The sequence below is a fragment of the Diospyros lotus genome, chromosome 2 (genome assembly GCF_014633365.1).
Source record: "Diospyros lotus cultivar Yz01 chromosome 2, ASM1463336v1, whole genome shotgun sequence".
NCBI classification, from domain to species: Eukaryota; Viridiplantae; Streptophyta; class Magnoliopsida; order Ericales; family Ebenaceae; genus Diospyros; species Diospyros lotus.
The window spans coordinates 40,581,486-40,653,574 of record NC_068339.1 but is presented as its reverse complement, the minus strand read 5'-3'; the positions used below and the strand labels follow the sequence as shown (position 1 = coordinate 40,653,574).

The 72,089-nt window shown below is 33.8% G+C and overlaps 4 protein-coding genes across 7 annotated transcripts in view; all 4 read left to right on the top strand.

Annotated features, from left to right (window-relative positions):
• LOC127793771 (root phototropism protein 3-like) overlaps nucleotides 1-7,336 on the top strand; it is an 11,033-nt gene extending 3,697 nt beyond the window's left edge. For all 4 annotated transcript variants that reach the window (XM_052324481.1, XM_052324483.1, XM_052324482.1 and 1 more), the window contains one exon: nucleotides 6,609-7,336. In XM_052324481.1, coding sequence (XP_052180441.1) covers nucleotides 6,609-7,142 — 534 coding nt within the window. In that variant the 3' untranslated portion in view covers nucleotides 7,143-7,336. The remainder of the gene's footprint in view (nucleotides 1-6,608) is intronic.
• A 14,909-nt stretch (nucleotides 7,337-22,245) lies between these two features.
• LOC127795626 (uncharacterized) lies at nucleotides 22,246-26,055 on the top strand. The gene is made up of 2 exons (XM_052327421.1): nucleotides 22,246-22,413; nucleotides 23,061-26,055. Exon 2 carries the CDS (start codon nucleotides 23,061-23,063, stop codon nucleotides 25,827-25,829), a length of 2,769 nt encoding a protein of 922 aa, XP_052183381.1. The 5' UTR covers nucleotides 22,246-22,413; the 3' UTR covers nucleotides 25,830-26,055.
• A 10,748-nt stretch (nucleotides 26,056-36,803) lies between these two features.
• LOC127794184 (probable 2-oxoglutarate-dependent dioxygenase AOP1) lies at nucleotides 36,804-38,825 on the top strand. Its single transcript, XM_052325116.1, has 3 exons — nucleotides 36,804-37,233; nucleotides 37,911-38,232; nucleotides 38,403-38,825. The coding sequence occupies exons 1-3, from the start codon at nucleotides 36,860-36,862 to the stop codon at nucleotides 38,643-38,645; spliced, it is 939 nt and encodes a 312-aa protein (XP_052181076.1). The 5' UTR covers nucleotides 36,804-36,859; the 3' UTR covers nucleotides 38,646-38,825.
• A 5,714-nt stretch (nucleotides 38,826-44,539) lies between these two features.
• LOC127794080 (probable 2-oxoglutarate-dependent dioxygenase AOP1) lies at nucleotides 44,540-46,880 on the top strand. The gene is made up of 3 exons (XM_052324973.1): nucleotides 44,540-44,999; nucleotides 45,343-45,667; nucleotides 46,405-46,880. Exons 1-3 carry the CDS (start codon nucleotides 44,626-44,628, stop codon nucleotides 46,651-46,653), a joined length of 948 nt encoding a protein of 315 aa, XP_052180933.1. The 5' UTR covers nucleotides 44,540-44,625; the 3' UTR covers nucleotides 46,654-46,880.
• Nucleotides 46,881-72,089: the final 25,209 nt, after the last annotated feature.

The window sequence follows — 72,089 nt, the reverse complement described above, 5'->3', positions numbered from 1 at the left end:
GAGTAGTATCCACACCTCTTCTTCCCCAAGTTGGAGGCTGGGAATCGAACAACCCCAACTTGGGAGCAAAAGAATGATGCTGTAGAGAGCCCAGGGGCTTAGTTAAAACATTAGCAAGCTGGGAACTAGATGAAACATGAACTAGTTGAATAAAACCCTTTTGCATATATTCACGAACAATGTGGCAATCGAGATCCACATGCTTGGTGCTTTCATGGAAGACATGATTAGCTGCAATGCCTATGATTGCTTGATTGTCGCAATGTAGTGACACAAGAAGGGAAAGATTGAGCTCAAAATTGTTAGATTTGAATAGCAATGACACTAATACTCAAGAGGGGGTGAGCTCAAAATTGTTAGATTTGAATAGTAAAGACACTAATACTCAAGAGGAGATGAATTGGGTTGTTTTAAAAAATTGATTGAACTTGAAAATCATTTTAATGAAAAATAAGATTTTAGTGCAAATGAGGATTATTGAAATGCTTGGAACAATAAACGAAAGGAAAAACACAAGCAAAGAAGAGACACAACAATATATAGTGGTTCGGTCTAAATCAAGCCTAATCCATTACTTTAACTCCTCACTAAGGATTTTTTAACTAATCCACTAAAAACCTTTTATCTCTTCGAATAGACCCTCTAGCAACAAGTTAGAAATTTACAATCTCTTGCTTAGACAAGCAAACTCTCTAACACCAAACTAGGAATTTCAACCCTTTGCTTCAATAAGCATGTCCTGTAGCACAACAAACTAGGAAAATCAAGAACAATACAAAAGGAAAGGATCTAAGAGTAGACACTCTTAGTTACAAGATCTCTCAATATAAATATAAGGTTTGAATGAGATAATACAAATGATAATCAAAACTTTTAGAGAGAAAAATGAAGCACAAATGAAATAATGAAGCTCTTAAAGAATAAACACTTGTAAGCTTGTAATGATCTCTCTTGGTTGATTTGAATCACCCATTTGTCTTGTATTTATAGTGCCATGAGAGCTCATTTACGAATCTTATCGTTGGTAGTGGAAAAACCACTTTAGGTGAGTGGAAAAACTAGCTGTTGGGGGTTTTTACGATACAAATGGTCGACAGATACAAGACAACGGTCGACAGATACAAGGCAACGGTCGACAGATTAGTAAAAATTCAAAATCTGGTCGACAGATCATTTGAGATTGTCAACAGTTCCTTGTGCAATAAGAAAATACCCCCAAGAGGGGGTGAGCTCATTTTATTTTATTTATATTTTACCTTCCATTTACTTTAATACATAAATGTAAATAAGAAAGTACTCCCAATTTGGATTCAATAAAAATATCTAGAAAATCAAAATTCATAACAATAAGAAAGTAGAATTTAGATTTTAGTACAAACTTAAGATTTTGCAATTTTACTACCTCTAAAATATACACTTTATATTTTTTTTGAAAGAATCATTAAAAATCATTTTAACACCAATGGATATTAGCTATTGAAATACCGGGAGATAGTTTTCTAAAAAGAAAATATTTTCTTATATGTCTCCTTATAAGGAATTAACCTTTCAGACTTAGAAAAATATTGAAACCTTATCAAAAGGAGTTTCGAAACATGATGCATGAATTGAAGGATTTTTCAAACATTTGAATTTCGGGCCAAAACCTTTCATGCATGTTTCAAAATATGAAAAGTTTATTTCGAAATATGAGATTAACATAAATGATTTTTCATATTTTTCATTAAACACATTTATGTTCTAGTTGGTCTTTTGCCTTAGAACAATTTTAACTCTATGTTGACCAACAACTTCAAAACTAATTTGAAAATCATTTTAGGAGATTCTTTTAAGACTAAATACTTGACTTTGCAAATCTCCAACTAATATAGAAAATCATAAATTATTTTGGTTTTCATTTTAACCAAGCACTTGAAATTGATTTTTGTTCAAAAAAATAAACTTGACTTATGACTTGGGGATCAAAACCATTTGTTTGTTTTTCATCATCAAAACTAAATACAAGAGTAAAACATCAAAAATCACGAAGTAGATAAGAGATCCAGAGTAACTCACAAACAGTTGCACCATGATACTCTACTTCTACAGAGGAACAAGAAACAATGGATTGTTTCTTAGTTTTCCATGAAATGAGAGCACCCCTAAGAAAAATACAAAAACTAGTTAAAGACCTACGTGTGTGAGGGTAAGAGGCCCAATTTGCACCACAAAAGGCCTAAAGGGTAAGATCATTGATAACTGGGTAAAAGAGCTCGGTAGTGGTAGTACCCTTAAGGTATTTAACCACCTGTAACATTGCGTTGAGGTGAGGTCGTAGAGTGGACATGAATTGACTGAGATGTTGAAGTGCATAATAGATATTAGGGCGAGTAAAATTGACGACCAACCAGACGACGATATGGATCAGGATTAAATAGAAGTCCACCAAGATTAGGAAGTAAGTGTAACCCCTTAGATAAAGGAAAATGAGATGCTTTAGCATCTTGAAGACCTACATCTTTGACAACATCCATAATGAACTTATGCTAAGATAGAAAAGTGCTTGTAGATGATCGTGCAACCTTAATTCACATAAAATATTTCACAAAACCTAGATCTTTAATAGTAAACTTATGATCTAGGGCATGTTTCCCATTTGATAAGATGTCCTCTGTTATTGTGTTGAAGCTAGCTGCCAAGCTCTTATTAGGTTTTCTGTTCCTGTTCCCTTTGTACCAATCTGGATAACTAACAAGCTTGAAACACTAATCTCTCGTGTGTCCATCATTTTTGCAATATACACAATAGCCTTTTGTTGTCCTTTTTCCCTTTGAATCTTGCTTAGGATTATAAAGCTTAGCAAACATTGCAGAGCCCTCTATTGATTCTGTAAAGGAGGAGAACACTTGCCTTTAAGCCTCCACTTTTAACACCATCGAATAAGCCTTGTTCACAATTGGCAGCGGATCTAGGAGAAGAATTTGATTCCTACATGGTCATACCCATCATGAAAACCCATAATCCATTGTACTTCTCTTATTCCTTAGGTAAATTACCTTTCACAGCACTTAGCTTAAAATGACGAGAGATAGGAATAGACACTGCTTTACATTCTTGCATATCAAATAAATCCACCACCTTCTTTAAGTAATCGGATTGATTCAAGGTTAATATACCTTTCTCTCCATCCCTTTTAATATTAATTCCAAGTATACGCTTTGCTGCACCTAGAGATTTCATTTCAAATTCAAATCTAAGGGCTTGGATCAATTTACTTATTTCCTCCTTATCCGTACATGCTATGAGCATGCCATCCACATATATTAGGAGATATATATACAACTTCCCCTTAAGTTGTTTAAAATAAGCACAATGGTCAAAATTACATCTAGTGTAATTTTTCCCGAGCATAAACTCATCAAACCTCTTATACCATTGTCGGGGATATTGCTTAAGGCCATACAATGACCTTTGCAGCAAATAAACTAGCTTTTCTTTCCCTTTTTCTACAAAACCTATAAGCTCATCCGTATAAATAATTTCTTCTAGGTTTCCATGCAAGAAAGTAGTCTTGACGCAAGAAAGTAGTCTTGACATCTAGTTGTTCTAGCTCTAAATCATATAGGGCTACTAGGGCCAAGACTAATTTTGTGGAGGTGTGTTTAATCATAGGAGAGAATACTTCATGATAGTCTATGCCTTCCATTTGGGAATACCCCATAGCAACTACCCTTACTTTAAATCTAGGTGGTTCTACTCCTGGTATTTCTAGTTTTCTCTTAAAAATCCACTTACAATCTACGACCTTTTGATCTTTAGGTCTTTTTATAAGAGATCAGGTTTTATTCTTCTTGAGAGAGTCTATCTTTTTTCTCATTGCCTTTAACTAGTGGATTTTATCCTTACTTGCACAGGCATCTTGGTAACTTACTGACTCTTCAAGCTCTATAGAATCTCTTATATTTAGGGCATAGGCTATGATATCTGTATGAGCATACCTTACATGAGGTTTTACCTCTCTCCTAATCCTGTCCATAGATAAGAGATAATCACTCAAATCAGAGTTATATTTAGTTCCAGATTCAAATTCAGTAACCTCAGGAATGTTATTATCTAATTGAGACTAAATAATCTCTAGGTTACTATAGGGTTGTGAACTTTCATCATTTGAATCTTCTATGTGATCCTTAGAGCAATCATTTTCTGTCTCAAATTGAAAACTATCAGTTTGATTTTCCTTACCATTTTTCACCTGACTTGGCACATAGTATTTTGATTCCTTGAATACTATGTCTCTACTGATGACAACATTTTTTTCATCTATCAGCCACAATTTGTAGCCTTTAACCCTCTGAGGATACCTTAAAAACACAATTTTCTTTACTCTAGGGTCTGACTTGCCTCATTTCTTATGCACATACCCTATACACCCAAAGGGTTTCATGTGATCTAAGATAGATAACTTTCCAGTCCACAGATGTTCTGGAGTTTTAAAGTTAATGGTTGATAAGGGAGATTTATTTATTTGATAACATGCAATAGACACTACTTCAGCCCAAATTTTTTTAGGGAGTTTAGAGTCTTTTAACAAACATCTAACTTTGTTCAGGATAGTCCTATTCATTCTTTCATCAATTCCATTTTGTTGTGGGGTTTCACTACATGTCCTATGCCTTGCAATTCCTACATATTTGCAATAATTTGTAAATTCATGATTATAGAATTTCAGACCATTATCAGTTCTTAAGGTTTTAATTCTTTTCCCATATTGGTGTTCTACAAAAGTCTCACTCCTTAAATTTTTCAAAAGCCTCACTCTTATGCTTAAGAAAATAAACCCATACTTTCCTAAAATAATTATCTATGAAGGAAAAGAAGTATTGGGCTTCTGATAAAGAATATGGGACTTGGGGAGAACCCCAAAGATCAAAGTGGATATATTCTATGATACTCCTAGTCCTATGAGCAGATGGTGCAAATTGTAACCTGTGAGATTTGCTCATAACACGTCTCAGATAAATCTAAGTTATTTATTGTCTTAGGATCTAGAATACCCTGGTTACTTAACTTTTGTAAACTTTTCATACCTATATGGCCTAGCCTCCTATGCCATATTTTAGTGTCATCATCCACATAAGATGAGACAACTACATTTCCCATAATGGTCTCCCCTTGCATGACATATTACCCTTGCTTAAGAAAACCTGTTAGGACTACCATTGACCCTTTAATTACTCTAAGAACTCCCTTTTCGACACTGTTTCTTTAAGTGACATTCCTTATTGCAATACCAACATGCTATTATTCTTGAGGACCCCCTACTTGTTCTTTTATGTTTTGACCGACTCCTTGTTACACTTCTACCTCTAGGTTTTGATTTCTTTTTTGGTTTTTCCTTTACATTCAGACCTTCTGCATTGTTTACTTTCTTTTCCTTTTTAAGTTCAAGATCTCTAGATCTAAATGCGGATAATACATCCTTTAAGACAATGAGGTTCTACCATATTTAATTGCAATTTTTAAATCCCTATGAGCTTCTTGTAGAGAATTTAAAAGAATTATGGCTTGATTCTCATTTGATATTTTCTCATCAATATTAGCCAAACCTATAGTGATAACATTAAAGTCATCTACGTTTTTTTCTAAAGATTTAGAGAAATTCATTTTAAAATCAAACAATTTTTCTTTCAAATAAATTTTATTTGACAAGGTCTTAGTCATGTAAAGAGATTCCAGTTTAGTCTATATCTTCGCAGCCTTATCGACCCCTCCTCATTTACCTGTCTCAAGACGTTGTCAGCCAGGTTAAGGATGAGAAGGTTATAAGCCAACTCATACATTTCTTGACTTTCCTAGGAAGTTGTGGCTTTTTTCTTATCTTTTGGTTCAACGACCAGTGCCTTTAAGCACTGGTGTTGAACTAAGATTGCCTTCATTTTCTTCTGCCACATTTCAAAATCATCGTGGCCTTCGAATTTCTCGACTTTCAACTTCGAAGGAGCCATATCTGAATGATCCTACGGATCTTTGCAAGGAAATACAAAGAAGAAGAAGAAAATAACAGAAAAGGAAACCCTAACAGAATAGAATGGACTATAAATGAAAAACACACAAACAGAGAGTTAGGGCACAAAGAATATTATTCTTACTGAGAGAGATTTCAAGATCGACTTACGATCTTTGTTGTGTTCAGCACGATATCGATTTTTGGTGGCTACTTGGCTCGCCTTATAGTGACTCTGATACCACTTGTTAATCCCACAATCGATACAACTAGCCAAAAACGAAATCAAAAACCAATCCAAGAAATCGAATCTGAAATAAGCCATTCACACCAAAAACACAACACAAATTAGACCACACGATATACGTGTTCAGATCCGTAAATGGATCATAATCATAGCAGGAGGTTTTAGTCCCTAGTCAATCCACTATATCAAATAGAGTACAACGCGATTACACCGAATCAACAAAGAACATAACATTTATCAATTTATTTTGAATCATTTATCACAACAATCTACAATATCGATAGTATAAGGAGATTTTAAGTATAATACTTTGGCTAACAATGCTTTAAGTGAGAACTTGTGGTGGGGGCATTGATATTTTTGTTTTTTATGTTAAAGGTGCATCCGGGATTGTCGAAGCAAGAAAGAAAGGGCCTTTGCAGGCTGATGGACAGCCAAAAGCTCTCACCAGAGGCCTCTGTCCACGCCGCTCAAAACGAGCGGCTGCCCGTCCGGGCGGTGATCCGGGTTCTCTTGTCCGAGCAATCGAAGCTCAACCGACAATTCGATTGGAGCGGGTCATTCAGCCGGACGAGGAGTCCCACCGTGGGGTTTGACCAGCCGGGGCGGTGCCTGTCGAAGCGCGAAGTGACGGCTCAGCAGATGGAGATCAAAAGGCTGAGAGAGGACGTGGTGCGGCTGGAAAGCCAGTGCATAGCCATGCAGAGGCAGATGGAGAGGCTCATTGACAAGAAGAGATCAGGGATCTCGTTCTTCAGCTGGAAGAAGCTGGGAATGTCGGCGCAGAGAAGCGGTGCGGCGGAGAAGGGTACTGATGGAGAATCTGGCCAGCAAACACCCATGGATGCGAAGAAGACGAAGCCGGCGTCGCGAGGAAGGACGCCGCGCAACTGGAGGAATTCACTGTCCTGAAGAAGTCTGAATAATTGGCCTCCAATTCCGATACTCAGTGGCCTACAATTATTCATTTCTGCATGCATAACAACGGCCGCCCGCCGGCCGACTATTCACTTTCTTTTCTGATTTTTAGTTTGAAATGTAGTGTTAATTGGTATATGAACTTGGGAATTGTTGTTCAGTAGCTGCAATAAATTGCTCTTTCCCTCTTGGTGGACCGATGTGGAATTCGGCACACTACAGTAACACACGCCGTCCCCTCTTTGGCGTGCAGTGTTTCCATTGCACAGCCCCCACCACTGCTGGACCAACAGGTCAACTCTGATACCATACTATCACAAGCAACCACCTTTTAAAAGATTACTGCTTAACCAAGACTAATATACCCAATAACAATTGTTGAATTTGGGTAAAGGCATACAAAAACTGTATAGGAAGAATACTGTGGCCCATCCCTTAGCGGGACAAGTTTTTAAGGATAATGGTAAAGACTAACAAAGTCTATTTTGGAAGTATTTCTATGTGTATTATTTTGCTTATTTGTACAACAATTTAAAATTTTAATCTTCAATGAAAGATGAGTAGGAAAATCTTTTAATTATTTTTAGCTCTCAATCATATGCCTTTTTTATAAAAAAAAATTTTATCATCTTAATCACGAGATTTAAAGCCGTACAATTGTTCGTTTATCATTACTTTTCTTAAGAAATTTGTCTATAAATTCTTAAGTATAATTTAAAAAATATCAACTAATTAGTAGTAAAATTCACATAGCTAGTACTAAATTTATAATTAATTAAAATTATGTATCACAAGTAACTAAGTTTTGATTATAACATTTAAAATGGTACATAATAAGTCACTATTTTCTCCTTTTAGTTATTTATTATTCTTCTACTAATTGATTCATATATCCTATATAGGGGGCAGTTTTTAAACATTTACAAACATTATACCTTATTTGCAGTTTTTTCAAACTTGGGGGAGGGGGCAATTTTGAAAAGTGTTACAAATCTTACATCAAAAATGCATTTATTTTTCCAAACTCAAGAGGGATAATTTTGAAAAAAATTACAAACCTTACGCCTAAAACGTAACGTGTTCTTCCTAATTAAACTTGGGAAGTTGCCCCTTACTCGTAGTATGTTTGGCTACGACTAAAAGATGCAGGGAAATCCAAGCTATGTGAGCAATAGGGAGTCCACAAAATTGACAAGAAATATTGCAGGCGCAACCCTCCAATTGACAATAAACTATGCGGGCACGCACTATAAGGAGCAAACATAATTAAGTTGGGAGTGTCTATAGGATTAATAGACAATAATACCATGATTTGGCAAGAGGACTACATAAATTAGCCTTTGCCTCTAAATGGAGGGTGGGGGAATGATTATTATGATCCAAAAGGGTCTTAGTTCCCACATAAGCATGCGCTAAGATTGTCAAAACTAGAAACCCAAGATTCAGGTTATAATATTTAAAAATTTTAAAAATTAATTTTGAACTAATTAAAATTAGACTTAAAAGGGGTTTAGGGAAAATTATCCGGCCTCGAGAGAGATTCAAGAAAACCAAAATGTGAATTTTGTTAAGAATTGAGGCCATGTAATTTGTTAAAAATTATAAATAGTGTAAAATTAGACAAAATTTAATCAAATTGGGTCGAGCTCAATATTCAACATCGTGGATGAGATTACAATGAACTTATGGGACTCAAGTTTGTCAAAAAATGATAAGTAGATTAAAAGTTATCTGATCTTAAAGTTAATTAAAAAGCATGATACAACCAACTTTAAACTTGAATAAAATTCAAACGAGTCAAGATTGAAATGAATCGAAAGATGGATGTCGAAGTACGCATACCAAGAACACAAAATGGGTATAATCAGATTTCTTAATTGACTAGATTTCTCAATTGACAGTTAGATTAGAAATAATCGAGCTCAAAAAATTGTAAAAAAAGTTGACTAGGGCATGACAAACAATTTGGTAAGCCATTTTGAGCAAAAATTTTCGCCAATGGTTACAATGGGATTAAACTGTTTCTGACATGCATAAGCAACATGAAAAGAACATGTTAGTATATTTAATGACAATTTTCAATAACAGATTAGTAAGATACAGAAGTTGAAGATTTTCAAAAAGATTAAAGAAAATCAAAAGAAAAATATCATAGAACTCACTGGGTTTAGGGTTTAAGGTTTAACGAAACCTAAACTTTAAACTCTAAATCTATTGGCCAATTCAAGGAATTGCCAATTTGATATTAACGATCTCTTGATTTTGTTCACAGTAGATTTGAGACTAAAATGGCTAGACAATTTGTTGAAAACAAAGGAAAACAAGCTACATTTGGCACAAATTTGTCAATAATTGGACCCACGCAACTTGCAAATACAAATTTGAAAATCAGATTTGCAATAGATGATAGGTGCAAAAAGGACAACATATATAGTTGTTGTTGGAAGTGACCCAAGGTGACGATGGAGATGTCAGACGATGATGAAGGTGACTGTTATGTGCTTGGGTTGCCAAAATCACATATAAAGGGTTAATTTTTCCTTCAATTTTGAGGCCACGGGCAAGAGATGAGGAGAAATAGAGAGGAAAAGGAGAGAATAACCATGGTTTTTAAGTCATCGAAGGAGATGAAGCGATAACATTGGGTTTAGTGTTTTCTGGATATTGTTTTGGTGGTAGGAAGTGATAGTAATGACCGGCGACGACCTAAGAGTGATTGCCAGGGGTTTCTTGTGGCTATAGTAACGATCAAGGTTAGCCAGAGAATCATTAATAGCACCGAGCTTAACAAAGAAGAAGAGGGAGGTGGGAGCTATTTCTAAAAATCTTTCTAGTTTCTAAGGTGACACTTTGACCCTAAAGTTTTAGATTATTGCATATGGACTCAAATTTTTTGTTTCATTAGTGACGAACTTTAGAGACAAAATATAATTTCTCTCTGTTAGAGATCGAATTGAGAAAAAATCGAATATTTGTAGTTTAGTAGTAGCGAAAGAAATTATAGATGGCATTAAAAATGAATTATTTTTGTTTCTTATTTAAAACACAAAATCTATCTCTGATTTTGTCACTATGTGTAAAAAAGCATAAAAAAACAGAATAATTTGTGTCTCTAATGCCAAAAATATTCCTTCCATTTTTTATTCTATCTTTAAATTTAAAACGTAGTTAGAAACGGAATTATTTCCTTCCTTGAGGAAGAAAAACAATTTTTTTTATTTAATAAAGATTAATACTTTTCCATCTCTTAAAATAGTTTAGAGACAGATTCTGAGATGGAAATTTTTCGTCTCTATGTGGCAAATTCAATTGAGAAATGGAAAAGAACAAAATATATATTCCCAAATGGGTTAGCCGCTCTCGCTTGTTTCTCTCTTTCTCGCATACTTTTTTTCTCTCTCCTACGTCTTCTTTTCTTCTTCTTATCTGCCATATGTCTCCCCTTCTTCTTTAGCCATAGTCGCCATCTGTCACCTTGCTCTTTTTTTCCTTTCATTTCACAGTCTCTTTTGTCTTCTCCAACCAACTGATTGCTGCCCCAAACGTTAGCGACCAGAGTTCTCACATTTAAGGTAAGCATTTAAAGTTTTTTAGAAAAAAAAATAATTTTCAAATCTAGTGAGATCTAACTATATGGGAACATTTTGATTTTTGTGTATGTGACTCACAGAACTAAAGGATTTCGATGATCAATTTTGATCGTCAATCTCCCATGGACAGTGGCCGACAAGTGGGGACGAAAATGGACAACATTTTTCTAAAAAAAAAATTATTATCATCATCATTAATTCTTCATGAAATGTTCTTAGCGAGTAGCTGTTTAAACCTCAGTTGGAAAGAAGGCCCGGGCTTAAGCACATCATGCGTTGTGCCTTCAACAATGATGATCTTTGCTAAAGCCCCATCTATTTCTCTTCATATCTAAACCTGCCCTATACTATCCACTTGGTAATTCACAAGCTCAAAACCCTAAATTTCTCTCTTTTCCTCAAAATGATCCACTTTTCCTTGAGCAAGGCCTACGAAATATCTGTAAGACCCAATAATTTCTTGAGGACTTAAGTGGAATTTTCCAAACTTTGGGGGCTAAAATGTAATTTCTCAAAGTTGTGGGTGACAAAATATAATTTTTTGGAACTTGAGGGCTTGAGGAAGAGTGCCAAAGTGTCAGAGAACGAAAGATGAAAAACCAAACATCAAATAACAGTGTGAAACCTACCATGGCCGTTAGCCGTAAAAATCACTTGCGGGAAGGCTATATCTCAACCGGTCGAGGCTTCCTAAGGCCATCATGGCATGGTCGTGATTGGCCAAAAGTGTGGCCGAAAATGGCTGTAAATAGCCGAAAAGGGATGAGGATTTTCATTATATTTTCAGTCATTCAATCCGGTATTTTTTTGGAGAAATCTGGAGAGTTTGATAAAGGGCTTTAGTTCTATAAGGTGTGAGAATCATTTCTAAAAATTTTAGAGTATTTTGGTGTCGGTTTCATGGGGTTTTGAGGTGTGGCCAGAAAAATGTGAGCTTCGCCGAAGATAGATTGTAAATGGCTTATTTGGGTTGCCTCAGCCGGTTATTTCTAGCCAAGGATGGTTCCATGGTGTTGAAAGTTTGATTAGGTCAAGAAGGAGGAGAAAATCCAAAGAAATCAAGTCGAACCAGGTCGTAGATGGTGAATGAACCAGTCGAAGAAGATGACTAGCTCGAGCGCATGAAAGCACGCGCCAGGCGCGTGTCAGGTAAGAAATAGGAAAAAAAAGGAAAAAATGTGAAAATTCTAAAAAAATTAGGAAATGTTGTTTTATTGATATTTCAAAAATTTTGGCTAGGAAATATACCCGGTCACATATTTCAAGGCAAGGCATGTATACCGAGGTAGCCTAATAAGCTTGAACAAGGTGAGTGATTTTTTCAAAAATTTATACGTGATATATTTTGCCTAAATTAAGCATGATTTTCATGAGGGTTGCTAAATTACATGCAATTTACATACATATTATCATATCTACACATGTTTTATTATATTGATAATTGAGATGTTTTCATTTGGCATGATATTGTTGGTATATCGATACTTGTGATAGGGAAATGTTACCCTCGTAGTGTAACTGCATTTTCCCAACGAGTTTTATCAGATACCACAAGAGTCCCCTGTGTCTGGGATGGATTTCTAAGGGTGAATGCTGGGGTGACTGCCTAGGGTTCCATGCTAGGGCTAGAATGCAAGTCAAAACTACACTAGGGTGTTTGTTTATTCATGTCCGTGCACCATACATTCATGAAACTTTTTTAAACCCTTACTTAAAAGATTTATTTTCTAACTTGGATTTTGTCCTTGGGATATTCAACATCCCAGGCAAGACAAATAGGCAAAGAGGTAAAGGAGTTGCTAAAGTCTGACCGTGCTGGTAGTCGTGTGATAGGTCCTATGCCGGGACTAGGATAAGTTGTTTAAGTTATTTTATGTTTTATATGTTGGATGAAATTTGTAATATTGTGGTTATTGATCGAGTTTGTATGGATTTACTCCATTTGAAATTATAATATTTCATTAGGTTTCGATTCTACTTCCACAAATGATTACTTATCATTCCTTAGTTTATCATTGGGAATGTTAAATGTGTATATGTTAAGGATTTTCAAATACGATGCTCGTGGCATTAAGAGATGGTTCTCGTATTGAGGAAATTGTGATGTATTTATAAAAATTTTTATATTGAAGAAATCATTTATGATGAAAGGAAAAGAAAATCCTAGTATAGTGACACACCTTTGGAAAAGTTGGGTGTTACAATTGGTATTAGAGTGAACCATACTTGAAAACTTAGGGATTATAGATTTCAAGACTTAGAATGTTCTTGGTTGAGGATAAGGTCTCAAGGAGAGACCTAAGCGATAGAATTTGTGACTATTGTACAATGTGCTGAGTGGGCTTGGGGATTTGGAAGTCTATGAGAAGGGACATGCGAGTAGGTTGTGCCTTGTACAATCGTATGGGTGTTGAGTTACATAGATCTTATCATATGCGCAGCGGAAATTAAAATTTACTTTGGAGGTATCCCGTTTTTCAGAAATTATGGTTTAATAAAACGAAGGCATAAACGAAAAATACCTCTTTGATGAAATCTTATTTCACCGTTAGATTTCCCGCCGTATAATCCTCCAAGTGTAGGATGCTGAGTTGGTCCACCCGAAATCACTTCTATTCAAGAATATCAAAGAGAGAAGATAAGTAGAAGAAATTTTTCACAAAAATTTCTAACTTACCTCTTGGATTCAAGAACACTTCTCCAAAATTCTCTCTACATTCAAGTGAATCAAGAAGACTCTTATGAGAGAAAATAAGAGTTTGGAGCTATTTATAGTTCAAATTAAAAACTATTCTTCATTAAATGGGTTGGGCTTCTCAAGCCCATTCCATTTAATGCAATTGGACCAAGCCCAATCCAATGGAATTTATTTGATCCAATAGTGCCATTGGGCCAAGCCTAATGTACTAGCAAAAGGCCCAACCCAATCTATGATTAAATAATTACATTCATAATATAATTATTTAATTATTCTTATTTATCCAATAAATAAATGCACTATAATTAGTAATTATAAAATTACTAATTTATTTATTTTTCTCTTTGAAAGTAATTTCTTTTTGGGTGGGACTTTCTGGGTCCACAAATAAATTGGCAACAAGAATAATCAACAATTAATTCTCGTAAATCATGAGTGACATCTAGCAATATATCATGATTACCCAATTTATTGTGAAGCGGGTATTGTGAACCTTTTACTACGTTACTATACAATACGGTCCTTCTATCATCCTATATCCCGACAAGATATGAGATCATGGTCAGTAGGTCGAATCTCTTAATCTTGTCATATGACCAAATCCAAAATCAATCTTGACAAATTATGACACAACCCGTATGGAACAAATTCCATCGTCATATTACCTCGGCCAAGGATTTATCGTCAAGTGATTACGGGATCGCATAGGATATCTTCCTCATAAATCTCGAGGTGATAGATTCCATGTCTAATGCACACATACCTCATGTATCACTGAATCAGGCACATAGATACGTATGATTATCCTTTGATTAGAACAACCACATGATATCGTTGATATCCTAATCCACCAATACATAGATATCCATGTCATCTCAGGTCTAAGGACTAGTTGTAAAATCGCAGCTAACATTAAATCATTGACCCGTGAGAAATAACCCATGTGATTTAATGTTAACAGTCCCGTTCAGTGAACTCGTTCTTGTAACGAGCACCCACTTATCTTCCTTCTATAGCTCATATAGAATGGCACGAGACTCACCAACCTTATCTTTCAGTATCTCATGCTGAGACAAGGAGGAAGACAATGTGCTGGCCTTTACGAGTTGCTATCATCCATGATAGGAATTCTATGGCCAGGAACATGTTTATAGTATAACAAATTGTGGATTATCCGTAACTCGTATTCTTAACACTTAAGAATGGTATCCACTTCTTATTATACTAATGGATATATGTTTTATAATTTAAACCATATTGCAATTTAAATAAAAACATAAACTTGCCATTTAAATAATATTTAAAGAATTACAAGATCGAGTCCCTTTGTGTCACTGGAACTGGTCTTTAGGGCTCATATCTAACAATGGGACCTGAATCATTATTGAGATTTAAGGTTTACATAGGTAAAGAATCCCTGGAGGTTCAATAATGATTGAGAATGGGGACTAATTAAACTAGTATGCCCAGTCAAAAACTCGAAGCATGAAGAGAACTTGAGGAGAAGGTCTTGGAAGATTAACTTAGGCTAATCGAGTCTCATAACTCATATAAGTGAGTTGAGGTTCTTGAGGTTGGGCTGTTTACAAGCTTATAGAAGATGGTTGGGAAGAACCAGGTAGCGTGATTTGATTGACTAAGGACATAGGATCTTTACAGATAAAACGATTTGGGGTTTCTGGGGAGTTTTCTTAAAAGGTTATTTTAATTAAGGGTCATTGAGAATCTAAGAATTCGTGGTAAATCTTTAGAATTTTTCAAAGAGGAAATTTAACCGGTCTTTAGGGAATAACATTGAGGAAACATAATTTGAATCTCTTAGGCTGTGAGAGCCATGCTAGATGTTGCCAATGGTCCTACAAGGATTGGAGTTTTTCTTGTAAGGCTTCAGTTTAGGATGGTTGTGTGGGGACTAGACCACCCATTGGGGAGCGAATCAAATCTGTCCTAGTATTGGAATAATAGAAACTTTGTTTGTTTTAACAATGAGATCATTTCCCAAATGAGAGGGAAAGAGAATAGTATCATTTAGCTAAGAGAGCATTTGTACTAGACTAGAAAGCTCAAGTGGCACTAGATTAGGGTACCATAGGTGACATAAGTACTACTACCTACCTACTCTGGTTAGTGGTATGGTTATGGATTATTGTCTCTGTGGTTATGTGAATGCGGAGATATGTATAACAAATAAAAAAAGAACGAGAATTTTGTGTGAAACAATCTGAACTCGATTGGAAGATATGTGAATCTTCTATATGCTTGAGAGAAATAGGTGATGGCAGATATACCAGGATGATAGGTCACAGTAGGAGAAACTATGCTCTTAATAGACTTGAATCCATTGGAGATCTAGAATTTCGATTTTGATTGGAATTCATGTATGGTGAGATTTTGGAAAAAAGACAATTAGTCTAGTTAACCTCAATGGGCGAATTGTGGGATGTATAGCTAGACAATCGTTAAAATCACGTTAGCAAGTTGTAAATATAAGAGCTTGTGAATATGTGGGTAGGCTTATGTGGTTAGTAGGAAAGTTAAGGTAATGGAAAAAAATACCTAGGTATATTTTTAAAAAAATTATTGGGTTTATTTCTTAATAAATGAGATTGAACTTACTGCCGATAGGTTGAGGTTATTGGTCGCTTAGCCATGTGTGGCTCGACTACAATTAATAAGGGTATGAGTTATCAGGCGTTGATTGAGGTGATAATTGGGAGTTAGTATCTTTTACCTCGAAATGATGAATTATTGACCAACTGCAAGAGGATGGGATATTTTCTAGGATTAATGTGCATTCGAGGGTAAGATAAAGGAATGAGATATTCCTAAAACAACATTTAAGTCGTGATATGGTAGATATAAGGATTTGATGTTGTCTTATGGTTTGGCCATTGCACCAATTGAATTTGTGGATCTAGTAAACCGGGTATTTAAAGTTTTATCTAGACAAATTTGTCTAATTGTAACATAGGGGTGTATTCCTCGAATAAAGTTGAGTATGGGAAACGTTTGAGGATTGTAATACTCAAGAGCCTAGAGAATGGTAGAATATATCGAGGATAAGTAATGAATGAAACAACACCAACTGAAAACCTTTTGGGCTGAATGTAGCCAAAGAACTCTAGGGTTAAACGTGGTTGAGTTGGGGAAGTTCAAGGATAGAAAACCCACTGAGAAGTTCTTGTAGGCCCATCAAGGTAAGTTGTTCTGATCCTTCCTATCACTTGATGTGGGATGTTACAGGTGGTATCAGAGCCGACCCCAGAGCCTTTGAGCGCAATGGTGGGGCAAACCTCAGCGAGGACGCTGAGTCCCTAAGGGGGGGTACGTGTAGGCACCTTAGGCGAATCTTATATCGGCCATGCAAATGGGGGAGATCCGAGACCAGTTGTAAGGTCGCATGATGAGGACGTCATGTGCTCAATGGGGGAGAATGTAATATCCCAAGAGCCCAGAGAAGGGTAGTATATATCGAGGATAAGTAAGGAAGGAAATAACACTGGCTGGATATCTTTTGGGTTAAATGTAGGCAAAGAACTCCGGGATTAAGCGTGTTTGAGATGGGAAAGTTCAAGAATGGGTGACCCCATGGGAAGTTCGCATAGGCCCATCAGGATAAGTTGTTCAGATCCTTCCTATCGCTCGATGTGGGATGTTACAAGGATAATGTTGTGAACTCTTAGGAAGTACCAATTGTATGCCAAATTCTTCAAATGTAAGTTTTGGCGATCTTGAATGGCATTTTCAGGAGCATCACGGAGGATTTTATGACTGAGATTTGCTTGCTAAGTCGTAACAACCGTAAAAGAAATGACGAGAACATGATATTCCATGTCGGTAAACATGAAATCTAAATTGATTGTCATACGTACCATGAGTTTGGGAGTTTAGAAAAAAATCATGTGTCCTGATAGGTTTTGGAGATGAATCAAAGTTTTGGAAAGTGGTTGGTCAAAACAAATATGGGTGACTTGAGGAAATGTAACTCCGAAAAGGATCGAGGATCCATGAGATTTGGAGATTAGGGCTGGTACTGAAAAAAATACAAGAAATGACAGAAGAAGGAACAATTGCGGCTCTTGGAGATGGGACAAAAGATTATAGCATGACAATAACACCATAAGTGTATGGCCTATAACAACGGATCTGAGCTTAGGGACCAAGGCAGATGTAATACCCGAGAATGATTTGAGGTCATAAATAATATTTGATGAAGGGCATAAATGGACTTTGTGGAAAATAAGACTATAGGGTACATTAACGCAACTTTGGACGATCGAATTAGTCAGAGGGAGTACCCTGGACCCTAGATAGCCAAGGAAAATGGTATAGTATCGACAAGTAATACGAGTTATGATTTTAGGCATCAAAAGAAGTTGGATCGGGAACGGTTCCCGGTACAGCTAAAAAAGGCAATTGTGATTTAGGCTGAAATACCGAATTATCGTACGGGGCATCCGGGAAGTCAATGGAACCCCGAGGAAGTTCATATTTGGCATATAGAGTAACCATTCAGTAGTTTTTGGAAGAAACAAAAGGGTTTGTAGCTAAAACGAAGATTCGGGCCTAAGTGTAATTTTTTCGAAATTGACAGAGGAAGATCGAAACGATATTTTTTCGGAATTTTAAAGAGAGTGTTTTGGGATATTTCAAAGGGTTATAAAGGTCTTTAAAGAGAAGTTCAGTTTTTGAGCCAGGGGAAAAATCGTAATTTTTGAGGTTGGGATAAAAGTGTAATTTACCTAAAAACTAGGGGCATTTGGGAGATTCAGGAAAAAGCTTCATAAATGACTTTAGAGATAATGATGAAGTCTCATGATGACGTTAGAGATAAGATGAAGGCTCATGATGACTTTAAGGATAAGATTTGTATAAGATTTGATTGGATAAGAAAAGATTTGATTTGGATAACAATGATTGTAGAAGATCTTACAAGATTTTGGAATGATTATATAAAAGATATTAGAAGATTTGGAATGATTATAGAAAATTTACAATGATTGTAGAGAATCTTAGAAGATTTTGGAATGATTACAAAAGATATTAGAAGATTTGAAATGATTATAGAAGATTTACAATGATTGCAAAGAATCTTAGAAGATTTTGGAATGATTACAAAAGATATTAGAAGATTTGGAATGATTATAGAAGATTTACAATGATTGCAAAGAATCTTAGAAGATTTTGGAATGATTGCAAAAGATATCAAAAGATTTGGAATGATTATAGAAAATATTAGAAGATTTGGAATGATTGGAAAAGATTTTGAAAGATTTAAAATAATTGCAGAATATATATTTCTTGGTGGCTAAGTTTCCTAAACATATAAATAGGGGCTCAAGGCTAAGAATTCTCTCATTTGAAGTTGTGATACATTTGTGCTAGACGAGAGTGCTTCGGGTTTAGTGGATAGAGGGTTTTTAAAGCATATGCGAGGCATCACACGCGTAGAGCACTTAGGCAGCGCGTGAGGACCTGTGAGGAGGTGGTTTGGTTAAAAGACTTGAGGAGTTGCACGAAAATTGAGGTTGGGCACAAGATTCGAGGTATTCTGAGTTTCGTTCAAGGTGAGTGTTCTACCGAAAAACTTGGTTTTAAGTTGTGAGTGGTTCTCCTCCAAAACTTGATTTATTGTGAGTGTTCTACCGAAAAACTTGGTTTTAAGTTGTGAGTGTTTGCCCCCAAAACTTGATTTATTGTGCTTGTTCTATCTGAACATATGGTGATTTCATTCAAAATGGTTTTGTGCATTAAAATGGTAACCGGTGACGGTTGGATTTATGAGGGAGGTTTGTCCCTAAACGTTTTGAACTGTGCATTGCATTTTATAAATATTGTTTATACGATGCATTGAATTGTGAATTGTGGCATTGTCTTGAGTTTTATGTGTACGCATGGAATGTCAGCCTCGGATGTTGTCTGGATAGTGTAGCCATAATTCTCCGAGGGCGTGACGGAATAATAGGGGTATATGATGCTGGTGTGCATGTCAGGATAGCCGCCTTGGTTTTCGTGCCAGATCGTTTGGTCAGGGAAGTTGCACTAGGACGACTAGGTGGTCCATACTATGTTGTTCATGTGGGATGTCAGCCTAAGATGTTGTCTGGATAGTGTAGCCGTAATTCTCCAAGGGCGTGACGGAATAATAAGGGTATCTGATGCCAGGTGTGCATGTCAGGATAGCCGCCTTGATTTCCGTGCTAGGCCGTTTGGCCAGGGAAGTTGCACTAGGACGACTAGGTGGTCCATGTGAAATTTTGGAGTTGGGTTTGTATGGTGGTTCCTGGATGCTTAAGGTGGGAACGTATTCTGGTGAGATGCGTTGGCAGCCCCATTTAAGCTAGAATCGCGTCGCGTTGTCGTGTCGTCGAGTCGGTGTGGTGGCATAGCTTTTAGAGAGATTGCTCTTTCCCCATGATAGGGTTAAGCGCGTGGGAATTCTCTTGAGCTAGGGCTTACCGGGTATATTGGTTTATTTCATGTCTTGCATTATTCATGAAAAATGTGTTTTGAACTCTCACTTAGATGATTCATCATCTAATTTGAACTTTGTCCCTGGAATATTCAAACGTTCCAGGTGAAGGTAGCGGTGCAAAAGGGAAATAAATCGTCGAGGAGTGACGGCGATTAGCGGATAGTTTACATTATGTCTTTTCAGTTATGTTATTTACTTTTGAAAATGTCATATAAACGTTGGTGCAACTTTATATATAAATAAAGTGGTTTCGGTTATGACCTGTTGAGGTTTCGATCTAGCTTCCGCATTTGTGTTGGTGAACCTGTCTTGGTTTATTAATGGTTCATAGTTGATATACTGAGAAGGTGTAACGGGATCTTTGGGGAATGGTTTTTGTGATGGATTTTTGTTTAAAAAAAAAATTTATCCCCGAAATCTTACGTTACGTTAACGTTCTCAAGAATTGGGGTGTTACAGCAGAGAACTGGTGATGGGCTCGTGACTATGACTGGAGCAGCATGGTTGACATATTTGGAGGACTGTTGGCTGGCTCGGGATAGAGTATGAGACTCCTAGGTTAGACCAATACAATAGATTGTGGAAACGGTCAGATTTATCTTACGTGCTTCTTTTTTCCTTCAATGCCATGTTTTGTGGTTGTCTAGTGGTTCCATTTGACTAGTTTCCCTCCTACACAGAGTCAACCGATCGGGAATTGACGGTTCCCTCCTTTCCTTAGGGTAATTTTGTGGTTTTTTTATGGCTTCAACCTAGCTAGATTCCATCATTCACTAGGGCTTCTCACCTAGTATCGTGGAATTTAACAGTTTGCTTCTCCTTCAAATTTCATCACAAAATAAGGGGCTATCTTTAGTAATGGGTGGTTTCCAGCTTAGCTTGTTCCCCTCAAGGCCATTCTATTGTTCTCTTTGGTCCTTTTCTTTTTGGGCTAGCTATTGTTGGTTTCCTTTGTAATCTATTCTCTTTCATCATTTTTGGTTTTCTACCTTGCATGTTTGAGGCATGCTCTATATTCATTTGTTGCTTCTTGTATTAGCTAGAGTGTTGTATTGTTTTTTTGTTCCGAGTGGGGAATGTCCTAACTTTTTGTTGTAGAAGCTTCTACGGTTTATTGTTTAATGAGTTTCTTATTTACAAAAAAAAAAAACTGAACAAAGGTTTGAGTCCCTTTTCATCAGTTTTGCATATACATGCTGTATGACTATATATACTCTTGGACAATAATGTATATCTTGTATCTACACTGAATTTCTATCATATTGTGTAGAAAGAAATTGTAATCTAGAAGTGAGAAGTTCCTCATTTAAAATTCGCTTCTATTCAAAAAATTGAAAATGAGTGAAGAATGACAATTTATGACTTGTTTACTTGTGGAGAATATTTTTTATTTTATTTTTATTTTCATGTTTTCATTTCTATAAAAAATGAGAAGAAAATAAAAAATACACTTACTTTTGTTAAATAATTAGGGGCTATAAACCTGGGCACGAACGAGCATTGTGAATCTATAAACGGAGGAGATGAAGGGAGGAAGGGTGTGAGAAAAAAGAGAAGCAAAAGAGAAAAAATTGCTGTTGACATGATTCAAAGTGGGGCTTAAATTAAAAAAAATAACATGTTTTTCATAAAAAATAAATGAAAAATAATGAAAATTTTATTCAAGGAAAAGAACAAAGAACATATTTAAGATGCTTTAGTTTAATACAATTTTAAAACAAAAATTTTGTTTTCTATTCTTCCATTTAGGAAAAAACTTATTTTGCATATAATTTTTAATTTTCTATTGATATAGAGATTTTTTTTTTGTCTCTTTTCTTAATTAAATGTATAACTATTAATTGCAGAAATGTGAATGCTTTACTTATAAATGGAGGAAAAAGAAATAATAAACTCGTTAAATTAAACTTACATGTGACTTATTTTTAATTAATTTCAAATTTAAGTGATAAATAATTAAAAATATAACATATTTAAGCGAAAAGTTATGCCATATATTCAATTTTTTAAAGAGTAAATTATAATTAGCAACTCTAAAATTCACTCATTTCATTGTAAATTTTCGAGTTTTAAAAATTAAGTTAACCCTTGATTCATTAAATTAATGTTAAATAAATATGGGTAAGCATATAAAATTTTAAAGATAGCCAGAGTAATTAAATTTAATGATAAAAGATTGTTTGTCACAACTTTTAATTAATAAGATAGGCAATATAATTTTTATCTATCTATTATAAAAGCAAGGCGTTTCATCTTCACGCGTTCTTATGAGCGTGGGACCAAAGTTGGCAGCGAAGACGCACAAAAATCGCTCTACTGTCACTTTCCTTCACGGTCACTCCAGCTCCCTTCGAGGTCGAGAGCGCTTGACTCCAGCTTCTCTCTCTCTCTCTCTTTCTCTCTCTCTCACATCTGTGTTGTTCTTGCTCAGTCGGTGAAATCACCAACGAAATGTAGAGAGCTGTATGCCAAAAATGCTCGGAGACCAACTCAAGCTTTCAGGTTAGTGTCCTTTTGCGACTCAAGTCAATCTAGTCTTGAATCTGAACCCAATTCAATTTCTCTTCTTTACCGATCTTTCCCTTCCCCTTACTGAATGAAATTGATGTTAATTAATATCTTGTGGGGCATTGCCAAAAGTTGCGAAGGTAGATTCCCATTTGTGTGAAAATCATCTGGTCCTCTTTTAATTTGATTGGCGAGGTTGAGGATTTGCAGCCATGAAGATTGACCGCCTGTTGATTTCTGGGTGGAATTTGTTTGGGTTTTTTATTTTATTGTGTATTAGCTTCTCGGATTCATACTATGTTGATGTAGATTTTGAGCCTAGAAATCACCATCGTATGGTTTACAAGTATGATCGGATGGATGAGGTGAGGAAAGAATGTGCCTCTGTTTTAGCTTCTGCTTCTGAGTTAAAGCCAGATGACAATAGGATGTATGGAATTAAAGAAGAGCTATCTTTTGTTAATGGAGATTGGTGGCAGGATGCCAATGGGGTGCCATTGATGCCATTTGATGACAGAGGTGTCTCAAAGGCTTCATCGGATTATCTCCAATCTCCATTAAACTTGGTTTCCTTTTGGATTATGGATGTTGATCGTGCTCATCGATCTAAGAAATCGGTTGGTGTCATTGGGATTATGCAGATGGGGATATCCCTAGAGGGCTTGTTTGTGGATAAACCATATCAGGGGACTCCTCATTTTGACATATGGCCCGGGCATTCTCAGCTTTCTTTTCATTTCCAAGGAATTTACACTGAATCGAAAGATCACTCTGGGGAAAGAGTAATGTGTTTGCTCGGGACTACAATGTTACCCTCTCGACAGCCTGACTCTGCTGATCCATGGGAATGGGTGAAAGAGTCTGGTTACAACAATCAGCCTCCTCTTTCAGAAGATGATCAGATTTTGCTTATTCTTCACTACCCAAAGATATTCACCTTGACGAATAGAGCAATACGAGGAAGCATGAGGAGCTTAAACCAGAAAACAAATCTTAAGTATTTTGATGAAGTTCACCTTTCTTCCTGGTTGGGAACTTCTGCAAATTATGAATTTGGGTCTGGAAAGATTGTTTCCAAGGCATGCAGCCAGCATCCATCTGAAGATCCCTTCGCTAGAGCTGGCATTGATATTTATAAGGGGCTTGACTTTTGTTTGATTCTTGAGCGGTTTACTCATGGAGAAGCCATGACTGTTGTGCCAAACTGGAGATGTAATGGAACTGATGAATTTTGTAGCAAGTTGGGTCCATATATGTCAGATAAGGAGATTAGAGCCACAGATGGAGGTTTTAATGATGTAAAGCTTGTCCTGCAAGATGTTCGATGTGAGAGTGGAACTTCCAGAGAGAATGCCGGGTTTTCAAGGGTTTCAGCAGTTTTTAGAGTTGTTCCTCCATTTGAGAATCCATTCAATGCTGCGCAGAGGACTGGCCTCAATAACATGACACTTTCTGCAGAGGGGATATGGAATTTTTCCAGCGGCTTGCTTTGCATGGTTGGCTGCCTTGGATTTGTTGATGCAGAACATAATGGTTGTAATTCTCGGATCTCTCTGTTTGTGCCTCTCTTATTTTCTATAAAGCAACGGAGCATAGCTAGGGGGACTATATCAAGCATTGACAAAAGCACAAGATCATACTTCCCTTTATCATTTGAAAAGCTGATGCAACCTGCAGAGCTGTGGGATCAATACACTGCTGCCCATCCATATTATATGTACTCAAAAATTGATAGGGCTGGTGCAATCCTAGAGAAGGATGAGCCATTCAACTTTGGGACTGTCATCAAGAAATCATTACTGAAATTTCCCAAACTTGATGACAAGGAGGCATTTCCAGTCAGTCTTTCTTATCTTGCAGAAGATCTCACCCTCCAAATCGCTGCAATACCCGATCCTATTCCTGATTCACGTCCCCCTAGAACTGTTATCCAGATGGAGATTATCTCAATTGGGCCCTTGTTTGGCCGCTACTTTCCTTTTAGAAATGGTACAACCTCAGATGAGGATACTCCTTACCATGGTAAAGCTCAATATACAGAAAAACAGCTTCTCCTGAATGTATCAGCTCAACTTTCCCTTACAGGAAAACCCTACAACAATTTCTCAGTTCTTTTCCTGGAAGGCCTTTATGATCAACATGTCGGAAAGATGTATCTAGCTGGTTGCAGGGATGTCCGAGCCTCGTGGAAGATCTTATATGAGAGCATGGACCTGGAAGCTGGGCTAGATTGTTTAGTTGAAGTGGTTGTTTCTTACCCACCCACAACAGCTCGATGGTTAATGAGTCCAACGGTTTGGATCTCCATATCTAGCGGAAGGACTGAAGATGACCCACTTTATTTTAGGTCAGTAAAGCTCCAAAGTTTCCCTCTTCTGTACAGGAAACAACGGGAAGACATTCTTGATCGCAGAGGGGTTGAGGGAATCCTACGCATTCTGACACTTTCAGTCACAATTGCTTGTATTTTGAGCCAACTTTTTTACATAAGGGACAACTTGGACTCTGTCCCTTACACATCTCTTGTCATGTTAGGGGTTCAAGCTCTGGGGTATAGTCTTGCGCTCGTCACAGGTGCAGAAACTATCTTCAGAAGGCTGGCTTCCGAGGCTCATGAAAGGCCATCTTATGATCTTGAGGAGAGTCAGTGGCTTGGAGTAATTGATTACACTGTGAAGCTTCTTGTACTAGTTTCATTTTCACTAACTCTAAGGCTTTGTCAGAAGGTCTGGAAATCCCGAACCAGATTGCTCACACAGATCCCGCATGAACCTCATCGTGTCCCAAGTGACAGGCGGGTGCTTCTTATAACCTTGTGCGTACATGTGATTGGGTATTTTGTTGTTCTCATTATTCACTCTGCGAACACAAGGGAGAGGCCACTTCATGCACAGAAATATGTCGATTCTGTGGGAAACGCAAGAATACTGAGGCAATGGCAGACGCAATTAGAGGAGTATGTGGGTCTCATTCATGATTTCTTTCTGCTGCCTCAAATTATAGGCAACTTGATGTGGCAGATCAATTGTAAACCACTCAGAAGATCATACTTTGTTGGGATAACCGCAGTAAGAGTTCTCCCTCATGTTTACGACTACATGAGATCCCCAATTTCGAATCCCTACTTCTCGGAGGAATATGAGTTTGTGAATCCGCGCTTTGACTTCTACTCCAATTTTGGAGACATCGCGATACCTGCAACAGCCATTGTTCTTGCGACTGTTGTCTATATTCAGCAGAGGTGGAATTATGATAAGCTCCAACAAACTCTAACATTCGGGCAGTTCATGCTTCTGCCATCCGGTTCACGGGTTTATGAAAGATTGCCTTCAAAGTCATTTGAAGCAGAACTTACCTCTGTTGGCAATGGCGGTAGAGCACACAATGGGGATGATGAGCCTGATGACTGAATGAAGTCCCAGCAGTAAACTATTAACACAATGACCTTCCTTGTTTTTAAAGTCTTACTTGGTGTCCTATTATTAGTGGTTTACTGTGAAACTCTGAGCTGTTCCTAGGAAGAACGATCTCAAACAGTTGTTGTTCTGCCATCATATACTGTTTCTAGACCTTGAGATTTGAGTTAGATAAATACAGTTTTTTAGCCATCAATGAGAAGTTAAAATCATTATTTTCTGGGAGTGCATTTTGTAAATTTACTGGCTGCTCGGAATAGCCCACAGATCCTGAGTTAGCACCGAATACAAGGTTTTCATAATTGTTTATAGTTGCTTCTATGATGCCTTGTTGTTGTTATTATTCAAATATTATTATGGGCCGAGCTTGAAAAATTAAATTCAGGGCCCATTCCGGGATGGGCCAGATTCACGTCGTCTCGGTTGGGCCAGAATATGCCATGGGCCCATAGACAAGTTTATTTTTTTATCTTACCTTCTTCCCTCTCTCAACCATCGCACTAGTATTTATTAATTAAAATATAAATTAAAAAATATAATATATGAAAAACATGTCAATTTTTTATTATTTTTAATGTGTTTGTTAAATTTATATAGCGACTTTTAAAAATAAGTTATGTGATTTCTTATTTGATATTTTTCAAATATACTTATCTCTTTCTCCTTTCAGATAAAATATTTTGGATCTTACAGATAAGAAAAAATGACGCATATATTCTCTAGTGTATTTTAAAAAATTTAATAAACTGTTTGATAAAAAATTTAAAATATTTTTCAGTTTTATCTTAATTATTCCATATCTTGATTCGAAAAGTATTTTAACTTTATCTTGATACAAATTTATCTTACTTATTTTAGTAAATGCTATTAAGTGAATTAGCTAATTGCTTGGGGCACGTTTAATAGAACTTTTGTTTTCTGTTTTATCTTTAGTTTTTATTATTTAAAAGCAAACTCAAAAAATAATTTTTGATTGCTTATTTTTATTTTAAAGATTTTAAAAATTTAAAGATGTTCCTAATATATGAAACTCCGGAGGATTGTTAGTGTACATGACTATAAGCAATATGTTCGATTATTATAAAAGAATTTTATATATGTAACCAGCAAATAACAAATAAATTTTAATAAAAATGAGAATAGGAATGAAATGAAATAATTATTTCATTCCATTGCTATGTTTGCTGTGAATAAGAATGGAATGACCATTTTACTCAATTGTTATATTTGGTATGTTTTGATTTTAATATATAAAAAGTAAAATTATTTTTCTTCTTTAACTAAAAAAATTGAATAAAAATATAATTTTATTTAATTATCAAAAAATTAATTAATGAAAAATTAATAAATAATATTCAAGCAACATTTAAAATACAACAAATATTAATTTAAAATATAGATGTATTAATTTATTACAACTTCTTAAATTAATTTTTTATATTTTTAATACCTAAAAAATAGTTTTATCCCTTAATTCAAAATATAGAGTTTGTTTATTTACGAAGGAAGATATGAATATTATTTCTCTTAGGGAATTGAAAGTGGAGGTGTGATTAAGATAGGGATGGATATTGAAAATAAAAAAAAAAAGAAAAAGAAAAATACTATTGATACATCATGGTGTATAATTTGGGTTAGTGTTTCAATATCTAAAATGCCCTCACTCAAAGCGCAATGAGGGCGCTGAGGTATAGTGAGTCGTAATGAGGCGAGAAATATTTATATTTATATATATTATGTAGTTTAAGATATAAATAAATAATGTATAAGTAGCGTGACTTAAGAAAAAAAAGAGATCATGTTGTGGAGGGGTGACTCAGCCTCAGGAAGGACAAATAACTCAAGCTTGGGGTATGTTCGTGAAAAATTTAAATCCCAATTGAAGAAGGAAAGGAAGAAGAAGCATGCCTTTGAAAGAGTGAAAAAGGGTTTAAGTGCAAAAGGTTCAATTATCACTGATCCAACTTGATAGTCTAACCTCTAAATATTCTATGATTATGTTATTAGATTAGCCTTATGATTGTTTTTTTCCTTTCTAGTTTGTTTCAGTTGCTTCTAGACGCTTTGTAGTGTTTTGAAAATATATTTTTATTTATAAAAAAAAGAAATTAGTAGGAAGACATCTAAGTTAATATTATATGGGTAATAATCATGTGTATAGATATATAAATTCTAAAAAATCTTTAAATAAAAAGGTAAATTTAATTTATGATTTACCCTAAATAAAATGATATGCTACTATTTAAATATTTATGATTACAAATTGGGAATAGCCGGGCAAGTTGACAGTGACTTATAATTGCTTAAGACCTTCTCGTGTTATTTTATTTTATTTTTGTCGTGCCTTATATGTTATATTAGTTCCACTTTTCAAAAAAAAATTTTATGTAGAAGTTGTTGATCGCGTGGGGGAAACAATTAAGGTGTGTTTGATGGCATAAAAATTTTATGAAAAATGTAACATAAGAGGAATTAAATTTTATTTTTATTGTTTGACACATAATATTTTTGATAGAATTCAATTTTATGGTACAACTATTTAAAATATGTTTTAACTTATTTTTTTTATAAAAAATAATTTTAAAATATAATATTTTTTTTTCTAATTAAATACAATCAAACACACCTTAATAAATAAAATAGCAATTGGTGACCACAGCATGCATGAGAAGGCTTAAATTTTTAGTTGACAATTGGTTAAGCAGTTGCTGTCTACAATCATTTTCTTTTTGAAGAAGGCAAACTAAGATAATATATCCAAAGCCCTAATTATTGAAGGGGACCAGACTTCTGTAGTGTTTTATGTACAGATTATGAGCCTTAAATCTTAATTATGGTGCCAATGAAGTACTCAAATAAATGACAAGTGAAGTTGACGCTTACTAGCATAGTTCGATTGAATTCACGCAGGTAGGTCATAAATTTAATTATTGTCTTGTGTAGTGAGATAAATCCTCATATTTGTGATTTATTTTCTCTGTTAAAATTGAGGACAGGAACAGCAAGGACAGTGATCGCAAGTAAAGTTAAAATTTGTCCTTATTTAATTGATTATTAAATTTATCCTATTTTATATTACTAAACTTGTCTTATTTACTAAATTTTGTTTTAATAACACCACCTCAATATTAAAATAAAAATAACGTTTGAGAAATTGACTTGTGGTGGAGTAGTTAAGTTAGCTAGGTGCCACAAACTCTAGTTATATATATAAATATATTATTTGGAGTATTATTTTAAATTGAGTAAATTATCAAAAAAATACTAAATTCATGGCTTTGTTTCAATTTTATAAGGAATATTTGGTCAATTTTCCCAAATAATATATCGAACTTTGTATTTAGTTTCAATTTGATAATAAATTTTTTACTTTTTTAATAATATACCAAAATATATATTTAGTTTTAATTTTATAATCGAGTAAATTCTTTTCACATTAATTCTTTGTGATTTAGGTCATGTGCAGAGAGACTTTAAGTAATTTAAAATTTTCTCTGATCAGTACCTCTAATTTATTATTTAACTTAATTAAGATTTAATTAACTTAATTTATATAAATTAAAATTTAATTAGTATAATTGGTAATGGAGAGATGTCTAAAAAAAAAAAAATAGGCATACAAATTTTTAAACCACAACACGGCCTTAGTAAAATGATTGAAACTACAAGAGGACTAATTGTTTCGACCTTTCTAAAATGTTTCCATTTTTAAAATGTCGAAAAGCATTTTTACAATTTTAAAATATTTTAGTGGCCATTTTGTAATATAAAAAAATATAAAAAATACGTATTTATTTTAAACTCATTTCCATCCATGAATAGAGATGAAATTTTTTTCATCTCTTAACTCAAATTTTTTAATTTTTTCTAGAATTTGTTTGTATGTATTATGGAATTTATATTTATTTTTAGATTGAATAATTATTTTTTTATAATTTTTTATATTAAAAATTATATTTATAAAAAGATTCCTCTATTTTTTAATTTAATGTTTCCATTTATTACCTTTTTAAAAAAAAACATTTTCCTATTTTCGTTTTGTATCATATCCGTTTTCTGTTTCCTTTTCCATTTTTGTTTAGTATCCATTTTATCTATTTTGTGATAGATTTTATCCATTTTCGTTTAGTATATTATTAACAAATTAAAAATTCATTAGTTATAATATTACAACTAAATACAAAGTTTGGTATATTATTAAAAAAATAAAAGGTCATTATGAAATTGAAACAATGCCAGGAGTTTAACAATTTTTTGTTAATTACCCTTTAAATTTTCTATCTTTTGAGTTATTAAAATTGTCATTTTTTTTTTTAAATTAAGACGATTATATACATGTAAAAATGATTCTCTTTTAATTTTTGTGAAGCAGTGAGCCTTATACATCAGAATTAGGATTAACTGATTAAAAATGAGTTTCAAAATTGGCTAATTAGTTTTAGTTAATTGGTTCGACTCATTTGATGTATAAAATTATGGATTTTTTATTTGAAGTTAACTCTAATATTTTTCATTTTTAATTGGATAAATCCAATTAACCAAAATCTATGATTACTTTGCAAAAAATACTATCAAGTTTTACTTTATTTACAAGATTGCCACTATTATAAACCCAAGTCTAAAATCTATCACAATAATCCCCCACACAAAAATGTTTTGAATTCCTATTAAATTTTCATAATAATTGTTTATTGTATAATTGCACTTATACTTTATACACTACAAGAAAAAAAGAATTTAGCGATGAAAAAATTCGTCGCTAAAATATTAAAATTTGTTGCTAAAAAATTTAGTGATAGATTTAGTGACGGGATTTAGCGATGGCACAAATTAGCGACGAAAATTTTTATCGCTGATTAAAAAATAAAAAATATTTAAAAAATTAAATATTATTTTAGCGACGAAAAACGTTTTGTCTCTAAATAGCGATGGAAACTTTCCGTTGCTAATACACAATAAAAATTAGAATATTAAAAAAATTAAAATAAATTAAAATTAGCGATGGAACAATTACGTCACTAATTAGCGACGGAACTATTTTCGTCACTGACTTTAATTAAAAAAATAAATAATAGCCCGCGTTGGAAGGATAAGCGCGCACCCTGCTTTGCGGGCACTAGGTGGCGCCGCCTTGAGTAGTGCTGGGATAATCTGCCAACGCACTCCTTTCTTCCCTTCATCAGTTTCGATCCCTGATCCCCCGTGTGCGCACGCGCGACCGTCCAAGCTAGGAGTCTCCTTAATATATACACTACACATATTAACTATATACTATACTTAGTTGTCAGCCATTTTAATTTTATTTTAAATTAAGATTTTAAATTTTAAATCTTTTAAATTCATAAATTAATACTTAAAAAATAAATGTTATAAATTTTAACTCAACTAATGTACCACTTAAATGTTCTAAGTAATTAATATCTTAAATATTTAAGTTTTATTTGATTAAAAATTAGTTTAATACATATTTGTTATTATAAATTTTACAATATCATATCAATTTACATATTTTTGGTTTGTAAATAAAATACATACAATATGCATTTAATACATTTTAATATTTGTTTAATACATAATTAATAAATTTTATTTTTTTAATTTATTTTTTTCTTTTTTAGTAATTGGCTAAATTTTTTAATTATTAATTTAATTTTTTTAATTATTTAACAACAAAATATTTCGTCGCTAAATATATTTAATTTAAATTTAATTTTTTATTATTTATTTAATCTTTTTTATTAATTAGCGATGAAATATTTTGTGGCTAAATATATTTAATTTAATTAAATAAAAAATATAAAATTTAGCGACGGGATAACCCTGTTGCTAAAAAATAAAAATAAATTAAATTAAAAATTAAAATTTAGTGATGGGATCACACTCGTTGCTAAAAAATAAAAATAAATTAAATAAAAAATGCTAAATTTAGCGATGGGATAATTCTCGTCGCTAAAAAATAAAAAAATAAAATAAAATAAAAAATTTAGTAACGGGATAGCTCCCGTCGCTAAAAAATAAAAATAAATTAAATAGAAAAATAAAATTTAGTGACAAGGTCACACCCGTCGCTAAAAAATAAAAATAAATTAAATAAAAAATACAAAATTTAGTGACAGGATAACACCTGTCGTTAAAAAATAAAAATAAATTAAATAAAAAAAGCCAAATTTAGCGACAAGATAACCCCGTTGCTAAAAAATAAAAATAAATTAAAAAATTAATTTAAGATTATTTAGCGACAGAATATTCCATCGCTAAATTTGAAATTTTAATAAAAATATTAAAAATTATTTAGTGACAAAATTTTTCATCTCTAATTCATCGTTAAATAATAAAAAAATGAAAAAGTTTGGCAACATAATTTTTTGTCGCAAATCCATCGCTAAAATTTAGCGACGGAATATCCATCATTGAGACGTCTCTATTTAGCGACAGAAAAAGTCCATTACTAAATCCGTTACTAAATTACTGATTTTTTTTGTAGTGATATGGTTTACATCATCTATACAAACACTCTCTTGGAGTTGAGATCTACTGTTCCATCCCCAGTCTCTTTTGTCCAATCAAATTAAATCACCTTACCAAATTAATAAACAGTGATGTGTATTAATAACGACAGAAAACTTAATATTCTTCTTTTAAATTTTATTATGTAAATAACAGGAAAAAATCTCTCTTTTTTAGATGAATTTTTCTAGACAGAATACTTCTAGCCATGAGATGGCCTAATTTGATTGGAGAGACAATAGAGGAGATAGGGGATGGGACAACAAATCTCAGCTCCACCCTCTTGTGGTTAAGAAATGACTGTCAAGTTTTCTTCCTTCCTGATTTTGTCTTCCTTCTTTATTTTCGATGAGGGGTTTCATCGGGAACAATGGGTGTTGAAATCAATTAATTTTTGGCAATGAACCATCATTAGGGTTGGCAATGGTTTGGTTTGGTTTCGGTTTTTGCCAAAATCATAATCAAAGCAAACTTAAACTACTAAAACCGAAACCAAACCATTACCCATTTGGTTTTGAAAATTAAAAATCGTAACCAAACCATTCGGTTTCAATTCGATTTTGGTTTTAATCATGGTTTTTTTAATTTAATCTATACCAACAAACAAAGACAAATAACATTCATAAATTTTTTTGATAATTTCACAACAAACAAAGATATATTCTAATAAAGTTACCTTATTCTTGCATAAAGTTATAAAACTTCTTGGATATAAAATCACATCTCAAAACCTACAATCGTTAAGATCAATAAATTAATATCTGCATAATTAAGTTGTAATTTAAACTACAAAAATTTAGCTACGAAAGTTAATACCTTCATCAACAACATTAATATCTTCTTCGTAAATTGATGCATATCCATCTAAAATAAATGAGCCAACTCCATCTAACAAAAATATAAATATAAAAAATAAATTAATATAAAAATGTTAAAGTCTTAACAATAAAAAAATAACTAGTAAATGAAATAAATTCACCTTTTTCCACTTCATTTGACAACCAACTTTGGGCACACATCAATGCTTCTATTGTCTTTGAATGAAGTCGATTACGATGAGGACTCACTAGTCTCCCACTAGAACTGAATGCCGACTTCGAAGCAACAGTAGATACATGAATAACTAATATATCTCTTGCAATAGTTTGCAAGGTAGGATACTTCACCCCATTCACTTTCTATCAAAGTAAAATATCAAACTGATCATTATCAACTATAACATCTTTATCCAAGTAAAGGTTCAATTCAGTTTTGAAACTAGTAACTTTAGTAGTTTTCCTCTTTTTTAGAAAAGATTGATATTCATCATCAAAAGAAATGAAATTTTCTCTTGGAGTGACACTGACACTCCCATCCAATGTACATTCTTGGTTATTCACATCATTCACTTTGTTCTTTTTAATGTAATATTCCTTCATCAAATCATAACAAAGGTACTTGATGCTACTAATTTGTTCATCATAGTCATAAGAATAGATCTTAGGAGAGTAAAAGTCAAGAAAAGTCATCTTATACCTAGGATCTAACACTACAGCAACACCCATCAACTTATGAATCACATTCCAATATGCATTAAACTTATCTAACATGCTTTTTGCCATTGTACTAATCACTTCATTAGGAGACTTGACCCACTCATTCAATGTCAACTTAACCTTACAAATTATTGGAAAGTACATATTAGTAGTTGGATATTTTGTCCCAGAAAACAATTCAGTTATATTATAAAACATCTCTAATCTATCATAAACATCCTTTGCAGTTTCCCAATCCTTGTCACTTGGCACATACTTATACTGTGATTCAAACAATTTAAGTCGAGGAAATACAGACTTGTAAACCAAAGTAGTTTTAAGCATCAAATAAGTAGAGTTCCATCTAGTAGGACAATCCAAACCCAACCTTTTAGCATAAGGCACTTTCATTTGTCGACAAACGTCCTCAAACTTTTCTATTCTTTTTGGAGATGCTGTCCAAAAAACTACACTTTCCCTCACATTATCAATGGCATGCTTAATCACATCTAAACCAATCTTAACAATAAGATTCAAGATATGAGCAGAACGACACATATGCAATAAAGATCCACCATTCAAAAGACATCCAACATTCAATTTTGCTTTAATCTTACCAATCATACTATCATTGGTAGAGCAATTATCTACTATAATTGTGGATAATCTTGAGTCCACATTCCACCCAAGCATAACATCAATTAACATATTGGTCAACACATCACTTGTATGAGGGCAAGGGACATAGATAAACCTAAATGACATATAATTATAAATTATTAGTAAACTTAAAGTTTAGAACTACAATTATCAAATTTAATAACAATAAAACAATATACTAAGTTAAAAAATACTTATTATACCTCAAAATTTTGCTATGTAATGTCCAAGACTTATCAATGAAATGTCCTGTAACAGCCATAAAACCCCTTTTCTGGTTACTAGAAATCCACATATCCGTTGTAATAGCCACCCTATTGTCAATGTTTTCAATCAAACTCATCACTCTATCCCTTTCTTTAGTGTAAATCCTCATGATATCATTCTTCAAAGTATTACGAGAAGGACACTTGAAAAGAGGTTGAATGGTACTTTGTGAAATCTTTGAATCCACTATGCTCCACCTTCGAAAGAGGATAATCATGCATAATGATCATCTTTCCTAATTTCTCTCTTCCTTTTTTTTCATCATATGGACCGGAAGAGATCTCTCCTTTCAAATCAGATTTTATAAACATTTGCCTTATATCTCCTACCAATCTTCTCTTAGGACACCTATTGAGATGTTGCTTCATAGTTGATGTACCATTTGTTGATTTACCCGCAAGTAATTTCTTACAATAGTTGTATTGAGACTTAATTTCTTTATTAATGACCACTCTTTGAAAATGTTTCCATACATCACTTCTAGTCCTACCACCAATTTCCTTATCAGAAACATTTACCTCTTGAGAACTCTCCACTGGTATTGATTGATGAGTTTGTTCACCGGACGAAGATCCGCTCACAAAACATTGTTGTGTGCTGCCACTTTGCGAGCATGCCATATTCTATAAAAATTTGCACAAAAAATACAACAAGCTCAACAACAAATCAAGCATAAATAAGTAAAAAAAATATGACCAAAAAATAAAAAAAACCATACCAGTTATACGAGAGTCGAGAGGCAGAGGGCGAGCAAGGGCGAGAGCCGAGAGGCAGCAAGGGCTGGAGGGTAAGCGAGGGTGAGCAAGAGTAAGGGCGAGTGAGAGCAAGAGGGGTCGAGCCCTAGCACGAGCCGATAGGCAGCGAGGGCGAGCGAGAGCAAGAGGGGCCAAGCCCTAGCACGAGCCAATAGGTAGCGAGGGCTGACAAGAGGGGTCGAGTGAGAGTAAAAGCAGTAAGGGTCGGAGGGCAAGTGAGGACGAGCGAGAGGAAGAGAGGGAGGGCGAGCGCGAGCAAAAGGGGCAGAGCCCTAGCGAGAGAAAGAGTGAGCCAGCGAGGGCGAGTGACGGAGAGAGAGGGCGAGTGAGAATGAGACTGCAAGAGCAGAGAACAAGGGCGAGCACGATCGGATGAGGTAGAGAGCGAAAGGCAGTGGGGGTAAGAGAAAGCGAGAACGAGGAAGGAGAAGAGAAGGGTTTGCGGGTTGGGCTGGGGTGGGTTCGCGGGTTTATGGGCTAGGGTGGGTTCGTGGGCTGGGCTGGGTTTCCCACCGCCCCTCTAATATTATATATATTATGTATATATATTTTATATATTATGTATATATATTATATATATTCGATTCGTTTTGGTTCGGTTACCCATACAACGGTTCGGTTTCGATTCGGGTTTTGGTTTGGTTTTAGTGAAAATCATAACCAAACCATACCCATTGAAACAGTGTTCGATTTTTCCCAAAACCAAACCATTACCCAGTCAAACGATTTTTAACCGCGTTGATCGGTTCGATTTCGGTTCGGTTCCTCGCAGTTTTGGTTGCAATTGCCATCTCTAACCATCATTGACAAATGTTTTTTATTTTTATTTTTTTTTGTTAATTTTAATTTAATATAATTTATTATGTTTAATTAACTTAATTTAGCTTAATTAAGGTTTATTTAACATTTTTTAATGGAATGGGTGCTTAGTCAAAAATAAAAACTACTAGGACCTTCAGAACTATTTCTTAACCAATATAACTGTCTCTATATACAAATGACTCAAACCATAGGTAAAGCCTAGAGTACCTATATAATTGACCCTTGTTTATTTTGAATAAAATTTTGTCATTTAGTTAATATTGGTCATTTCAATTTTACTATCTATAAATTTGATTAAGTCGATTGGATTGTCTAATGACTTCATAATGGACCAAAATTAATAACGAAATAATGCTGATGGCTGATGCAAGATGCCTCTTATAACTTTATTGTTTTGATGTTTTGTCTTGGTTCACGTCTATAAGATCCCAAGAAGTTTACCGTATAAAGAGCAGCAGAAAGAAGTAATTGAGACAAAAACAAACAATATAGTAGTTTGATGGGTTCCCTCCTACAGCACAAACTACCAGTGATAGACTTGCGCAAGGAACATCTGAAGCCCGGCACGGGTTCATGGAAGGATGCGCGAAACCACGTGGTGTCAGCCCTACAACAGTACGGCTGCTTCGTGGCAGTGTATGATGGAGTTTCTCAGGATCTCCATGCTGCCGTCTTCCAAGCCCTGGAAGACCTGTTCGCCCTCCCAACCTCCACCAAGATGCAGAACAAATCCAGCAAGCCCTTGTATGGCTACGTGGGTCAAATTCCCTTTCTGCCCCTCTACGAAAGCATGGGCATTGATGATGCCAATACCCTCCATGGGATTCACACCTTCTCCGACCTCATGTGGCCCAACGGTCACCATGCTTTCAGGTTTTCCCTTTTCCTTCTTTCTTTCTTTCTTTCTTTTTTGGTTGGGTACAAGGACGAAAGTTTGCCTGGCTAAGGAATAGTCCAATAGTCATTTGTTTTGTTCATGGTCAGGCGAGGCTTGATGGGCTAGTTTAGGGTAATTTTCTTTTGCTACACTTATAGGTAGAGTTCATATAATTGACAAGCTTATGCATCATGATTAACGCCTTCAAATTTGAACCTACATAAACTTATGGAGGGTGAGTAGTTAAGTAATGGTAAAGAGATTCTGTTCATGGGAGAGTCAAAGCATGCAGAGACATATTTGATAATTTATGAGCTATCCAAATATAAGTTAATTTTAAATAAAAATAAATATTGAAATTATCCTTTTTAATTTTAGTTATTTTATTCAAATGCTAACAGCTTATCTGCTTGGAGGATGGGAGATTGAAATCTTTCGATTCAATGGTGTGGACACAGCCCCGGGGGGAAGAGAGAGAGATTTTTTAAAAAATGTAAAGACATTTTAATTGACAGTCTTAACTCTTACATCCACTTAGAGCTCATTTAGCTTGGCTTTGCTTAAATTAAAGAACTTTATAATTAAGGTTTAAGAGCTTATTTGCTAATAAGCTATTATTATTTACATAAAACTACTTGTATCTTCGTGTCAATATGTACGTTTTGGCATTTAGCGAGACGATGCTGTCGTACTCGAGAATGGTGGCAGAGCTGGAACAAGGGGTGGCAAGGATGGTGTTCGAGGAATACGGAGTCGAGAAGTACTATGAATCCCACCTGAAGTCGGCCACATACCTTTGCCGAGTGATGAAATACAGAGCGGCCGAGGAGGAGGAGAGCAATATGGGCTTCGTGGCTCACACCGACAAGAGTTTTATGACCGTTATTCATCAGAACCAAATTGATGGGTTGGAGATTAAAGCCAAAGACGGCCAGTGGTTCTCTGTGGAGCTTGCTCCTTCATCCTTTGTGGTCATGGCTGGCGATGCCACTTTGGTGGGTGTTTTTCTTCTGAATGTATGATATTTAATTGATCAATTCATTCTCTATAAAAATTTCGTGTAGATTATTGTTTAAATATCATCGACGACCATAGAATTTTTATACGATTTAATTTGATTTTTTTTTCTTTTATGGAACACCAAATGGGTTGTCTTTTTGGGCAGGCATGGAGCAATGGCAGAATTCATTCTCCTCAACATCGAGTGAGCATGAACGGGAAGGAAGCAAGATACTCTGTTGCACAATTCACGTTCATGGAAGGGACGGTGAAAGCGCCGGAAGAGTTGGTCGATGAGGAGCACCCTTTGCAGTTCAAGCCATTCGATCATCTTGAGTTTCTTGACTTCTATAGTAAGCCAGAGAACAGAAGACTGGAGAGTGCACTTAGAACCTACTGTGGCATTTGAGAATATGTATATATCTCTTCTTCCAAGTGAGAACGCCTTATATTCTTCTCTTCACAAGTTTCATGTCTAGTGTTTGCTCTATCTCACTAATAATATATATAGACTTTTTAAAGGTTTTTATGTGGTGAGAATGTATGCTTGCTTTCAAATAGTAAGTGATGTATTGGTTTTGACCAGAAATGATTTTTTTTTTTTTGAGAACTCAAGAAGAATTATGATGATTTGAGGAAGATTCAGGAGAACACCAAGGCCCTTAAGGACCTTTATTGGAAGTTATTTTGCCTAATGTTGATTTGTCTTCATTAGCAAGGCATTTGGCATCAAGAGCGATAAGGCCTCACTCGCCTTGAAGGACCATAGCCTCACATGCCTACTTTTGAAGAGCTATATGACTTAACAGAAGCCTTTTAATAATTCGTTGATTTACTTATGAACGTCGGATTATAGAACTCAATCAATAATTGTTGATTCTAAAGAATATCGAAAAATTAAAGAGAATTATAAGAAAATTTTTAACAGAAATCTTATTGGAATTTTGAAATCAATTGCTAAAAACATCCTAAAAATATAATACTTATAGGTTACAACTCACAATACGGTTAAGAAATTAAAAAACACCCCAAAACCTTAGAACCCAAATCTTACCAAAAAAAGACAAGATTGAGTTTTTATTACAAGATCAAAATTAGATAGAAATAAAAAAAATCTCACAAAACGGCATATTAAAATTCACTCCTTAATGAAAGTTATTCCTAAGTCAATTATTTCCTAAAATGGCAAAAATACTAATTTCGAGGCTTAAACAAAAGAATTTACTCGAAAAAGTATGGATCTCACTAGCAAAGGTTGTGATTTAGAATCTTCAGCTCGAATCCATTGAGATTAGCCTCTAAAATCACTCAAATCGCACCTTTTATAGAATGCTAAAGCCATCTCATCTACATCAATATATGTAGAAAGGCATAAGCACACAAGAAAAGCCATCACCTAAGATGAAATTGTGGAAAGCACCACTTTCACCGAAAGCACCCAAAATCCTATGTAGGAAATTTGTTTAAAACCTGTTGAGGCTGTCTCACAAAGTCCTTTGGGGTTAGAGGTGAGAAAGATTGTTGAGGAAATTTTGAGCAGAAGAGGGTTGTATCCGCCCACAGTGACACGCATCAAAGAAGAGTACCCTTCTCTGTTGATTTATTGAGGCCACCATTCCTTTTTCAATTCAAGCTCCTGCATCTGTCTATCTATTATGGAAGGGAAAATCTCAATCATCATGTGCAGCAGTACAAATCCCTCACTCTTCTCCATGGATTTGATGATGCCACAATGTGCCACACCTTCCCCTTGACCCTAGCAGACCATGCCCACGTGTGGTTCAGTAAGCTCCCGGCGGAAGGGTCTATTGCATTATTTGATCAGCTGCGGTGAGACTTCATTACGGCCTTCGGCATGAATGCCCCTATGAAGAAGGATCCCAGATATTTACTCAATGTCCGCTAAAACCCAAATGAAACACTGAGGCAGTACGTTGACCGTTTTAGAAATGCCTTCTTGGAGGTTCATGAATTGCAAAGTTGGCATGGCAGTTGCGGAGCTTCTACAAGGCACAACATTCGCACCGTTAAGGGAGTCTTTGGCCTTTGATCAGCTAACATCATTGGCCGAATTGCTTTCTTGCACCGGATTTTGAACACTTTTGGCACGTTAGGTGAAAAAGACAGAAAAAGAGAGAGAAACCCATTGGTGAGAGACCTGGTAGACAAGAGATAAAGTCTCAAAATGTTGACAATTTTGAAAAGATGCAGTTTCAATGCTTTACACCTCTCACAAACTGCCATACTGCAATTCTTTCTTTCGTGGGGCACATGGGATTGGTTAGTTTTCCTCCTCCTAATAGAGCATTGGGTAGAAACCCCAATGCTTACTGTAAATTCCATGAGTGTTCGAGTCACTCAATCAAACAATGCCGTGACCTATATATGAAATCAGATATTCGTGAAGGCAAACTGGATTGGTTCATCCTAGATCATCCAAGGAAACCCCAAGAGAAAAGAAGGGGTCTATTAGGGGTGTTCAAAAAAATCGGTGCATCGCGAAAACTGGCCAAACCAAACCGAACCGGTCGATTTTTTTTTTTTTTTTTTTTTTTTTTTTTTGCGGTCCAAAACGGTTTGGTGGTTGTACAAACCGCACGATTTGTGGTTTGTATGGTTGACGGTTTGATTTTAAACCAAACTGCCCAAGAAAATATAAAAAATATATTATTATAAAAATCACCCATACAACCCTTATTATTATAAAAATCACCTTATATTTTTAAAATAATATATAACAAGTTTATAATAATATATAACTATTGCAATTGCCAAAGATTATAATAGTTTATAATAATATATAATTATTCTTTTTAATATTTTTATAATATATTATATATTGTCAATAGTTATTTTCAAACCGCGGTAAACCGCACCAAACCAGACCGCAAATGCGGTGCGGTTTGGTCGCACCCAAACCAGACCGTGGTCTGGTTTGATCAGAAAACCGCACTAGCGGTTTGACTTTCTGAAAATAGTTCAGATCGACCAAACCGCACCGTGAACACCCCTAGGGTCTATAATAGCCCAATGATGAACAATAGTGTTGAGATCCTACCAAACATTCCACTCTGAAACCACCTATTGGAGTATGTTGTCACTCCATTCTCCCTTTCACTCTCAAACACTTGTGTGTGTTAACTAAGTCTTTGTTATTATTTTGGATCGAAAATAAATCACGAACAAACCATCAATCACACAAATGAACACAAAATTTAATGTGAAAAACTCAAATCGAGAAAAATTATGGGTAGGAAGAACAAAATATCACTATGATGATATTGATATAATAATAGTGATATAGCTACACTAATTTTAGGGCATTGGACACTTATTTATAGACTTAAAACTCATTTGTAAATGTACACATGAAATTATATCATGATCAGAAAATGAGTCAAGAAGATAAATTTTTAGTTGAGATAAATGCCAATCACAATCGAACTGAATATCTTAGTCATAGTCAAATTAATCATGGTCAAACTAGCAGTCCCATTCACAAATTAATTTAAATTTTCAATCATAATTATAACAAACTTCATCTTGATACGAAATTTAAATATAGAATTATTCATAATTCTTTCTTCAAAAAAAATCACGTAGAATTAATCTCTCTAACTAATATCAACCAAAACCACATCATGGGAATACCAATCAAATCCATACAAGATACTCCAACATGGCATCTAGATAGAGTATTTGGTCTATACAACCAAATCTTTCACTCTTCTCAATGGCATCTAGATAGAGTAACATGGTTCCAATTTTTGGGTACCCACTCTAATAGTTAGGTGGTCCATTAGGCTTGCTCATTGAAGACCTATCCACGTTTCATTTTAAATATCTATCCAATTAGAATGCAAATTCAGTGACGAGGCAAGCTAATTATTCCTTAGCCTAGGATGCTAATTTCTTATGTTGAATAACCCGACTTATTAACTCCTTGGTAGCGAGGTTTCGCAGATGTCAATCTTCTTGTTTGTTGCCGCAAATGAAATGGACAAGATAGCGAGAGCCAAGCTATTGATTTCGTTTGGATTTGTTTAGTTTAAATAATTGATGATTGAGAGATTTGTCCTTTTTTGTTTTTCAAAATAATGAAAATGTCATATGCGTATCTGTCATAAGCTGTTACCATATTCACTAAGGTCCCCGCATACACATCACTAGCTGATAAGAAGTGCAAATCTTATGATTTTCCTAACAATAATTGAAACACCTAATTAAGAGGAAAAAATATAATTAATTTACAAAAAATATTATTTAAACATTTAAAGTTTAATATTCTGTATTGATATCTTATACATATATAAAACATCAATACAAAATGTTAATAAAAATATTAAAACTAAATATACAAGTAACATTTCCGATTAATTTTATGTTTTTTAAGCTTGGATGAGAGATGAGTATGGTACCCTCCAAATGTTGACTCCCCTGTATTACGTTATAGTCCTAAAATTAATTATAATATTTTTTTATGACTAATAGCTAGCTTGTCTGCTCTGGGTTTGTTTGCTCATGTATTTGGTCTCTATTGTCAAAGATTCCAGCACCAGAAGGAGCCAACTTCTGAGGACAAATATTTTGAAAAATGATATTCTATATTCGATATTATTACATAAGCAATGAGGTGTTCTAATGTTATGAATTATTTGAAAAATAAAAATAAATTTTAAATTCATAACCTTTAAGATATAATATATTCAAATTTACCACCATATTAAATCTAATCTTCATTTAAAATTTTCCCTAAAAATATAAAATCTAAATTGTCACTTTCAATTATTATCTAATGAATCTTTATTTATTTTTTTTAACTTACGAGTCATATCTGTAACATATATATATATATATTTATTTATACAGACACAATTAGGTGAGAAGTAGAATCTGCCATGGTTTGGTTGTCTTTTTTTGTAAGAGATCAGATTTCATGGTCCCCGCACTATACAACGTCGATCCTAATAAAGATTTCAAAAATAATTAATTAACCAATCATATTAATTATATGTTACCAAGATCCGCTGACATTAATTAATTAATGATGCGCATGCATGGGCAGTTGAGATTTCTGATACGGTTGCTCTTTATATCCAAGTAGCTAGTGGACAAATCTTAATGGTTATATTAATATATCTCAGCAGTATAGGAGGTTAAAAATGGTGTGTCTTATTCTGGATTTTGACGTAATTAGTACAATTAATTTGACTATAGTACCCCGAATATTCCATCGTAACCCTCCAACCTAGAGGACAAGTGCTCCCAAACAGTTAGGGTAATGAGGTGCATGCATTTAAGTTTGTTAGGTAGATACCACTTGTTAGAAATTAAATGACACATAGAAACAAAATTTGTGATATACACTCAAAGATTAGAATAAGAGACATAAATTTAAGATTGGATAAATTACCTATATCTATGAGGGAAGGGACAAAAATTATATTTAGTCTCCATAGTAAAACAGTAACTCTTGAGTGGGTCTTGAATTGACGGTCTTAGTCCTGAGTGGTTGCTCAAGTTTGTGTCCTAGGGTTGGTGACGCTTTTTGATTCATCTCTCTGGTTCTATTTTATCATTTTGTATACACTATTAGTTTAGTGACTCTATTTGTGGCTTCCTCCACGTTTTGCGTCATGATCTTAGTTTTTATGGAGCTTCATTGGTTTGAATGACCATGATCTTGGTCTTCATGGAGCTTCATTGATTTGAATGACGTGTTTAGTGTGCCTTTGATTGGAGTTGTCATTTTCATCTGAAGCTCGCTCTTAGTATATATTTGATGTTGTTCATTTGTTTATTTTATGTTATTGAAATCTCACCTGTGTGTGAATCTTGAGTGTTCTATTTATATAATTTTCTGTGATATTGTAGATCAGGGTATACTTTGGTTGGATTCTGTATAGACGTTTTCTCTATTTATATATATATTTTTGTTTAAAAAAATTATATTTATTATATGAATCAAAAGTTAAAAATTAAAGAGATAAAATATTTTATTTTGTTTCTCAAAGCCCCACTTACGCTCAAACAACTCCTTTCCTCATTGATGTAGGTACATTATAAAATTATGTCAAATTTGTATGTATCTAATTTTAATCTTGAATGAATATGACATAATTTTATTATATATCACTCCTCTCTAATTTTCTGTAAATCACCTTATTATATATATACTATTAGAATAAAATGCTAATACTTTGACTATGAATTAATTACTTTTATAATGAGTGGCAAAAAAATTATATATTCAAAATTTTTTGTTTATACAATTCATTTGTAGTCAGGTAATTTTCTTTTTAAGTCCCCGTATGAAGAGTAGTGCAAACTGATAGAATTTCTCAACCAAACTTCACCGAATCCATTGCCAACCTAAGAAATTAAAAACAATGGGTTCCCTGACAATGCCAAAGCTCCTGGTTGTGGACTTCAGCCAGGACAAGTTGACGCCTGGTTCAAGTGCCTGGACGGCGGCGTACGTCGATATCCGGCGGGCCCTGGAAGAGCACGGCTGCTTCATGGCCCTGTTCGACAAAGTCTCGCCGGAGCTTGACAAAGCAATCTTTAGTGCAGCGGACGAGCTGTTCGATCTCCCCACCGAAACCAAAATCAAAAACATTAACGAAAAGCCTTACCATGGCTACGTCGGCCAAATGTCTATTGTTCCTCTCCATGAAGGCTTGGGCATCGACTATGCCACCACCCTCCATGGAGCTCAGAATTTCACCCACCTAATGTGGCCTTCAGGGAATGATTCTTTCTGGTATGCCTTTCTTTTTTATTCAAATGTTTTTTTTTTAAATATAAGAATCCGTACTCACTGCCATACGAGTGGATGAATAGAGTGCATAAACACACTCTAGGGTAAACACGGATAAATCTGTGTATTCATGTCAGTGAGTTTGAACCTGTACTGTAGGCCTAAGATGAAATGGACCTCAAGGGTTCACGGGCATCAGTTTGAGACGGGAACCAACCACACTCGTAAAGATAATGGGATACACAAGACTATTGCATCGAGGCAATTGTTAAGTAGAGGACCCTTGTGACCCACAAGAGTTTTGTATTAAGGGTTTTTATTTTGTTTTATTTTTGTTAATTTGTAGTGAAAGTTCGATGTCATTTGCAAGAATTGTGGCGGAGTTAGATCGCGCAGTGATAAGAATGTTGTTTGAGAGCTATGGCTTGGAGAAGTACCATTGTGATTCTCATATTGATTCAACAACATACCTTCTGAGGTTCTTGAGATACAGAACCCCGAATGTGGGGGAGACAACTATGGCTTTTCCGTCTCACACAGACAAGAGCTTCATAACCATACTTCATCAAAACCAAGTTTCTGGTCTGGAAATAAGAGCAAGGGATGGCCAGTGGATAGCTGTGGAGTTTCCTCCCTCCTCGTTCGTCGTCATGGCTGGAGATGCATGCAAGGTACCCACCTCTAACTAAATCCTAATCCCTGTTTCACAACTCTTTGTTAGGACCAAATGATACATATGGTGCCCCCAAATTAAGATAACACAAAAGGGAGACCTAATGAGAAAAATCTACTCAATAAATGATGATGCAGATTTTACATGGAGAAAAAAAATTTCTTATGACAGTTTTTGCATGGGAAAAATTGAAAACTTTTATTATTCTCATAACTTAGGTAGTCATTCTCTCACTATGGTAAACACTGATTATTGCACGACACTCACTCTAGACACGTAATTTCAATAACTTAGTTATATCATCTCCAACTTAGTATTGTGTAGTCATTTGAAACAAAATTAGGAATGCCTATTTATAGGCAATACTCCCATTAATTTTTTATTTTTACTTTTTGTTGTTAATGAAAACCCACAACCACTACCTTGGGTGTACCCTAAACCTTAAAGACATAGAGGCACACACTAGATAAACACATAAAACTTTATGCGTGATAACAATATATTATCCCATATTTCCTATTAAAAAAAATTGTGTGTGAACTCGTCCGAAGGAAAGGTATGAACCTTGGTGGCAAAGTATGCCATTATAACACCTTACAACTAATTAAGCTAACCATCGGTTTGAATTGCCTTTTTCTTTTTAACCTAGCTAAATTTGATTTTCTTACAAACTTAATCCCATCTAGTTTGGGATCTGAGAAGTTAAGTAACATTATTTTCTTGAATTTATTTTAGGCATGGAGTAATGACAGAGTACTATCTCCCAACCATCGAGTCACCATGGACAAGAACGGGAAGGAGACGAGATACACTGTTGCACTCTTCTCTTTTCTTAGCAAGAACATAGAAGTGCCAGAAGAACTAGTTGATGATGAACACCCACTACTATTTAAGCCATTTGTCCATGTTGATTTGTTGAACTTCTATGCCACTGATCACGGTAGAAGATCACAAAATATTCTCAAAGATTTCTGTGGAGTCTAAATCCTGCAACGATATTAATGAGTATTGTCTTCTTTTTCAAATTACCATGTTTATACATATGAATGCTTAGTTCTCTTTGTGATGCCTTGTAATAACAAGGCCTAGTTGGCCAAGTGAACATATGTTTCTCTTTCATGTTGTGCTCAGTGTAATTTGCTTCATCTATTGGTTAATGTTCTTGCACGTGTAATATTGTACTTGTGTTGAAATGGAAATGAAGTTTATCATTTTTTTTTTAAATAAAAGAGATATGTATAGATAAAGAAAAAAACATCTATACTCAAGATTCACACAAGACGGGATCTAAACAACATAAAAGAAACAAAAGTGCTACATGAAATAAGAGGTAATAAACAACTCCGAGTGTCAACTCCAGGGCCAAAGGCACTCTAACACATCTTTCGAATCAACGAGGCACTACGAAGACCAGGATCAAGCAACGAACCTAAAGGCAGCCACATACAGAGCCACCAAACTAACAACGCGTACAAAGTGACAAACTAGGAAGAAGGATGGACAAGTAAGTGTCGCTAAAGAGCCTTGTTGAGCAATCAACCCCGAGACATATACTGGAACAAACACTCAGGGCCACAGCCCGTCAATTCATAGGCCAACTCAAGAGTTACCGTTTTACTATGGAGACACATAGGGGTTCTGTCTGCTCCAAGTTCATCATATTTTATGGGTTACTTTCAATAAGTTTGTATGTAATTAAATGATCTTTGATGAAGTTTTTCTATATAAAGTGAGTCATTTCTCAAGCCTTGTACCTTGGTGTGTTCTTAATTTTCTCTAAAAAAAAAAAAAAAAAAGCTTTGATGAGTTTTCTTTTTTAACCCATAAAATTCTATTTCATCAATATAATTGATGTAAATTGTTTGATAGTCATTCTTGAATATTTAAACATTCTTACCTTTTTATTTTCCTCTTTGGATGTATAAAAAAAATCAATTTTAGTGACGGATACCTGCTAAATCTGTTGTTGTTGTATTAGCGATGGATTTATATCTGTCCCAAGTTTTGGCGTCACTAATACTTTAGCGATAAAAAACTCAATCTGTCTCTATTTAGATACAAATTTTTTTTGTTGCAAAATCCAAATTTTCTGTCACTAAAACGATGACCAAATTGGTTACCAAAAATTACAAAATTGGTTGCTAAATGATATTAGCTGACATATTATTTTCCATTGCTAATATTAGTGAGGGATTCTATCCATCACAAATAGAGATAGATAGCCATTGCAAGAATTAGCGACTGATAAGAATTTGTCACTAATTCTTGCAACGGATTCCTATATGTCGCTAAACTTAGCGACATATTACATTCCATCGCTAACATTAGCAACGAATTATAATCTATCGCTAAACTTAGCAGTGGATGAAGATCCATTGCATATTGTGAAGGATAAATTGTAACGCCCCGCTTTCTCGGGCGCGTTATAAATTGGGACAATTTCGGGACAATAATTTTTTTTTTCAAACTTAATTCTAAATCACATCATATCTCGAATCCGTCCCAGAATTCCCATACATTAATCTCGAAAGAGAATCATTATACACGTCAAATGCGAAAGCAAAGATCGAAACCTGATATCTTAACATTAATCATAAATAAATTCTTACATCTTCAACATTCCTTAAAACGTTCAGAATCTAAAGTAGCAGAACTTAAATATAGGGGCTACATAACATATATTTCATTCTTCATGTACTCTGCTAAGTGCCATTTCAAACATCATTTATCCTCGAGTCTGCTACAATTTCCACCAGGAACGTTCGAATATTCCAGGGGCAAAACCCAAGTTAGATGATGAATCATCTAAGTAAGGGTACATAAAACATATTTCGTGCATGAATGCAATGTCTTTCATCGTAGATGTCAACTGCACCCCTCATGCTACCTACCATTTTTGCGGCCCCCTCTTTCGAAGCTAAGGTGTATGGGTGCACCCTTGGTAAAGTAGCGATGCCAGTTCGTACTTACTCCCTACGACTTCAAATGCGAGTGATCAATGATATTAACGTGTATTCATGCATTTCATAGTCATGTCATGTATGTAGTCTACGTGATGGATCCATATCAGGGCATGTCAATTTGATGAAAACATTTTCGAGGAACATAAACCACTTACTAACCAAGCATTTTTCATAAAACTAACTTTAATTGGGGAGTACCACTTACCTCGATATTCGTGCCTTGCCTCGATTTGCGTGCCAATCTCAAAATTCGCACAAGCCACTTCAATTCAAGTTTCAAAGCATCCTAATCACCATATTATTTAAATAAACACTAAAACCTATTTTTCCATAATTTCTGGCATTTTTTATAATTTTCTCTCTATTTATTCCTATTTTTCCTTAATAAATCCATATTAAATATTTCTAAAATATTTTCTTAAATATTTCACTACGACAATTCATAAAATAATATTTCTGAATTTTCTAGAGAATTTTACTTACTTTGACTTAGCCTCTCCAGTTTCCTCGATATGCGTGTCATAATCCCGAAATGCGTGTCCGAACTATTTTCTAGCCCAAACTCTCTGAAATATTAGTAAATATTCAAATCCTATTTTTGATAACTTTTAGGATTTTTTTGACATTTTTCTCTATTTTTTTTCTCCATTTTTTTTTCTTTTTCTCTTCTCTTTCTCTTTTTCTTCTTCCTCCCTCCTCTTCTTCTTCTCCTTCCGCCATGGGCGCACGACCAGCTTCGCCCAGCCGCCGCCCTCGCTGGCTCCCGTCGGCCTCCCCGACCGCCGCGCCGTCGCTGGAGTTACTCGCGGCCGCTGTTGGCCGCGGCTGGGGCGGCCCTGCTACAGCTGGGGCTTGCGACCATGGCTGCCATGGCCGCGGTTGCTGCTTCCGACCGCTTCTCAGGCCTCCGTGTGCCGCCATCGGCCTCGCCAGCCACCCTCGGTCGCCACCAGCAGCTCACAATGCCTCCTTGATGCTGTTGCTGCTTGCTGTGCGTCGGCCATGGCTGCGCACAGCAGCTTGCGTACGCCAGCCCATGGCTGGTCGACCACCTTCGCTACAGCTGCTCCGATACGGCTTCCCTCGCAGCTGCCTTCGGCCGCCGTTGCGAGCTCCCAGCTCTCTCTCGATCTCCCTCATTCTCCTTCTCTCTCTTGGCCAAGCCCGAGTCCTTTGCCCCCTTCACTCTCATTCTTCCCCCTCTATTTATAGGCGTCCCGCCCCACTTCTCACCGCCTTGCCCATACCCTTTGGCGTGAAAGACTCTCTTAGCATACAAAATCTCCCGTAAATCATGGCTTGCAGGGCATGAGATGGATTTGCAGGAGAATGGGTTTAGATTTGTAGAGGGGTGGGCGGCCATTGCACACACTGCACGCCTATATATATATACTATTTATATATTACATTAATAGATATAAAAATTAATAGATATAGAAAATTACATATTAATCCTCAATTTTACTATAATATCACTTGGAAAATTTCTTTATTGCAACTATACTCTTAAACCTCAATTTAATTTGCATTATAATACCGAAAACGCAAAATTAATAACTTCAAAGTTACTTGATAATGTCGATTTCACCCCAGTGTCCTCACCGGGATGTCGTTTTATCCTAAAACCACTGAAGGGTTGCTCATTACGCAAAATCGGAGCCCCCCCTAGGGTTCCGTTAATTTTTCGGGAGCCTCCTACAACGATTCGGTTTTTCAGCCTAAATGGCAGTTGTATTTTAGCTGTACCGAAAATCGTTCCGAATTTGATTTCTTTCGATACCATAAATCCTATCTCGATACACTCGTTGAGACTATATAATTTTCTTTAGACAATTTCACTCCGAGGCATTCCCTGCAGTCGATTTGGTACGTATAACTGCTATCAAACCAATTTTTCGGTATCCCAAACTCATCGAAATTACATGGCAACCTCATACGAACATGGGGTATTACATAAATTGTCGCTATTTTTAGCTAGGAAAAATAATCCGTTGCTAATATCATTTAATGATGAATAATAAATCCATCGCTAAAAATAGTGACGGACACAAATCCCTCTCTAAAATTAAATATTTAGCAATGGAATCAATTTGTCTCTAATTCTAAGTTTTGCCCAAAAACCCCAAGAATCACTACAAGAATTTCGGATTTTAACGACGAAATATTTCCTTCGCTAAATCCAAAAATCCGTAGCGACAGATTAGCGACAGATTGATTCCATCGCTAATCTGTAGTGATTCCATCGCTAAATTGGCGACGGATCAGCGATAAAAAAATTTTCGTCGTTAAATGTATTTTTTTTTTAAATTTAGCGACAGAAATTTTTGTCGTTATTTTTAAATTTTTTTTATAAAATATATTTTTTATTTTTAAAATATAAAATTAAAAATTAAAAAAATGTTAGCGATGGAATATGCTAAAGCATATTTATAAATAAAAAAATAAAAAATAAAAAATAAAAAATAATAATAATAATTAAAAAATTAAAAATTATTTACACTACAATCTCACAAACATAAAATTATTAAAAAAAGAAGATAATTAATTAATACTTAAATATTTAAACTTTAAATATAATCAAAAACAGAATAAAATTAGAATCCTAACAAACATTTCTAATAATTTACTGAAAACAAATAAAATATATAAATAAATAGAATAAGACACACAAAAAAAGAGAAAGAAGCACAAAAAATATATGAACAGCAAACAACATAATAAATAATTTTTTAATGAAATAACATAAACAAAAACATATAAAAGAAATAAAAGAACATTTCTTTTACTAAAAAAACATATAAAAGAAATAAATAATTTCTTTCTTTTTAACAGACAGAAAAATAAAAAAAATTAAACAGAAAAAAATAAATTAATACGCAAAACACTTCAAATTTACTTAAATATAACATGAGCTGCAAACAAATTTTAAAAATAAAAAGTAAAATAAATATCTAAAAAATAAAAAAATAATAATTTAACCTTGGCAAGGGCAAGGGGCTACAAGCGAGAAGCGCGGGCTAGGGCGAGGGGCAGCGATTGAGGGTGAGTTGCGAGCGAGGGCGACAGAGCGAACAAGCAAGAGACGAAGGCGAGCCGCGAGCGAGCAACGAGAGGCAAGGGCGATGCAGCAAGCAAGAGCAAGAGAGTGATGGCGAGACAACGAGGGCGAGGGCGAGGCCGTGAGGAGGGCGAAACAGCGAGCGAGAGAGTGATGGAGAGACAGCGAGGGCAAGGCCGCGACTGCGAGCGAGAGGCGAGATCGAGCGAGGGTGAAACAGTGAACGAGAGCAACAACGAGAGAATCATGGCGAGACAACGACAAGGGCGAGGGCGAGGCCGCGAGCGAGGGCGAAGCAGCAAGCAAGAGCGGGGAGAGGGCGAGGCAGTGAGCGAAAATGGGGGCGAGGGCGAGGGTGAAAGGTGAGGGCGAGAAGCCAAAAAGAGCTAGAAAGTCAGAAAGGGTTAGAGATTTGGGAGAATAGGGACTTATGGTTTTTTTGGGGGAAGAGAGGGGAGAGGGGATTTGGTTAAAAAAGAGGCGGGGAGTTTCCCGCCTCTTGGATTTTTTTAATATTTTTTAATTAAATAAAAAAATAATATAATTAATAAAAATAATAGAAATAATTATTTAATTGATAAAAATAATGTAATTTAAATAAAATTTTATTATTAAATAATTTAAATAAAATCATATTGTAATTATCTAAAAATTTAATTATACTATAAATCTAATAATTATAATAAATTAATTTGATATATTGAATTATTTATTAATAGTTTGTTATCTTAAAAAATTATTTTTTCTATAAATAAAAATTATACTAAACGAATTTTAAATTACTGAATTTCATCTATAACTCAGAGACAAAATTAAATAGCACAAATAATAAAGAGATATATTTATTTTTTTCTTGGTCAACATTAATATTTTATACATAACACTCAAACTTTAAAAATAAAAATTAACCTCTATAGTTTTTTTATAGTATAACTATTAAGGGGGAACACCATTCCATATCTTCATCCGAAAATCATTCCGAACTTATCTTGATACTCTGTTATCCTAATCAACACATTTCACTTCTCTAATTATTTATTATGAATGACTTAATTGTATATTTAATTGTGTTACAATGTCTATATATTAGATAGTGACATATGATATTGTTATAAGAATAAGACACAATCTCATCCATATATTATGGTTTTTAAATTTTTTAGTTTAGCAAAAAATTCTCCTATTTATAAAGAAAAAGAGATTGACAAATAGCTTCTAGACACCTTTTTATATAATATAATCCCTTAATATTGTTTCATTTTTATGATTTCTAAAATTTAAAATAAAGAAAATTTTAATAATATTATGATTTTTAAACTTTTTATTTATTTTTCAAATGTAGTGTTTGTTTATATTTTGTACACATTTAATAAATATTACAAATAATTAATTATTATACATTTAATATATTTTTTATTTTATACACATGAAATATATTAATTGATATAGTTAGAATTTAGCAATATTATGATTTTTAATATTAATATATTTATTTAAATTTTATAAATTAATTTTTTTATATTCATCTCATGTTTAAATGTATATTTAATTTTTTTATAAAATTTAAATATTTATATATTTTAATATTCATCCCAAATTTAAATATTTATAAATTAATTGAATAAAAAAATTTAAAATTAAAGCGACGAATTTGGACGATTCGTGGCTAACTTTAATTTTTTTTTATGTAAATTAATTTTAATTTTATATTTTTTATTATAAAATTTAGCGATGGATTTCCGTTGCTAAATTTTAATAATAAAAAATTTAAAATTAAATTTTTATTTTTAAATTTTGCAAAGGAATTTATTTTCCGTCGCCAAAATTAGTGACAAAAATAAATTTCGTTGCTATATAATTTTTTTGTTTGTTTTTTTATTATTATTAAAATTTAGCGACGAAAAATTATTTCTGTCGCTAAAATTTGCAATGGATTATTTTTTCTGTTGCTAAAATCCGTTGCTAATTCTCCAATTTTTTTTTTTTTTTTGTAATCCATTGCAATTTCGTCGCAAAATAGTGACAGAAATGTCCGCTAAATCCCGTTTTTCTTGTAGTGAATGGTTAAAAAATATCCGATTCCAATCCTGTTAACAAGTCAAATACAACATCCACAAAGCAAAACTCCAAACACATGAATAATTACACAACTGACTGTAAAAGCACAAAAGTATTTTAATTAAGAGAAATAGTATCCAAATAAGATTACACAATAAATATTGAAAATCAATGGTCATCATTCATGCATATGCCATCAATCGGGTCACGATATGAGCTGCATTGCTTTGGTCAACTAGCCGACTTGAAGGGGTAGGAGCTGGTGAAGGATGACTTTAGGGCATTTGGTTGATCCCCAAGTGTTAGAAAGAAAGATTGTAACATGTTTCATTGCGATTGTATCATCATAGATTGAGTTTGTGTCATCTCTTGTGTAGACTGTAGCATTTCTTCTTGCGTGTGCATGCATCCTCTTTGATTGAGTTTGCATCTTCATATTCAAGTTATTGACTGTCTGACGCATAACATCCATTTTCACACTCATTGTTGTACTAGATGAAAGCATTGAAAAATACTCTAGAAATGTTGTCCCAAGCCAAAAAATGCGCCCTTTCTTGTTTTTTTCTCCAACCACGTTCAAAAAATATATCGTTGTCATATGTACTTGATAACTGAATCGAATTACTCCCATCTGCAAAGGTTTGTGATGAGTCTGTTTCATTTATAATAAATATGTTAGCTTAAGAGGGGGGTAAATTAAGTTTTTTCCCCATTTTTTAAGAAATTAAACTTAAATAAATGAATTAAAAATAAGAATGCAAGGAAAGTAAGAATGCAACATACTAGATTTAAAGTGGTTCAGCTATAAAGCTTAGTTTACTACCTTGGTTCACAATCAAGGATTTTACAAATACACAAAGTGTATACTATTACCTTATAGCTTTTACACAAAATCAACTACTTAACCTTTACAACTGGTTTTTTCAAACTAGGATCAGCCGTAATCACTACCTTTCAACGATAAGGTGTAACCTCTACAGATTTTGGCTTTTCACACTTGGCTTAACCACAACCAAGCAACCTTTCAAGGATTAGATGTAACCTTAATTTACAAGTTTCATATATAGATATTGTGAAAGGATTTCTCAAGAGAAAAATGTAAGATGAAACAATAAGTATTTAAATTTTCTCTTGACAAAGAGTTACAATATATGAATACACTCTATTTGAAAAATCTTACTGAAAGATAATATAGACAAGCTTGTGAGAAGCATATGAGGCTTTTGAAAATGTCTTGAATGATTGCTTGAAATTCTCGAGAAGATTTCTTGAGTGTGTGTTCAAATGTTCTAACTTGATGTTTTACTCTTGTGATTGATTTTGATGATGAAAAACAATAACTAGTTTTGAATTCTAAGTCAAACAAAAATCAATTTAACATACAATGGAAAAACGATTACATATATTTTGTCATCATAATCAATCAAACTATATTTTTATACATGGAGATTTGCACAAACAAGTTGTAACAACCCATTAGGGGGTCTAGACGTTTTTGGGTATTTTATTTTGGGTTAAAAATTTTTTGTTTTAATTAATTGAGGGTTGAAAATATTTTTCTTTGTTTATTGGAATAAAGAGTAAGTGGAAATAAGAATTTTGTACCCTATTTAATTGGGATCCAAAAATGTGGGGAAAGTCCAAGTAGATTGGGCCATTGAGATATGGTTGGAATTTTAATTATATATTGAATGGGCTTGAATTATAATAATTTATTTGGGTTAGTGAGTTGGGCCATGGAATGGCCCATGGCATGGGCTGAGCCCAATTGAGAAATGAGATTTGAAATTTTTGAAAGAAAATAATGATAAATTAAATCGGCCAGTAAATGTCAATAGTGCCCTTGGTCTTACTTTTGACCATTGTAAGGGTGAGGGCCAATTAAGTAATTTGTCATGGAATGCAGGGGCAGACCTGCAACCATCTCTTTATCCCATCTGTTACGTCGAGGAGTTCCTCTTTGGTGTATCATTTTTGGTGCCCAGCTTCCCCGCCTGCATTCTTTCCTTGTTCATCTTTGTTACAACTTTATCTTCAGCCTCTTCTTCTTCTTCTTCTTCTTCCTATTCAGCGTCCTTCTTCTTCTTCACTGTTCATTTGTTGCTGTTGTGGTGTGGCTTCCATTTTGCTGGTGGAGGCATCCTTATGAGGCAAGTTCTTCTTGCACTCCCTCTTCATTTTCAGTGCAAGCTCGTTTATACATTAAGTATTTCACTTCCTTGATTTCTTGCTTTCTCATTTACTGTTCTTCAAGTTCTTCATGCACTTCCACTTATTTTTAGTGCGAGCTCTCCTATATAGATATATCCATTTTCAATGCAAGCTTCCTTGATTTTTACCTTCTGCTTTAACTTCATGCTGCAAGTCCTTTTACACATCATCTTCTGCTGATATGATTGAGGTGTACATGTTGTTTCACTCTGTCAATTTCAATTCATTTTAGCTCGCTGTGTTATTTTTAGCTCATTGTGTTCAACCTTTTGCTTCTGTATCTCTTTGTGGGTCTCCTCATGGTCTAAATGGGGTTTGTTTTCACCCCAAGCTTTCTTCGTGAATGGCATTTTATATAACTAGGTGAGGATGAGAACCTCTGTTCGTTCTGCATCCAAAGAAGCAGTGTTTAATGTATATATATATATATATCTATGTGTATATCACCTCTGAATGAGCTCGCTGATCCAAATGCTTCTTATATGTATATGTGTTGTGTTTGAATGTAAAATGCTCAGTTCATTCGAATGATTTTATTGAGGTATTCGAAGGTCTCGCATCAAACAACAAAAGCTGAACTGGAAATAAATATATACTGTTCACCCATATATGAGACCCACTTGTAAATACATATATACAAAATGCGTAACGAGCTGATACCCCTTAAAGATTTGTAAAGCTTATTAGAGCATGCCCTGCCTAGTTAATCCAACATATATTCATGCTTAAACAGTCATTCAAATGCCCCTGTTTTGTTCTGTTCGACAAACCCAGTTATATATATATATATATATATATTCACGTTCATCTTCATTGATGTTCTAACGAGCTCGTTCCAATTCTTCTCGCGAGCTCATTCCTCAAGCTCTTAGTCGCGAGCTCATTCCTCAAGCTCTTAGCCGCGAGCTCTTACCGCGCGCCTGACCTCAAGCTCGTCCAGCGAGCTCTTGCCTAACCCCTTGACCGCAAGCTCGTTCGCTTGTCCTTCCTGCGAGCTCTCCCGAGCTCTCTCTGTAAACCGCGAGCTCATGACCTCGAGCTGGTCCCGAGCTCATCCCATATGCCTTTGAATGGGAGCTATCAGCTCTTACCCTATTTAATTTTGCATTTTCTTTAATTTATATTTTACTTTCATTTACTTTAATACATAAATGTAAATAAGAAAGTACCCCCCATTTGGATTCAATAAAAATATCAAAAAAATCAAAATCCATAAAAATAAAAAGTTAGAATTTTGGTTTTAGTACAAATTCACGAATTTGCAATTTTACCACCATCGAGATACATAGTTTCCGTTTCTTGAAAAATTCAATAAAAATCATTTTTACAACAATGAATGCTAGTTATCAAATTATCGGGAATTAGTTTTTCAAAATGAAGACATTTTTAAAATATGTTCTATTTGGTCCATTGCCTTAGAAAAATTTCAGGTTTATGTTTGGTCAGCAATTTCGCGTGGTGTGGTCATTTGATTGCATGGGGGCTAATCATGAATTTGAGCTATGAGCACGAATGCAAGTAAATGCATACTATCACTAGTTAAATGAAATCACAACAATCATATGGTGGGAAAAATAGTTATTAAATTTATAATACTTCTCAGCTGGTGAATCGATATTTAATATTAAATAGCATCTCTTAAGGAAGTATTCTTGTGTTCTAAATTACATCAAGCATTTCTGGGTCATAAATTACATCTTGAATGTGGTCAATGTTATGAAGTAAGATATGTTGAATTTATCTGATGATGAAAAAGTACTCGGTATGGGTAAGTAATGTTGAAAGTATGAATGTCGCGGAAACAAGAATTTAAATACATATGGTTGACAAATGCATACATGATGCATACATGTACCTGTTTCATATATATATGTTTTGCGCACCTATTATTTTGCGCGGAGGGAGAAAGGGTACCCTAGAGCACTTGGCACGAGACGAGGTGGCCATAGCCCGGTAGGTTGGCTCCATATTTATTTGTGAGGTTCTAGGAAACTTATGCACTTTTGCATGCATTGATTTATGGCTTGAGAGCCGGGGAAATTGATATTGATAATGAAATGATGCACTCTTGCATGTATTGATTGATGGCTTGCGAGCCTGTGAGAATTAATAATGACATTGAAATTTTATGCACATTTGCATAGTGATACATGGTGACATGATATATTGAGTTGAATTGATAATTCATGAATTATGAATCTTGTATATAATTGTGAAGTCCTTGATCACTCTTCTTGGTGTCATCATGTTCTTGGATCCTATATATTGTTCCTTGTTTCTCGAACTTGCTGAGCCTTGTGGCTCACTTAATCTTCTTTGCCATTCCAGGTAAAGAAAAGACGATTATTGGGGGCGAGTCCAATAAGACTGCCGCCAAGGGATAATGGTGTACGAAGACGCGTCCTAACTTTAAAGATCTTAGTTAGTGATTTGGTGAGATTTGTAATAATGACAATTTATTTTGTATGGCCATCGAGCCTAGAGTTATGAGATATTGGGAATGTAATTAAATTTTATTTAAATTTTCGCTGCTAGAAATGATGAGTTGAGTTCAATTTTGTTCTATATCATCTATGTAAAGACCTTCTTTCAAGTATTTGGAAGCGGGCCTTACACAAGTATTATGATAAAATCTCCTAAATGATTTTCAAAAATTAGTTTTGAACCGTTGGTTAAAATGAAACTAAAGTTTTTCAAAGGCAAAAGACCATTTATCGATCGATTCAAGGAACCTATCGACTAACAGAATGTATGTTCTTGATAGATTGATGATTTTGCCTTTCATATAATTTTGATGATAAAAATCAATTGCATTTTGATGATGAAATTATTTTATCAATGGTTATTATCTTGGTGTTCCAAATTACTTTTATATGATCTATTAAGCACAGAAATTAAAATCAATTTCATCATGCATTCCAATGTAAAAAATCTTATGATAAATTTCTTGATGACAATTGAAATATTATGTTTAATTTTGGAGTGGAGAAAAAAGTTTCAAATTAATTTTTTGACGATTGCTACAATAATTTTTGGTTGTTATAGTAATTTTCAATCGCTATAGTACTACAGTAACTGTTGACAGATTACATCTCATCTGTCGACAGATTGAAGTTCTGACACCTCCAACGGCTAGTTTCTCCATATTCCAACTTGCTCATTCAAAAGGATGAATCAAGACAACCAAGATGATTGATTTCAAGCTTTTAAGTGTTTATTTTTTCAAGAGCTTAATTGTTTCATTTGTTCTTCATTTTTGTCTCCAAGGCTTTGTTCTCATTTTTGTAAATTTACTTTCAAACCTTGTTTCTTTATTAAGAGAACTTGTAACTAAAAGTGTTTACTCTTAAATCCTCTCTTTTGTATTATTATTGGTTTTCCTAGCAAGATTGCTAGAGGGCTTACTTTGATTATAATAGGGTGTATTTCCTAGTTTGTTGATCGAGGGTTTGCTTGTTTAAGCAAGAGATTATAATTCCTAGTTTATTGCTAGAGGGCTTGTTTGTTTAAACAAGAGGTTGTAAATTCTTAACTTGTTGCTGAAGGGTCTATCTGGAGAAATAGGAGGATTATCGTGGATTAGTTGAAAAATCCTTAATAAAGAGCTAAGGGAGTGGATTGCGCTTGGTTTAAGCCAAATCGCTATAAATTGGTTGTGTGTCTATTTTGATTTTGTTCTTATTTTATTTCTTGTGCCAAAAATTCCATCACTTATATTAAAATCTTATTTTTTATAAAAAAGAATTCAAGTTTTTGAACAAAATTTTTAAATAACCCAATTCATCACTCTCTTGGGTATTGGTGTCATTGCTATACAAACCTAACATAACATTTTTCGCACAACTTCTTCTCTTATTTATAGATTTCCTGCATTGAATGTTAGCTGACATAGCAAATGACAATTGGAATATTTCAATTGAATCACAACTGCCACTTTTTGTCTCTATGAGCATTAAACAACAAATATAAATTCACAAAAGTATACTTATGTTGTCTGAAATGCATTTAATGAACTAAAAATATGAAACTGACAGCATTTTATGTGTCCAATGACTATATTTTTAAAAATCTAATAGAAGATACTCAACTAATATACATGCTTTCTTGATTAGATATACCATGTAATCAATTATATGAAATGCTTACTCTAAAGGTTTGAAATGCTATGGCACACACCCAAAAGGGGGGTAAATTGGATAATTTAAAAACTTGATAGAACTTAAAATATTTTTATTACAAATTGAGATTTTAGTGATTTAAAACATAAAACATATAAAATGACAAATGTAAAACTTAAGAATGTAAAAAAAGAAAGATAAATATGTGAACCAAGTAAGGAAAAAAAAAATGCTTGAAAAGATAAATAGATCAAAGAACATAAGCACAAGAAAACATAAAAATTTATACTGGTTCTGCTTAACCAAACCTAGTCCACTGACCTTAGTTCCTCATTAAGGATTTTAAACCAATTCATTAAAACCTCCTACTTGATCCCAAGTAAGTCTTCTAGCAACAAACTTGGAAAAAAAATACACAAATAGGCCCTCTAGCTACACAAACTAAGAAATATAAGCAATGTTCAATAGAGAGACAAATCTAAGAGATGAATCTCTTAGTTACAAAGGTCTCTCAAATAAAAACAAAAGGCTTGAATGATAAAATACAAATTAAGATCAAAACCTTTGAGAGAAAAGATTAAAGCACAAATACAATTGAGATGATATAAATAATTTCTAAGCTCTCTTCACTTTATTCCCATCCGTAAACCTTTTCAAGTTCATCCATGACTTGTATTTATAAGCATTCCAAGAGCCTTGCCCAAAATTAGTCGTTTTTTGACCGTCAAAATTTAAAAAACTAGCCGTTATGGCTTTCTGTGAAAAAAGTTAGTTGACAGGAAAAAAAGGTAAGTCAACAGATTCATAAACAATTTAATACTTGGTCGACAGTTTTGACCCTTCTGTCGACAGACTTGAAAGATTAGTCGACAGATCTTAAAATACATAATTTGTTAGTTAACAAAGCCAAACCTTATGTCGACAGAGTCAAGTAATAAAATAATACTTAGTCAACATAATAAAGAAGTTAGTCGATAGAAACAATTTATATTTTATGTTAGTCGACAGATGGCTATACTTAGTCGAAAGATGCAAACTAGAATTTGAATATTTCGTCGACCGACTATAAGAAATGCTTGATTTTAGATTTGAAATATTTTTTAATCAATTAAAAACATAATATTCCAAATGCCATTAAAAAAAATTATCACAATATATTTTGGCATTGGATTTAATTTTCATTCAATAAATTTGATCAAATAGAAACATAACATTTCAAACGTCACCAAAAGATCTATCACAAGATTTTTGACATTGAAATGCATGATAAAGTTAATTTTAATTTTGGTGTTTAATAGATCATATAAAAGTAATTTGGAGCACCAAGATTATAAACATCAATAAACTAGTTCATCATCAAAATGTAATTAATTTTTATCATCAAAATTATATTAAAGACAAAATATCAATCTATCTAGAACATAAAAATGGTCTTTTTGCCTTTGAAAAAATATTACTTTATTTTGCCTAACGGTTCAAAACTAATATTTAAAAAATCATTTGGGAGATTTTTTTAAATCTTAATACTTTTTTTTGCAAATATCAAAGACAAATTATATCAATCTATCAAGAACATAAAGATGGTCCTTTTGCCTTTGAAAAAACATTGCTTTATTTTGACCAACGATTCAAAACTAATATTTGAAAAATCATTTAGGAGATTCTTTTAAATCCTAATACTTGTTTTTTCAAATCTCCATAGGTGAAATTCATTTGGTTTTCATTTTCACAAAGACACTTGAAATTGATTTTTGTTTGAAAACCATAATCTTGACTTATGACTTGGGATAAATCAATTTATTTTTCATCATCAAAACTAAACACAAGAGTAAAATATCATACTCGAGTATGACCAAATCATTACTTGACTAATACAGAAGCTTCAGAAACTTATATTTTCTACTCGATTACATGACTTAAGTTTACTCGACTATATATTTTGGATCTTTACTTGAGTACAAACAATTGTTATTCGATTATATTTAGGTCCAGAGACTTATACATAATACATCCAATCTTTACTCGATTAAGAGAAGATATTCACTCAAGTACAAAAACACATTAGTCAATTATAAAAGAAACTTTACTCGAGTAAAAAGATGCTTAGAAGATATTACATAGAGATACTCAATTATAAAATGATTTACTTGAGTACAAATGATTGATACTCGATTATAAGAATTCCTTACTCGATTAATTTTTGAGATGATTATATAATATACTCGAGTGTAAGGATTTTGATAGTTAATTAAATTAAACATTTACTTGATTATTATATACATATATGTAATCGATTAATTTAAAAATAAATTGAGCATTACTCGATTATATTCAAAACGTACTCGATTGGATTTTTATAAAATACTTTCAAAAGATTTACTCGATTATCACAAAGAGTTCACTCGATTGGCTCCCACATATTTTATGAAATATTCAATTATTTTGAAAACATACATGAGTTATAAAATCATCAAACTTAAGAGAACTTCAAAATATTTTTGATATCATCAATGAACCATATTTACTAAAAATATATTTTCTTATCTAATTTTACCAAAAAGTATTTTCTCAATAACACATTTATATACAATTAATTAATGACAATGACAATTCAAATATTATGCATGATTAACAAATTGTAATTTATAACAACTGATGCAGCTTTTGAAGAGACCCAACCATCTTTCCTTTTGTAGTGTTTTATTCTTGTAAAAAACTCAAAATTGGTTGGTTCCCTATTCAATTATTTTCTCTACAAAAGACAACAAATGATAGCATTGCAATTAAGTTAAATGTAAAGTTTTATCATGTAATGTAATTGAACTTAATACAATATTTTGCCTACTAATGATATGTAATTAAACTTGCCAATCTTTTTCTGCACTCTGTTGTTGATATGCTACCACCGATGTGTAGAGACTAGGGGTGTGCATTCGGTTTAACCAAACCGAACCGTCGATAAACCTAAAATCGAACCGAACAAAAACACTAACCGACATACCCGAACCGATTTAAACCGATTTTTAGTTTGGTCTAATCGAACCAAAAACCGAACCGAAAAACCTAGCTTATAACCGTACTAAATCGAACCGAATTTAATAAAATCGAATTAACCGAAACCTTTAATAAACAACGAACTAACCGAATTTGACACTAAGCTGAACAGAAAACACAACCAAATTTGTGGCAATGCAACAAATAGTTCTAGAATGTCTTTCAAAAATCATAAATAATCATGTCTTTCACATAATCATTCACTGAAAATCACATAATCAACAAGGTCATGACAGAAAGTGCTCACTGCTCAATGTAAATCACCATTCATGAATAATTAAGATGCAATTGAAACAAGAATTTTAGGATCACTAAGGTAGCATTTAATCTTCCTTTTAAATCATACCATAGCAATCAAGATCATCACAGATATATAAATTATCAAGAGAGATCAAACAATCACAATGATAAGCTTAATCATGGAATGGAATTAATCACCAATGCTCAAAGATTCACTAAGCTAAGTAATTGGCCAGATGTACATGGGCTTCAGCTCTTTTATAATATCAGTATATTCTACTAATAACATCCATCCAAAGTATAGCAGTGGCTTAACCTGCAAACTTGTGTGCTCAATCCCACGTATGTATTTTGATCCTTCGCATTCAGGCTCCAAAATAGGCCAGCAGCCAAAGAACCTAAAACGAAGTGAGTGCAAATTAAATTAACCACAAGCCAAAAAAGAAAAAGGAAGGCAAAAAGGGAAAGGGAAAGTAGCAATTATGAGGAAAAAAAGGAATGTAGTAACAAAAGGCAGGTCATAAAAATCTAGCACATGGTCACAATATACCTAAATCAACAATATGACATCATAGTTCTATTGCAATTATTCCATAACAAGGTCATCCCACGTTGTTTTGACACAGTCAGACACACAATATCAAACCATCAAAAATAGCAAAGGTTAACTACCTGGACCCCTCTACCAGCAAGTCTCACTTTTGACTTTACACCTACACCATATTAACTGGAAAGGCCACATTAAATGAGAAGAGGGGCTCTTCTCATTTAGCAAAAGAATATGAAATGACAAAAAAGCCATGCCTTTAAAATTTTTCACTTCTTGTAGATAGAATAACATGTTACCTTTAAAATTTTTCACTTCTTTAACAATCGATTTCAAAAACAAAAATGGAAGATATCTACTTTGGTTGTAGAAATTAAAAATACAAATAGCATGCACAACAGAGGCAACGTTTAGAACCCATGCCAATTAACAAAACCCATCAGTTCAAAACATCTATATAATAGGTGTCAATAACAAACCCCAATTAGGACCTTCTCCATGCATTTGTGAAGTCAGGAATAGATTGCTCAATGCCAGATGGATGAACAAACACAAAGGATGGCAGCTGCAAATAGAAAATAGAACACACATGAAAGCCAAGTTAAAAAAATACAAATTAGGGGGCAGCAGAAAACAGAAATAAAGTTGAAATGAATGCCAAAAAAGTGAACAAGGGAATCCAGGCTTTAACACCATACAAACCTTATCTCCAACTTTTCCAACCAAATCTAGTATCCAAGCGTGAATCAAAATAAGCAACAACTGCAAACAACAATTTAAGAATAATATTAGTTAAATGTTTCAGCAAAAGAGGTATAAACTGCAAATCTATGCTTTGACATATATACTTACAAATGCATGAGATCTTCAAAATAAAAAAATCTAAATTTCCATATTGGACGTTGAGTTGCTACTGTTTATGATAACCTTTGACAATTCTAAAATCATTATGCAAAATTAATTAGTTAATATCAAAGTAACATGTATTGAACTAACTCTTAAGTAAATTTAAAAAGAGTAAAACTGTGTTTTACCTTCTTCAAGTTCTTCAACATGCTCCAAGTCTTCTTCAACACTTATTAGGGTGGTAGATGAGTGAAGCCAATCTTGGGTACAAATCAAACTTTCAACCACTTTAGGAGATAAAGAGCTCCTAAATGGATCAAGTACTCGACCCCCAGTGCTGAATGCAGACTCAAACGCAACAGTAGAAACTGGAATTGCCAATACATCTCGAGCCATCGAAGACAAAATAGGAAACCTATGACAATTTGCTTTCCACCATTTCAAAATGTTGAATTTTTTAGCTGGAGGCTCACACACTTCATTGAAATACTTATCCAATTCTGAAGGCACAATTGTAGATCCACTACCACCGCCACACTTATGTTTTTTGAAGCGAGAAAAAAATGGATTTTCATAATCGTCCTCGTCATCCACCACAACAATTGGAGTAGACACTTCAGATGGCTCTCCAACATCACCTCGAGATCCCAACTTTTTCTTATAATCCTCATATAAAGCATGTAGGGAATTTTTTAATAACAAAACTACACCAACTCCTCTATCACCCTGATACATCTCTTTCAGTACATATTCCATATATTCTAACTTGTATCTCGGATCAAGCACCATAGCAATATAAATTAAGTGATTTGTTTTGTATGGATCTCCCCAATATTTATCAAACTTTTCTTTCATTTTTATCGCCATTTCCACCATTTCAAAATCATTACTCTCCAACCACCCTTGTAAGAGACAATGCATCTTACCAAGCTCATGAAAAAATGTGTTTGAGGTGACATATGATGAACTCGATACTCACAGTGTTAGGTCATAAAAATGTTTCAACACTTTAACAAAAAGTCTGACCTTATTCCAATCCTCTGACTTCGGTCTCCCATCAATAGTAATAACTTGGTTCAAATCAGTATTCCAATTACTTGTACTAAGATCAAGTTTAAAACAAGGATCTTCTTCATCAAATCTCTCAAAAGCCCTCTCAAACTTTTGAGCAGTCTCTAACATCAAATAGATGGAGTTCCATCTAGTTGCAATGTCCAACGATAACAAGCCCTTACATTCAATTTTTTCCATTTCAGCACATTGTTTGAATTTTCTCAATCTTGCTGGGGATTGTCTAACATATCTCACTGCATTCCTAACTCTTGTTACTGAATCATTTAGGTCTTTCAACCCATTTTGTACAACTAGATTTATAATGTGAGCCACACACCTCATATGCAAATATTGCCCATTCATAATGCTAGTATCCCATTTTGCCATTTTTTTTCTTGAAATTAGCCACAACAACATCATTTGAACTAGCATTATCCATCGTCAAAGTAAATACTCTATCAAGTTCCCATTCCATGAGACATTTCTCAATTGCCATAGCAATGGCATCACCCTTATGACTAGATATTGGACAAAAGTTTAAGATTTTTTTCTTCAAAATCCAAGTATTGTCAATATAGTGCGCTGTCAAACACATATAATTAATCATTTGAATTGAAGTCCAAGTGTCAGTGGTTAAGCAAACTCTTTGAAAAGAATTTTTTAACTCATTCATCATGTTCAACCTCTCTTCTTTGAATAACTCAAAACAATCATGTGTCATAGTCGAACGTGAAGGAAACCGAAATTTTGGACAAATAACATTCACAAAGTGTCTAAACCCCTCACGCTCTACAAACTTGAAAGGTAGCTCAACTACCATCAGCATACGACCTAAAGCCTTTCTTGCAAGCACTTGATCAAATTTCCAATTAACCACTGAAGCAACATTATCACCACCCTCTGTTGCAGTTGATTGAAAATGTAATTCCATTTGACGAGATTCTAATGCATGAGGGTGTTTCTTACAATTTCCCATATGATTCCTTAAAGCTGTAGTCCCATTTTTTTTTGGATCACAGTGAAACTCCTTAGAACAATAGTTGCATCTCCCTTTAATCTCATCCTCTAAATTTGTAAACTTGGTAAAATGATCCCAAACCTCTAACCTAGCTCTTATTGGTTTTCTCTTTGCCTTACCAAGTGATGTTGTACCTCTATCATTTTCTAGTTGGCTATCTTGGGTTGGTGCTATTGGTGGTGCCGGTCATGAACTATTATCCACACTAGGGATATTTGTGATGTGAGTCATGTCTTCTTCTCTTGCCATCTAAAATTAAATTAATACAATTGACAATTGTAATTTAAATTAAAATGTATTTAAAGACTAAAGACTAAAGAGTAATTTTAATTTAATTTAAATGTATTTAAAGACTAAAGAGTAATGTTAATTTAATTTAAATGTTTTTTAAGACTAAAGATTATAGTTGGAAAGGGCATCTATGTACATAAATTAGGAAACCCAACACATGAAATCAAGGATCAATTACAAAAATATCATATAGGAGTATGACATTACGTACATTGCAAGATGAGGACGTTGAGGCTGCCATTTCGAATGAAGTACCAGTGTAATAACACTTATACTCCCTGTTACATTACAATAATATTATCAAAATTAGTCTCTTTCAAATAATAGTAATGACAACATTACTATTATTTGAATGGCCTTGGAAGGATAAACTTAGTGGGGTTTAAATAATACCACCACTAGCATCCATAGAAACCTATGTTCATAAGTAGTAATAGTATACTATTTAGTCTGTATTGTGCAACTATGCAAGGATATTCTGCTATTAATAACTTAATTAAATGTATTGTTAATTAAATGTATTCTACTATTAATAACTTAATTAAATAGTGTTATTAATTAAATGTATTCTGTTATTATAACTTAGAGAGAGAGAACCAAAAAAGAAAACATAAAGCAAAAGAGAAAACCCTAGTTTCTAATTCTAGTGAGTTCTTTTCTTTCAATTAAATGTATTATAGTTCTAGTGAGTTCTTTATCATGTTTTGTAATAAAAATAAATCAAAGAAGGGGTGGATCTATTTGGAGAATAAAACTTAAAGAAAAGAGCGCATGAGATAGTAGAGAACAATCAAAATAAAGACTCAAGGGAATTGGATAATTTGTTGTAAAAGGAGAAGAATATTGTTTTGGGGGGAAATATTACTTGGTTTGCAAATAATTGAAAATTACAATTAGGAGCCACTAAGTTTTAAATTTAGTAGTAATCCACATTCTAGAAGGATAGAAACTATATCTAATTAATTGATGCAGAAGCCTTTGCCTTTTCTTAAGCTAACAGTTTCTATAGGATCAGTAAATGGAACCATAAGAAGCAATAACGATTTGCCAAACTAGTAGCCACATAACAATTTATTAGTATCTTGTTTCATTTTTTAGATTTTTTTTTTGGCTTTATATAAAGAACAAAACATAAATCATGCAACAGTGTACTGTATACATGAAGTTAAGACTTAAGACTGAAAATCATAAAACAAAATAAAGTTACAAAACCACAAAACCAAACCAACTCCAATTGTCGTCTGTTGAGTAGCAATACGTAGCATATGATATCAAAACCAAAACCACAAAACAAAACCACAAAAACAAATAAATCAAAAAATACCCAGGACTAGGAGTGGACGAAAGATGCAAAGAAGACAGATGGTGACGATCGACAATTCGACGCTAATATCTGCGAAATCAACAAACAAGTTAAATACCAGAGACTCAGAGAGAGAGAGATAAATAGAGAGAGAGAGACGCGATGAGAGTCATGAGACTCACCTGTCACCTATATGTGACTAGTCGATGTCTAACAGCAAAGGGAAAGGCGGCGATCCGGCGGAGGGGACGAACGATGGCAACTGCGACAGTCGGGGTTCGGTTGGTTCGAAATGGCCGAATGGGGGGTTAGGGTTTCCGATTTTGCCTATCTCTCTCTCTCTCTGAACTCGGGAAGCTTCTCGATCGAACGGACTGACCTAGGGTCGGGTTGGGTATATGGGTTCTAAGCGTAAAACAACATCGTTTTAAGAAATACAAAACGACGTCGTTTAGATATCGATCGGTTCAGTTTCTTCAGGTAAGCGGCCGAACAAACCAAACCGCAAAATCGAACCGGCTATAAACCAATCTAAAAACCGAACAGCAAACCGCTAAGCTAAATAATCGAACCGAACCGGTCGGTTCGGTTCGGTTTGTTCATTTAGACCGAAAATTTGCACACCCCTAGTAGAGACGGAATTAATTCAAAGATGGAAAACTTTCGTCTCTAGCTAGCGAAAAATATACAGAGATAGATTTTTTTTTTTTTATCTGAATTCAGAGACGAAAAAATTCTGTCTCTAAGCAAAAAGAATCAGAGGCGAAAAAAATTCGTCTTTTATTTTATCTCTAAATCAAAGACAACTAGTTTCCATTTCTAAAACCATTTTTCGAAATCTGTCTCTAAAATCGTCTTTATTAAAGACAGAAACAAATTCCCTCTCTAAAATCAATTTTTTTTTATGTAGTGTTATGAAAAGTAAAGACAATGTTTTTTCATTGTCTCTAATGGCTAGTTAAGGAAGTTGTGCATAAAAATCCTTCTCATGTTTCAAATGAAAAACAAAAAGTTTGAGAATATAAGTAAGTTATTATGTTGAAGCAAAGAGGTGTGTTAAAGGTTGACGAGTGGTGATTGAGTTCACTATTTTTGTTTTATATGTTCTATAAATTTTGTATTGAGTTTATCTATGAGATTTGTATTTCTTGCATTAAAAGGTTTTCTTGTTTGCAAGGGGATTTATTGCAAGGTTTTCTAACTCCTATACAAGTCTAGGATTTAATACGGGATTTTCTAGCTTCCTTACAAAGCCTAGGGTTGTTTTGAAGTTTTTTAGCTCTTATACAAAGGCTAGAATTATAATCAAGGTTAGTAGCTCCTAAACAAAAACTAGAGATCATTTCATAGTAAAATCTTTAAGGAATACAAAGAGAGAGGACGTGGACTCTCATAACCGAATATCTATAAAAATTTGTATTTTTGTAGTTGTGTATGTTTCTTGCTTATCTTGACGGATCTAAAGTTAATCACATATATCAAAACCGTTCACAATTGTTTTTTTTTAAAAAAGAGAAACATAATTTTTATAAGTCTAATTTACCCTTCTTGAAACATTTTTTTAAACGACACACGACTATATATCAATAGCCAACAACAAGCCACAAGAATAAGGTATGAGACTATTTCTCAACTTCAACTTTTAGAGCAATGACTTTAGCTCTCCATGATTAGAGGTCATTGTTGCAAGTGGTATGATAATTTTAGATGGCCTAATGATCAGATTAGTACGGAAAAGAGCTAACTAGGCACACAACTTATGGTGATTTTATGTGCTATATGGATTCATTATATGGGCCAATCATTTAATATGCCCTCTAGGCAAATGAGCCTTCTAATAAATTAACCAACCCTATAGTGACACCTTATGTCAATTTATGAATTAGGGTTTCATTCATTTGTAGAGTTCACATATATATACAAACTTCAAGTCATATTCATCAGATTGCAACTAAAAATACAAAAAAGTTTATATTATACAATATGATCTCAACTAATTAAGTAGACAGCTCTCTAACAATTCTAGAATCGGGTCCATCTAACATTGAAAATTCATTGGTATAAGTTTAGTGGTTAATATTATATATGTTAACAAATTGACAAGAATCATAAAGAACCACACCTACACCTCAATTATTTCTTTTGAAGAGCAACCTCTATACTAGTTAAGGGGGACCATAGGTGAGGGACCTCGATTACGTCTTTTGAAGAGTAACCTCTATACTAATTAAAGGGGACCATAGGTGAGGGACATTCTCAAATAAATAGTGGGTTGGATAATATACTTGTTTTTCTTTATTGGTCCATTCTTATATATATCATGTAAGAAGCATAGAAACGTAATATAAGTTAGTTTCTACTTTGAAAATGTTTTAGAAATTGAAACTCTAAGGAAACTTCCAAAAGTACAGGAAATGTTTTGGAAACTCTAAAATTTTCCTCTTAATTTATAAAATATTTGGAAAGTTTAAGGAAACTTCCAAAAAATGCTTCTAAGTCTTTTGTAATTTGTGAAATTGAAAAATACATCTACTTCAAAAGTTAAGAAACTAATGGGTGAAAGTGAAAAAATTGAAAGGTTTTTTTTTTTCCCTTGCCTTGTAAAGTTAGCTACTAGTTTCTTTTGGTCTCTTTCAAATCTCAATTATCTCTTGCGTGAATAAAAAACCAACAACTACAATGATTTTTTGTTTCTAATGATGTCGATAATGAAACAAGTTGATAATGAAGCAACATTGATGGATATTATATAAACAGATGGGACATTTTCGTGTTACAATCTTTTATCTTATAAATTTATTAATTATATGAAAATAATAAAGACTCATAAATTTATGTATAATCATTCTAAGTAAATAAGAATCAAGAGAATTCGTATAATTACAACATATATAAAGACAAATTATATGATATACCATGGGATATCCCTATCAATAAGTCTCTGGAAAAAAATGATCTTATGTATATGGAAAAAAATCTAGATAGAGACCCTGTTAATAAAGTAAATTTTCAAAATGCCCTTTATATGTATTTTGTTTCAAAAAAATAAAAATAAAATCTATTAATAAAATTTGATCTCATAACCTTCCAGGGAAATTATACTTAATTTTACCACTACATTAAATAAAAAATTTCCATAATTTTTGCCTAAAAAAAAAGCTAAATTTCAACTACCAATTGCCGCTTAATCATTATTTGAAATCTTTTATTTTTTTAACTTGACTTCAAGGGATAAAATTGAAAATAAACTCAAGAAATACATGATAAATTAAATAATAGATAATAGAATCATGGGAATAACTGCAAAATCAAGGAGAATTATTGAGAATATATCAGAATAGAGGAATAACTCAAAACAAGCTAGATCAATCAGGGGCAACCTTTCAAAGAATATGAAGAAATCAAAAATATCGTCCAACAATAATGTGGCAATTCTAAACATTCAATTAGCAAGTTGCACAACTGAATCTTCCTTAGAAAATTAGAGATTTGGAATGGGGTGTGTCTCCTCCCTCATAGTGATGGAAAAGTAGTAGGACGGGGACAGTTTGCAATGCGTGAAAACTAGGAGCAATAGCTAGATTGATGAAGAACAGGAAACATTAGTGGTGACAGCTCGAATAATATAAGCCAGAGGAAGTAGTGAGATAGTGGATTTTG

Coding starts and splice junctions, on each gene's coding strand:
- LOC127795626 (XM_052327421.1), top strand. CDS start 23,061: ATGGGGATATCCCTAGAGGGCTTGTTTGTGGATAAACCATATCAGGGG.
- LOC127794184 (XM_052325116.1), top strand. CDS start 36,860: ATGGGTTCCCTCCTACAGCACAAACTACCAGTGATAGACTTGCGCAAG. Junction 37,234..37,910: donor AACGGTCACCATGCTTTCAG/GTTTTCCCTTTT, acceptor TTTGGCATTTAG/CGAGACGATGCTGTCGTACT. Junction 38,233..38,402: donor TGGCTGGCGATGCCACTTTG/GTGGGTGTTTTT, acceptor CTTTTTGGGCAG/GCATGGAGCAATGGCAGAAT.
- LOC127794080 (XM_052324973.1), top strand. CDS start 44,626: ATGGGTTCCCTGACAATGCCAAAGCTCCTGGTTGTGGACTTCAGCCAG. Junction 45,000..45,342: donor TCAGGGAATGATTCTTTCTG/GTATGCCTTTCT, acceptor GTTAATTTGTAG/TGAAAGTTCGATGTCATTTG. Junction 45,668..46,404: donor TGGCTGGAGATGCATGCAAG/GTACCCACCTCT, acceptor AATTTATTTTAG/GCATGGAGTAATGACAGAGT.